The 68,982-nt window shown below is 44.6% G+C and overlaps 2 pseudogenes; both read left to right on the forward strand.

Moving 5' to 3' along the window:
* Nucleotides 1-30,458: 30,458 nt before the first annotated feature.
* LOC111164060 (hypoxanthine-guanine phosphoribosyltransferase pseudogene) lies at nt 30,459-31,649 on the forward strand (annotated as a pseudogene).
* A 13,953-nt stretch (nt 31,650-45,602) lies between these two features.
* On the forward strand, nt 45,603-59,520 carry LOC111164080 (phosphoglycerate kinase 1 pseudogene; annotated as a pseudogene).
* Nucleotides 59,521-68,982: the final 9,462 nt, after the last annotated feature.

A 68,982-nucleotide genomic window follows, 5' to 3' on the forward strand; every position in this document is an offset into this window, starting at 1 on the left:
CCTAGAATATTGTCACATTTTCTGACATGATGATGTGATGTCAGGAGCTATAGCAGCTTTGCCTTGACTATGAAGGACGAAAGCCAACATGTTGAATGTTATTAGTTATGTAATGCTACCTAACAAATTACCCCGAAATTTAGTGGCTTAAAACAACAACAATCATTTATTACTTTCCAGTGGGTTCTGCGAGCCAGGAATTTGGGAGAGGTCCTGGCTTTCTCATGAGGTTGCAATTAATGTTGGCTAGAGCTGTAACTATCCAAAGGCTTGCCTGGGGCTGGAGGACCCACTTCCAAGATGCCCCACTCATATGGCTGGGATAGTGCTGTCTGCTGGAGGGGAGGCTCAGTTCCTCCCCATGTCAGCTTCTCCGTGTGGCCTGAGCTTCCTCACAACATGGTTCCCAGACAAGCATCCTGAAAGAGAGAGCACCAAGGGGAAGCTGAATCCTTTCTGTGACCTAGCCTCATATAGCATCACTTCTGCCTTACTCTGTGGATTGGGATGGTCATAATCCCCTGCCTAGATCTGGAGAAATATATAGGTGTGGCCATCTGTGTGAAATACAACCTTCTGCACTGTCTTAGTCTATGTTGGCTGCCATAACAAATACCATAGGCTGGGTGACTTAAACACTTAAGAAATATTTATTTCTTCCAGTTCTGGAGGCTGGAAGTCCAAGATCAGGGCGCTACCACGGTCATGTCCTTGGTGAGGGCCCTATTCCTGGTTATGCCCTCAAATGGTCTTTCCTTGGTAGGTGCACAAAGAGAGAAAGATCCCATGCCTCCCCCTCTTTCTTTTTTTATTTTTTTATTTTTTTTTTTGTGGTACGCGGGCCTCTCACTGTTGTGGCCTCACCCGTTGTGGAGCACAGACTCCAGACGCGCAGGCTCAGCGGCCATGGCTCACGGGCCAAGCTGCTCCGCAGCATGTGGGATCTTCCCGGACCGGGGCACGAACCCGTGTCCCCTGCATCGGCAGGCGGACTCTCAACCACTGCGCCACCAGGGAAGCCCTCCCCCTCTTTTTATAAGGGCATTAATCCCATCATGAGAGCCCCACATTGGGGGTTATGGTTTCAACTTATGAATTTTAGCGGAACACAAACATTCAGTCCATAACATACATTAAAGATAATGTAAAGAGGAAAGATAGAAAAAACCTAGGTCCTTGATACCATAATTGTGCTGCTGAAATAATAAACCTTAGAAACATTTCTGAATGTCTTGTTTCATAATATAGTACATTTTCTCTATTGATTTATTCTATTATTGTAGCTGAAACTATATTACTTGGTATAAAAGCCAGAGCAAAAGAATTGGGTTCAGATTCTCCCAAAGCTGCTTAGATGATATGGCTTCAACCAAAGCATTTAATCCAATTCATTTATTCAACAGATGTTTATCAATGGCCTTCAATGTGCCAACCAGGTACCAGGTACTGTTTAAGACACTAGGGATGCAATATAGTGAGTAAATAGAAGTCCCTGTCACCGTGGAGCTAACAGTCTCCTCTGTGTTCTGTGGGTCTCTGTGTGTGAGGGTGGTGGTGGAATGTGGTGGCAAGTGAGAAACCAGATGAATAATTAAACTGATGTGAGTGGCCAGGAGTACAATGGAGAAAAATAAAGCGGGGAAGGAGGATAGAGTGGCGGGGGAAGTCCTCCCCCAAAAAGTGACATTTGAGTAAAGACTTGAAGGAGGTGAGGAAGTGAAGCATGTGCAAAGGCCCATGTGGGAACAGACGTGTGTGTGTTAGGAGCATGGAGGAGCCAGTGGGACCCGGGGACTGAGGACCGTAGGAAATGAGGACGGAAAGGTTATGGAGGGGGCAGCAAATTGTATAGTGATATGGGAAGCCATCTGAGCTTTTGATTAGAGAGTTAATGTGATCTGACACACTTTAACAGGATCACTTTAGCTGCTGTGTCGAGGATTATATTGAAGAGGGGCAGGCGTGGAAGCAGGGTGACTAGTTGGGAAGCTCTTGAAATAACTCATATGAGGAACGATGGTGAAAATTTGATAGCAATGGAGGTGGTAAGAAGAGGTCAGATTCTGGACATGTTTTGTTAGAATTTTTTGACAGATTGGAAGCGGGCTACAAGAGACAGAGGGGTGGCAAGGGTGACTCCAAAGTTTCGGGACTGGGCAGCGTGAAGAACAGTGTTTTAGGTTTCTATTGCTGCATAACAAGCCAATCTTAGTGGAATAAACAATAGCGGCATTAATTTTGCTCCCAAATCTGCAATTTGACCTGGGCTCTGAGGCAACGGTTTGTCTCTGCTCACTTGAGTCAGCTGAGGCAGCTTGAAGTTGGGGGCCGAAATCATCAGAAAGTTTGCTTGGTCACATGTGCGGTGATGGGTGCTGGCTGTGAGCTGAGGTTGGGTCATCCCCGTGTGGCCTTTCCATATGGTTGCTTGGCTTCCTCACAACATGGTGGCTGGGTTGCAAAGGTCCAAGGGTGAGTGTCCCCCAAAAAGAGAGCAAGCCAGGTAGAAGCTGTATCAACCTTTATGACCTTGCCATGGAAGTCTGTGTCACTTCTGCCACACTTATTGCATCAAGGCGGTTACAAAGTTCTGCCAAGAGTCAGAGCACGCAGGAGTAGATATATTGTCGCAGGATTTGGTTTTGGAAAATAAATTTCGCCACGGATGGAGTGGCCATTTATTTGACATAAAGAAAACTATAGAAGGAGCAGGTTGGGGTGCTTTGAGATCAGGAGCTGATATCAGGAGTTTGAGATAAGTTCGTTTGACATGCCCCTTGGACTTCCAAATGGAGAAGTCAGGCAGGTAGGTGGATATGTGAATTTAGAGGTCAGGGGTTGTCACCAATGTATAGTTAATATTTAAAATCAGAAAGCCAGATAATATGACCAAAGAAGTGAGTGTAGACAGAAAAGAATGTGATCCAAGAATCGAGTTCTAGGACACCCGACATTTAGCAGTGAAGGAAAAGTGGGGCAAATGAGACTGATAGGGATAGGCCAGAGATGTAGTGTGGCGTCCTGGAAGCCGGGTGAGAAAAGCGCTGAAGGAGGGGGCAATGAACCAGATTTTTCAGTTTTGAAGATTGTGATTCTGTGATGGGAAGCACCTGAAAAGGTGTTTGTATTCCTAACTCAGGCTGTTAGGCTCCATCAATCCAAATTCTTCTCTCTCCTGCTGGTTCGGAAGCTTCTGGAGGGCAGAGATGTTAGCTTTGGTCATCTCTGGACCCTCTAAGGTCCTGTCCTGATGTTCTCCACACAATAGATACCTAATAAGTGAGGGTGAACAGACATTAGCAACAAAGGGGTACTATATAAGTTAAATTCCCTTAAAAGGGCAGTTATAAGCTTGAGGAATTAGTCGATTCTCATTATTCATGGCAGTTATGTTATATAAAGTTGTTGTGAACATCGAATTAGTGAATACTGAAACATCACTCCTGGTAGAAATACAGGGTTAGATTCCTGCGAGCCTCTGATCACAAGTTTCGTCATCCAAGCAATATATAACCATCTATTATGTGTTTCTGTTTAAAGACACCTTATTTACGATATACTGCTGAGTCATTAATATTAAGCTCATGGTCAACAACAGCACTATACCTCATGCCTGAACAAAGCTTATCTAACACATATTTTCTCCATCACAGCCTGTCTTCTGATTAGGAACACTAGACGGCACTTCAGCACGTGTTGTGAGTTACCTTAAACAATGGAATCACCAAAAAAAGGCACGAAAACGTGAAAAACGTGACACTAAATAGACTGTGAAAAGAAGGCTTGTTTACAGTAAGAGAGCGTAGAGCAGCCCCCTGTTCTGTACCCCTCTCCTTGCTCAGACCTTAGCTAGAGATACGTGCATTGGGTGACTCAGCTTTTCTTCTCCTCTGCGCGTGTCTGCTAATGACCGCGGAAGGACAGAGCGTATTCATTTTGCGATTACAAATAAATTTTAGCGAGTACGCAAATTTGAGAATACGGAATCTGAATGATGAGCATAACTGTATCTAACTTGCCTTAAACTGAACGTAAAGGGCCAAAGAAGAAGGGTTTTATAGCTTTTTCTCTGTACATGCATTTGGAAGGGGCCATAACTTCAGTATTTTTTTTAAAATTTCAAGATGTCATCAATACTTTGGGGCTTAACACCTTGCACAAATAACTGAAATTATAGCTTACTCTGATCTCATTAGTTTGAAATCAGATTTTATTACTTTGAAAACGCCTTACCATTTCTGAGTCTATCCTCTTTGGTTAGCATGTTCTTCCTATAGTCCCATAAATCAGATGGTCTGAGCAGGTTTTTCTATTTGGACACTGAGGTCATTGAACAGAACATAAGTTGGGGTACCCCTTCAACACTCTTGGGGAAGACAGACTTCTGCAGTGTGTCTCAGGGTCTAATTATTTGCTCTGGGCCATAGCTGAGTCCACCTAGAATCCCGCCACAGTACAAAGGTGTTTGTACAGGCTCTCAACATTGTGTCAGTGGCAATTTACAGAAATTTCCTGGAAGATTTAAAAGCCCATAAGTGGGCCAGGTAGGTGGAAGTTGGGAAAAGCACAAACTAAATAATAGTACTCATGGAGATTGAGCCAAAGCAGCACTAGATCACTGAGGAGAGGTGACCACGTCCCTCCTGAAGATGCTATGAAAGAAAACTTCTTCCCGTGAAGGAAAACAGACCACATTTGGCTGTAAGGGAGAAAAACATCTTGATCTTTTGGTTTTAATAAGCAATTTCCTAAATAGCTAAATTAAGTTAAATTTAAGAAGAAAATTAAAAATAAAATGAACAGAAATATGAACCCTAATGTCCTTTAAAAATGCCTTTATAATTTTCCAAGGAACAGTTTTCTGTTTCGTTAAGGAAAAGCAAATTTGTCATCTTTTCTGGCAGCCTCAAACTATTTGGTTTCTAATTGCTAAAGGAGTCATTTAGCTCATCGAAGAGTAAACCCAGCTCCCCCACCAAACACCCACTGCCTGCTTGGAGCTTGGGAATCCCTCTGGGGAGGCTCAAGGGCATGGCTCTGTGTCCAGTCCCTGCTGGACACTGCTGCATAGCAAGTTCAAGACAAGCCAAGGGGCTCCAGGAGAGAGGGCAGCACCAATCTTGCCATTAGGGTGGTCAGCTTTCCTCTGCCTCTTCTCTTTCCCTAAAATATTGTCTTCCTGCCAAGATAATGTCCCGGCTTGTGCAGATGCAAGAAACAGGGCAGAAAGCTACTCCACTTTGTTTTGCCTGGAAGTTAACCTTGGACTCTCAAAGGAGCACTTAGAATTCTGTGGAAGCAACACCCCCCAAATACAGCAACCCCATCATTCTGGAGGGCAGATTGCTGTTGACCTCAGCTTTCCCAGCCACAAAATATTGGGAAAGAGTCTTTGAGGAAAAGGTGGTCACAAAGCCTATCCACTTTTCTCAGGCCGGTGGACCAGGCAGATTAAGGAGGAGGCCCCCAGGAGCGGTAGGGACATTTCCTAGGATACTGGTTTTGAAGGAGTACTAAAACCCAAGTGGAATAAACTAGAAATGTGATGTCAGTTACCTCGGGCTTTCACTTACAGCTTTTCAGTGGAAGTGAGAGGTTCCTTGTTGCAAGGAAGGGTCTTCTCAATGAAGCATTCAGTTTTGTGATGCCTCCACGCAGGCAGCGGGGCACAACTGCAGGCCGGCCTCAGCCTCCCCCTGCTTGGGTCCACAGGTCAAGACTGGAGTCACATTTCCGTCAGCTGACCTGTGAAGCTAAATAATGCATGGCTCCTAAGATGCTGTTTCCTGGAAATGAGGGTTTTTAAAACTCTTTTATTGCCTAAACGATAAGCTCTTTAATATACCTCATAAACAGTCTAGCTTAGAAAATTGCCCACAATAAGTGTAAGTAGCCATTCTCTTGTTTTGAATGTGAAGAAAGAACTATATGATTTTTATTCATAGAATTTTCTAACCTTCACTGTGGTGAACAAAATCTGCTTTCAAGGAGAGTGACATTATTGCTGTCTTGGGAGCTGCTGTGTCTGTCGGGCCCTAGTGGTTTGACTTGCTTGGTTAATGGTTCTTTCCCCATCCTCAGCGGCTAGGGATGGACCACTGACAGCAGAACATCCGGTCTCCAAGAGCCAAGTGTTATGGTGAGTGTTTTCTTGCTCTCAAGTGAGGGTGACCAACTATTGTGGTCTTTCCCGGATGGAGGGTTTTCAGTTCTAAAATCAGGAGAGCCCCAGACAAGTCAGTCACGTTATTTCTGGCCAACTCGTGTCAACGGAAGCAGCAGAGTAAGGGTTTGCCACGTGCGGGCTCTGGAGCCGACCACCTGGATTAGGGCCTGTCTCCATCATTTCACTCGCCATGTAACCATGGGTAAGTGACTTAACCTCCCTGCTCTTCAGTTTTTCACACCTAAGAATAACATCTACCTCTTAGGGCTGTAGTGGAGCCAAAGTAAGATAACGTATGTAGAGTGCCTCTCAGTGTGCTGTGCTCGTAGGAAGTGCTCATAAATGGTAGCTGCTGCTGCTGTTGTATGTATTATTATCTGATGGTATAACGGCAGTAGTTGGTGGGGCAATCGTGTGGGAAAAATAGCAACTGATAGATCTGATGTCAGCCCAGAGCTAGCCAGAAGTGATCAAATAACATTCATGAACGCTTAAGAAGGGGGGAAAGTGGGATTATGTTCTTCCTTTTGGAAACTGTTTATCAAAATGAATTTTAACTTGAAAAGTTTGGGTGTCTATAGGGACAAATTTCCACGATCTGGAAAGTCCAGGCAGATGGATTTTTTGGATGAAGGAGGTGCAACTCTGTGTGCAGGCTCAAAGCTCTGCAGGGAAGGAGCCCGTTGTTCATCAGCCCCTCTGGGGCACAGTATCAGGCTGCAGACCCTTGGCATGTGTTATGGAAAACCTGAGCTGGGGCTCCAGACACATGTGTTTTAGATCAGTATTAATAGAGTCTGCTTCTGAAACTCTTATTTCCTGTCAGTAAATTTTTGCTGAGTCATTTGAGCTCATGCATCTTCTGAGACAGTGGTCACATGACCAGACGAAACTTGTGGGCCCACTGCTTGTCTGTGGGCACATATTTTTGCAAACTTGATCGACTTATATTCCTTCACAGATCACACACTGCATGCCCTGCATTGACTTAGGGGCCTGGAGCTTACTGGAAGGGGTAGGGTCCAGCTTTGTCCACAAAGAGATTGCTTTCTAGCCAGAGGACAGGTCCATATTCAAGAACTACCAGTTGAACCTTAAAAGAGTTTTCTAAACTATAAACAGAAGTATAAACCGTGTGACCGTTAAGCACAGAGTAATACCTTCTGACTGGGAAGGATGGCAAAGGAAGGCGTATTGAGTTAGGCTTTGGAAGAAAAATAGAATAAGTAGGACTTTGAGAAGCTGAGAAAGGGAAAGAAAGTTTGGGCAGAGGGCGTGAGGAAGCTATAAAATGTATACAGGTTCACGGCATCATGTCAGGCTATCGGCATGCTTTATTGGACCATAGGAAGCCCAAAGGCAGTTTCATGGGAGATCAGTTGGGCCAGCCAGTGGAAGATGTGGACTGGGTGTGAGACTACAGAGTTTGTACTTTCTTTCATATGCAAGGAGGGAGGGAAGGCAGTCAAGAAAAAGAGCGGTGTGATCATGGCTAGGTCTTAGAAAAAGGAATTGGTCAAGGAGGGAGTCTGTCGGCAGTTCTATGCAGGATGCAGGAAGACAGGAGAGAGCAGAGGTATTAGCTACAAAACGCAGGTCAGAGTTGTTGAGGCCCTGAACTTTGGAAGTGCCAGAGAGAATGGAAGGGAGGGAAGAAAAGTGACTAAGGAAACACTTGGGAGGTGGAAAGAGAAGATTTATCTACACTTATCTACATCCAACTCCAGTGTGGGAATTGGGCAGGGTGGGAACAAGTGGGAATGGAAGAGGGAATAGGATAACAACCTGGATGACAGGTGGTGAAGATGAGGGAAATGGGGTTGTTTAGCTCAGAAAGAAGGTTGACCAGCACCTTAATGAGAGTGTGAAAGAGACCAATGACAGCTGTTCCCTGATCTCTTCAGAAAATGGGTCAAGTTAAGGTCTGAAGAATGTGGAGGAGAGGTAAGAAAGAATTTTCAAGTGGGGACCCAACAGCAGGAGATGTTTTACTGTGAGCTCCAATCTTGCATCACTGCCTGGAGATGGGGAGATATGCCTCCTTCCATCCCCCTTACTAAAAACCCGGCTCAGTCCCTCCTTGGTCAGTTGTTTCCTCCTAACCCAGAAAAGTCAGCATCACTGTTGCACAAAGCAATGGACATGGATTCACCACTGGAAATAGCTGTGCTAAATTCCTTTGTTAATTTAAAATAAGCATACTGAATGTAGCAGGAATAAGTGGGTTTGGGTTGTAGAACTATCAAGGACAAATCTCTAGAGGTGATTGGTAACAGAATGTCACTTAAAACAGCTTTGCCAGAAAAAAGGGTGTATTGGTAGGTTATGGGGGCATCTCGGGTCACCCAAGACAGAAAGTGACTGAGACTTACTGAGTCCTGAGAGCCCTGCTTTGTTCCCTGCTTCTGCCTCTCTCTCAGTCAGCTGCCTTTTCTCTCTGCAGGCTGACCTTGACTGTTTCAGCCACCCCACAGCACCCAAATGGTCTGTGCTCAGTGCAGGGGGCCAGAGACAGCCAGATCTTGTCTTTCTATCCCAGTTCCAACTGCCTGTGGTCTCTGGCCCAGCCTGATGAGCAAAAGATCCTACAGCACAAGCATGGCTGCTGAAAAGTGTGCATTGCTGTGGACAGGGTGGCAGTTCTCAGGGAAGGGGTCATGGGCCAGTCACCTCCTAACATCTCTTTAAAAATCATGACAGGATAAAACCTCAAATCTTCTCTGCGTATGTGGCAGAATATTTGAAATGTAGAGACCAGGAATATATTAACCAACATAAAGAACATCTAACATAAAATCATTTAGAAAAGTCACCATTCAGAGTTATAGAATCATATTATGCAAATAAATTATCTATTAAGGTGACAAAGAAAACATTGACCAGCCAGCCTTTGGCATTCTTGAAACTCACAAGGGGTCAACCAGTCATCACTGTTTTGTGAACACGCAGGAACCACCACTTCCGAACCTTCTTCAAGCTTCAAGTTTATGGCAGCTTTGTTTTGATTATGTCACTTCCCTTCTCAGAAATCATACGTATTTGTGTTGCAAGTCACCATCAAACTTTTTAGCAAGGATTTCAAGGCCTGTACCATCACGTCTCATTACGCTCTAGTCCCTCCTATTTGTTTCGATTCTGTTCGCTTACCTCCTATTGTATCCAATCTCAGTGGTTTCAAATCCATGTCGTATATTAGATTCCTGTGTCTCACCCCTGAAGATTCTCATTCTGGGTGTTGGGAGTGTGTATATTTTTTAAAAGGGTTTTTTAAAAATATATAATTGGCATACAATAAACTGTATATATTTACAGTATACAATTTGACAAGTTTTAATGTGTATATGCCTGTGAAACTACCACCAAAATCAAGACAATGAACGTATCCATCGTGCCCCAAACTTTTTCCATGCCCCTTTGTCACCTCTCGCTCCTGCCCTGCCCTTCCTTCTGCTCTGTCCCCAGGAAACAACCAATCTGCTCTCAGTTACTATAGATTAGTTGTATTTCCAAGAATTTAATACAAATTCCAGCTCTTTCTCGTCTAGCTTCTTTTACTTTCTTTTTATAATGATTTTGAGATTCATCATGCTGTTGCATTTATCAATAGTTCATTCCTTTTTATTGCTGAGTAGTGTTTAGTTGTGTGGATATACCACAATATGTTTATGCATTCACCTGCTGATGGATTCAGATTGTTCCCAGGTTTTGGCTATTACAAATAAAACTGCTGTGTATGTTTGTGCACAAGTCTCTTATGGGCATATACTTTCATTTATCTTGGGTAAACATCTAGGAAGAGAATGACTGGAGAATATGGTAGTTATACATTTAACTTTATAAGAAACTTCCTAACTATTTTCCGAAATGGTTGTACCATTTTACATTTCACCAGCAGTATATGAGAGTTCTAGCTCTTCTACATTCTTGCCAACATTTGATCAGTCCTTTTTTTTTTTTTGCGGTACGCGGGCCTCTCACTGTTGTGGCCTCTCCCGTTGCGGAGCGCAGGCTCTGGACGCGACGCGCAGGCTCAGCGGCCATGGCTCAACGGGCCCAGCTGCTCCGCGGCATGTGGGATCTTCCCGGACCGGGGCACGAACCCGCTTCCCCTGCATCAGCAGGCGGACTCTCAACCACTGCGCCACCAGGGAAGCCCCTGATCAGTCCTTTTAACCGTAAACATGCTAGTAGGTTTATAGTGATATCTCATTGTGGTTTTACTTTGCATTTCCCTGATGACTAATTACGTTGAATGTCTTTTCATATGTTTGTCATCTGTGTTGTTGTTGGGGTTTTTTTTTTTGGTGAAGTTCCTGTTAAAATCTTTTGCTGATTTTTAAAAATTGTGTTGTCTTCCTTTAATTGAGTTTTGAGAATTCCTTATATAGTGTAGATACAAGTCCTTTATCAGATATGTGATTCGCAAACATTTTCTTCCAGCCTGTGGCTTATCTTTTTATTTTCTTAACAGTATCTTTTGAAGAGCTCCTAATTTTGTCTTTTAAGAGTTCTAAGTTTTAAGTTTCGATTATTTGGTTTTTCTTTCATGGATCACACTTTTGATGTTATAAGAAACTTCTGCCCAACCAAAGGTCACAAAGGTTTTCTCCCCTAATTTTTTTTCTAGCAGTTTTACAGTTTCAGGTTTTTCATTTAGGCTTATGATCCGCTTTAAGTTAATTTTGGTTAGTTGTAAAAGTTATGTATTGAAGTTCAGGTTTTTTTGTGTGTGTGTGTAACCAATTTGTTCTGGCACCATTTGTAGAAAAGACTATCTTTTCTCCATGAATTGTCTTTATGTTACACTTTTGTTGAAAATCAACTGACCATTACATGTGAGTCCATTTCTGAACTTTCTGTACTGCTCCATTGATCGAGTTGGCTATCTTTACACCAATACCACACTGTCTTGGATACTGCAGCTTTGTAATGTCTTAAAGTCAGGTAGTGTAAGTTCTCCAACTTTGATTTTCTTCTTCAGAGTTGAGCTGTTTTAGTTTATTTAGGTCTGTCATGGGCTGAGTGTTTAGAGGATTATGTCCCCAACAAAACTCATCTGTTGAAATCCTAACCCCAAGTATCTCAGAATATGAGTGTATTTGGAAGTAGGGCCTTTAAAGAAGTGATTACGGTAAAATGAGGTCATATGGGTTGGCCCTAATCCACTGTGACTGATGTTCTTATGAGAAGAGAAGAACACAGGTATAAATAGAGGGAAGACCCTGTGAACACATAGGGAGAACATGGCCATCTTCTACAGGCCAAGGAGAGAGACCCCAGAAGAAATAACCCTGCCTCCAGAACTGTGAAAAAATAAATTTCTCTTATTTAAGCCACCTAGTCTGTGGTATTTATTATGGCAGCCCTAGCAAACTAATATAAGGACCATCACATTTCCACATGGATTTTTAAATCAGTCTGTGATTTTCTAAAAAGTGCCTGCTGAGATTTGGATTAGGGTTGCATTGAATCTATAGATAAATTTGAGGAAGATTAATGAATTAGCAACACTGAGTCTACCAATCTATGAACACAGTTTATCTCTGTCTTTATTTAGATCTTCTTTGATTTTTATAAGCAGTGTTTTATAGTTTTCTTTGTGTGCCTTACCCAGCTTTTGTCAGATCTATCTCAAAGTGTTTAACATTTTTAATGTTATTATAAATAATATTGATTTTCATTTTAATACCTAATTCTTCACTGTGCATAAACAGATTTTTAAATGTTTTGTTTCTTTTTTGTTTGCGGTACGCGGGCCTCTCACTGTTGTGGCCTCTCCCGTTGCGGAGCGCAGGCTCTGGACGCGACGCGCAGGCTCAGCGGCCATGGCTCAACGGGCCCAGCTGCTCTGCAGCATGTGGGATCTTCCCGGACCGGGGCACGAACCCGTGTCCCCTGCATCGGCAGGCGGACTCTCAACAACTGTGCCACCAGGGAAGCCCAAATGTTTTGTTTCTTAATCAAACTTTTCATTTTGAGATAGTTGTAGGTTCACCTGCAGTTGTAAGAAATAATACAGAGAAACCCAGTGTATCTTTTATCCAGTTTCTCCCAATGGTAACATCTGTAGTACAATATCACAGTCAGGATATTGACCTCAATACAGTCAAGATATAGAATCATTGCATCACCATTCCATCACTGTAAGGATCTCTCTGTTGCCCTTTTATAGCCACACCTACCTCCTGCCTCACAACTCATCTCTGATCCCTGGCAACCACTAACTTGTTCTTCATTTCTATAGTTTTCTCATTTCAAGAATGTCATATGTATGGAATCACATAGTATATAATCTTTGAGACTGGCTTTTTTTTTCACACAGCATAATTTCTTGGAGATTTATACAAGCTGAGTATATCAATAGTTCATTCTATTTTATTACTAAGTAGTATTCTACCCTATAGATACACCATAGTTTGTTTAACCATTCACTCTGTTGTTTCTTTTTATCCTTTTTTGTTTCAGTTTTATTGAGGTAAAGTTGACAAATAAAATTGTAAGCTATTTAAAGTGTACATTGTAATGATTTGCTATATGTATACATTGTGAAAGGATTCTTGCATTAAGCTAATTGACACATCCATCACCTCACATATTTATCTTTTTATAATTTATCTTTTTTTTGTTGTTGGCATTGGTGAGAACATTTAAGTTCTAAGCAAATTTCAATTATACAATACAGTGTTATCAACTATAGTCACCATGTTATACATTAGATCCTCAGACATTGTTTATCTTATTACTGAGAAGTTATTGAGTTGATCATAGTTTTTCTTTTGGAGTCTGTTAATATGAAGAATTACACTAATTAGTATTCAAATAGTAAACCATCCTGCATTCCTGAGGTAAACTCCATTTGGTCATAGTAGATTTTTTTCCAATATATTGTAGGTTTTGACTTGTTAAATACTTGTTACTAATTTTTGCATCTATGACTATGAGGGTTATTGATCTGTAGTTTTCTTTTAAAATCTGTTTAGTTTTTATATCAAAGTAGTGGTGGCCTAATAGAATGAGTTGGGAAGATTTCCCTCTTCAATTTTCTGGAAGAGTTTGTGTAGAATTGGTATTATTTCTTCCTTAAATATTTGGTAGAATTTCCAGTAAAACCATCTCTTCCTGAATGGTTTTTGTTTTTTTGTTTTTTTTGTTTTTGTTTTGTTTTTTATGGCAAGGTTTTTGAGTATAAATTTTATTTCTTTAATAGATATAGCAGTTATCTATATTTTCTTGAGTGAGATTTAGTAGTGTGTGTCTTTCAAAGTATTTGTCTATTTCATAGAAGTTGTTGAATTTATTGGCATAATGTTCATGTGCTCTTATTTTTTTAAATATCTATAGAATCTGTAGTTATACTGCTCTCTCATTTGTGACATTGACAATTTGTGTCTTCTTTTATCCTTATCAGTCTGGCTAGAGTTTTTCAATTTTATTGATCTTCTCAATGAACCAGCTTTCGGTTTCAGTGGTTTTCTTCCCATTGTTTTTCTTTTTGTTCCATTAATTTAAAAATATTATTAACTAAAGTCTATACTTTATTGAAATTTCTTTAGTTTTTACCGGTCTGATCTGCATGATAGCAGACCCAGGTGTTCAGACAGTCAAACATCTGCCACTTGGAGCAGGCAGGAACATATTCTGTGTGACTGCAGAGGGTCACCTCACACCCATTAGCTAAAGTTAGGGAGGTGCTTAGACTCAGTGGTAGCAAAACAGCCACTCCAGCCTGAACTGTCCAAAGATAAAGTGGCCTTCCTATGAAATTTACCCATGGTGACCTAGCTCCCAGCTTTCTCCCTGCTTCCTCTCCTGCTCACACTCCTGTCCCTTCCTCAATAATCTGCCAAATTGCTTGAAATTCTTGCCTTTAATAATGCTACTTACATGTCTCCAGAAATCCTGGTTAAAAGGAGCGAGTACCATGGGATGGATATCTCACTAACCTATTAGTTAGTACCCGTCTTAGCAGGAATGGCTTGATCACATAGGCTAGCTGAGAACCTAGATTCTAGGGTGGAGACAGAATGAGATCTAAGACAAGCAGATTTTGATGGAGAAGGAAGGAGAAGCAAAGGACCTGATGGGGCAGAGTCTAGGGAAGGAGACAGGGCAGAGAGGGGCCTATAGGGCAGGTGCAAGAATCAAATGAGAGTGTGAACATGATGACTAATGTGCATTTTCTGCCTTACCGTATACAAGAGCATTAACGGGATGAGGATTTGGACCAGCTTCCCAGTCTCCTGAGAGCAGCATCGCGAAGACTTCTCCCACCTGGGGCTGCTGCTTAGGGCTGCTTCCTACTGATGAAGCAGGAAAACCACAGAAGTAAAACCTGCTGGCCCCAGGTGCAGCCTGTGCTCATTTCCAGGCCTCCCTCAGAGGCTTTGGAGTGGCAGGAAGCGTGCTGGGCTCGGAGTCAAAAGACTTGGCTGCAGGCCCAGCAATACCGTGTACCCACTGAGAGATCTTGGGCCAACCTCAGTTTCCTCATTTGTCAGACTGTTACCAAATTAAGTCTTATGGACCCTACTCAGGCCCTAGGCTGGCCAAGGCTCTCTGCCTCGGTAGGGGAGGCTTCTTTTTCCTTTCGGGTTCGAGCAGCTGAATAACGACCTAACCTGAGATCAACACAGCACAAACTTCATTCAGTGGCCAAAGAATGGAGAAGCAGGACCTAAGTACACAGATCAACTTCTCACCCATGTGGTGAGAGGGATTTAATTTTACAGAGAGGAGGAGTGAGGCTAATGATGGGGAGGCATATGCATTAGTCTACCGGGAAAGGGACAGGGCTTTTTCCCAGGAAGCAGGGTGCCACCCCCTTTTATTCTTTTCTTAATGTCTGGTCTTGGCCACCGGTAGGTGTGTCATTTAATATGCTAATGTAGTAAATCAGTGTGCAATAAGACTCAAGGTCTGTTGGAGGTCAGATTTGTCGCCATCTTGGTCCCAGCTGGTGCCATCTGTTTTCTTTTTTCTTTTTTTGTGGTACGCGGGCCTCTCACTGTTGTGGCCTCTCCCGTTGTGGAGCACAAGCTCCGGACGCGCAGGCTCAGCGGCCATGGCCCACGGGCCCAGCCGCTCCGCGGCATGTGGGATCTTCCCAGACCAGGGCACGAACCCGTGTCCCCTGCATCGGCAGGTGGACTCTCAACCACTGCACCACCAGGGAAGCCCCTGTTTTCTTTTTGTTTGTTTGTTTTGTAGCTTCCTTTTTTTAAAATCTCTGGACCCTTTAACTTAAAGACTTATGTTAACTCCTGCTAAAGGTGGGGCTTGGTGGGTTTTGAGCAAAACCTGGAGCAGCTCTGGCGAAAAAATGACAGCAGGCTTCTGCATCCACCCCCTGGGTGACCTCACATACTCCTGTTATAGCAGCTACTGCTAATATACCAATATCTCCCAAATCCAGATCTCCAAGCCAGACCCCTCCTCTTAATTCATGAGGCCTGAATCCAAACTTCCCTGAACGTCTCTATTTGGGATTCACAGGCCCCTGGAGTTTAGCATCAATCTATATGCTCACCTTTCGTTCCACACCTGCACCCCCCTCCTAGTCACACTTAGGTGATGGACAGTGTCTCCCACCGATAGGCCCCCAGAGAAGGCTGGATGTTTGCCTTAGCTTCTCCCAGACCTCCCATATTCATCCAGTTACAAGTCCTGTATAGTCCTCTTAAATCTCTCTCTCTTTTTTTTTTTAAAACATCTTTATTGGAGTACAATTGCTTCACAATGGTGTGTCAGTTTCTGCTGTATAACAAAGTGAATCAGCTATACATATACATATATCCCCATATCCCCTCCCTCTTGCGTCTCCCTCCCACCCTCCCTATCCCAGACGCTTAAATATCTCTTGAATCCATCCCTCCTCCCCAGCCCCACTGCCACTGCTCTGAATTGAAATCTCAGCGTCTGTCTCTGCCAGACCATGTCAGTATCCTCCTGCCTCACCCTCAGTCTGGCCACTGCCCAATTACTTTTTCTAAACTGCAGATCTCACCATGTGCCCCTTTTACTTCACACCCTTAGTGATTGCCTGTTTATTCCCCTTAGGGTAACAATCCAAACTCCTTCACACGTCCTGAAATATAGTCCCCTGTGATCTGGCCCCTGAGTTCCTCTCTTGATTCCTTCCCTGCCCACCTTCCCTACCCCATTTTACATTCTATCTCAAACCACATTCAACTACGCAGAATGCCACAAATGGGCCAGACTTGCTCTTTGATAACTTGAATGTCCTGCTCCCTTGCCTGGCATTCCTTTGGCCCCCTTCTTTTCCTGCCCAACCCCTATCCGCTCCCCCCCAATCAGGAGTGAGATCCGTATTCTCCCTCAGGAAACCTCCCTGGTCCACCTGAGTTAGAATGCACTGTCTTGAGGCACCTCCTCCCAGACAGCTAGCATACTGAGTGGTGCTGCCTATTTCCCCCAGGGGTCTGTGAGCTCCTCTTGTGTGGGCAGTATGCCTCAGCCACCCCAGTCTCCCCAGTGCCTGGCATGGTGCCGAACCCTCCGTCAGTGCTTGTTGAATGAATGAGTGACTGAGTCTCCGTCACCTCACAGAGTATCTGTGAGAATTAAATGATGACATGTGAAAAGACTTTGCAAACTGTAAATGTGTTTGTTAGGGATATTCTGGACAGTCAAAAGATTTAGGGAGGAAATGAACAAGCTAGATAGATCCCCTGGACAGTGAACAAAGAAAGATGTTGAGCTGCGATGTCCTAGGGAGTCAGGAGAATGCGAGGACAGCCCTGAATACAACACATGACCTGGGACTACTCGAGAAGGGAAATGACATCTTGAGGAATCACTCTAGATCACGTATGTTCGGGGGGGATCATTCTTGTACAGCTCTGGTCTGTTCATGTAGCACAGTCATTCCGATACATGCTCGGGCGGTGAGCAAATATATTTATAGCTTGAAACCAGAGCTTCCTTGTGTTTATATGATGGAACACACAGACTTTTAGAACAACAAACACATGGTCCTCATTAAAGATGTAGATTAGATTTTGATGACACTTTGGCAGAGGTCCTGGGAATGTCCATATTCTCCTTGTCAGTGATGCCTTTCTTGGTGTGTGTGTGTGATAGAGGGGTGGGGGGGATGATAGCAAATGGGAAAGAAAGTACTGCTAGTTTTTGTGGGCGCTGCACAAGACTCACTCCACTCTCTCCCACCCGCACTCCCCTCCCCTCAGAGCAGAGGTCTAAAGCTAGACTGAAGTGGAGTCTCCTATTTCCCCCTAATAGTGAATACAGGTCTCAGGCTCTCACACTCCATGGGCTACAGAGAGAGTGTCAGAGGGACAGAAATAGAGAGAAGGGGCCAGGAGAACCCAGCGTGCAGGCAGGGTGGGGATGGAGGTGTCTGGTCGTGGACATGTGGGCGTTTGTTGATTAATGGATGAACAAGGCCCTGTCACCTCATAGGGACATTGTAAAAACTACACCCTTGATGACCTGGGTAGTGCCAGCATATTGGCAATGGCATTTGCCTTGAGGAAGACTAAGAAGGATGTGGGTAAAAGGAGGGGCTCCACATATCTGAGAAGGCAGGCAGATAGATCATTAGTTAATTAATTAACCATAGGTGTTTATTCAATATGGTTGTGAATTAAATTGTGGTCCTTGCCCAAATTTGTATGTTAAATAACCCCCAATGTGACTGTATTTGGAGATAAGAGCTTATAAGGAAATAATTAAGGTTAAAAGAGGTCATAAAGGTGGGACCTTAATCAGATAGGACTGGTATTCTTTCTTTTTAAAATAAATTTATTTGTTTATTTATTTTTGGTTGTGTTGGGTCTTTGTTGCTGCGTGCAGGCTTTCTCTGGTTGTGGCGAGCGGGGGGCTACTCTTCATCACAGTGCGTGGGCTTCTCATTGCGGTGGCTTCTCTTGCTGCAGAGCACGGCTGTAGAGCACAGGCTCAGTAGTTGTGGCGCACGGGCTTTGTTGCTCCGCGGCGTGTGGGATCTTCCCGGACCAGGGCTCGAACCTGTGTCTCCTGCATTGGCAGGCGGATCCTTAGCCACTGCGCCACCAGGGAAGCCCAGGACTGGTATTCTTATAAGAAAAGGAAGAGACAAGAGAGATTTCTTTTTCTCCACATATACATACAGAGAAAAAGTCGTATGAAGACACACGAAGAAGTTCTGCAAGCCAGGAAGAGAGCCCTCACCAAAAACAAATCGTGCTAGCACCTTCATTTTGGATTTCGAACCTCCAGAACAGGGACAAATAAATGTCTGCTGTTAAGCCTCCCAGCCTGTGTGTTCTGTTATGTCAGCCCCTGCAGACAAACAAATATCCATTGTGTGCAGAGTCCTTTGCCTTTGGGGCTTGCAAAAGAGGATCCCTTGCAGGGACCCATGGTTTCATAGGGATTTTCCTGTTTGAGCCCCATTCTTTGAGTCTCGTTAGGTAGCATTTCTTTCTGTGACACTATGGTTTAAGATACAATGTGGCTCTCTAGAAGTTTTGAGAGAAGGCACCCTTCATCCTTCATTAAAAGCCACTCCCTCCTGTTGCTCTTTCTTCCTCCTAAATTCAGAAGTTCGTGTACCTCTGCTGTAAATGGGAGAAGAGTCATTCTCAAACTCTTGCTGCACAGGCTTTCTGCCATAAATAGACTCACATCTCCAGTGGCCCCTGCCAGGCTGGGGGTGGGGGAACATGAGCTCTGAATTCCCCAGATCTTCCCAGTTTGCTGCATGAATGTACTAAAACTCCTTGTCTTACTTAAAATAAAATCCCTAAGAGGCACATATATGACTTCAAGTTTTCTCAGCATCATTGTGACTTTTCAAGGATTAATTTTCAGGAAGGGTTTGATGCATGCCGCCAAGTAAAATACTTTGTTCAAAGAGTGTTCAAGTTATTGAAATAAGCTGCCATGCGTATGGTTCTGAGCTGCAGGGGATGGAAAAAGTTCAGCTTGTAGAAGCCAAGGTGAGAGCCCCTGGACTGCTGACAGAGTGGGCACTGGTACCTGCCAGCGTGTCCACCAGCTGCCACTCACAGAACCTTCCATCTCACATTTATGTCCTGCTGGGAAGTGGAATATCGGGCAGGGCTGCCAACCCGCCATGTTCCAGAGCATTGTTCTGGGCAAACAGAGGTGGCTCCAACCACAGGTCTCATGTGGGTCAACTATGAGAGCAGAGAAATTGTGAGGGTCACAATTCAAGTAGGTGGCAGGATGGAGCCTGACTCTAGGAGAGAATACACAGTGTGGTGCAGCCTTTCCTCTTTGCCCTGAATTTCTCAATGAAGTGAGGAAGGAGGAGCAGGAGGGAAGTTGGAGAAAGAAGATTATCAAGACTTTTAAACAGACAGTTCTATTGTTGTGGATTAATAATTCATAAAGAGTTATGAGTGGGACTTCCCTGGCAGTCCGATGGTTAAGACTTTGCCTTCCAATGCACAGGGCGTGGGTTCAATCCCTGGATGGGGAACTAAGATCCCATATGCCTCGGGGCCAAAAGACCAAAACATAAAATAGAAAGAAGTGGGCTTCCCTGGTGGTGCAGTGGTTGAGAGTCCGCCTGCCGATGCAGGGGTCGTGGGTTCGTGCCCCGGTCCGGGAAGATCCCACATGCCGCGGAGCGGATGGGCCCGTGAGCCATGGCCGCTGAGCCTGCGCGTCCGGAGCCTGTGCTCCGCAATGGGAGCGGCCACAACAGTGAGAGGCCCGCGTACTGCAATAAATAAATAAATAAATAGAATAAAAATAAATAAAAAGAAGCAATATTGTAACAAATTCAATGAAGACTTTAAAAATGGTCCGCATCAAAAAAAAATTTTTTTTAAAGAATTATGAGTTAGTACTCACAGGATTGAGAGTTCACAAGTGGCATGTCTTTGCAACCTAAAATGGTCTGTGCAAGGAGCTGAAGTAAAACTTCTGCTGGACTTCAATGATGTCTAGAGCCATTCATCGTAAAAACAGGCTGTCCATAGGAGAAGTTTAAATGGCCAATCAAATACGAGAGATACTTAACCTCACTAAAAGTTACAGAAGGACAGGTTAAAGATGATATATGCTTTTTTGCCTCCAAGACAAAATTTTAAATGTTTAACAGTACCACTTTGGGTTCCCAGTTCAGAGGGTGAAGTGGGCCCACATGTTTCCTTCCCTCCTGCACAGAGGCCTATTGAAATGGCAGTAGAGATGTGTAAAAGGGAATACATCCATAGCGGTGCAGAGTAAAGTAGGTGGGGACATCAGCAGAGTTTTTGATAATTTTCTGGGAGATAGAAAGCAAATGAGATTGAATCGTCAAATAACCCAGGAATGGGGGAAGCAGTATCTGAGGTGTGGGAGAATGCTGCAATGGAGAGAGAGCCAATTTCTGGGACGGGGAGCCATCTTCCTGGGGGCTCTGGAAGATGTGCAAAGCTCTGAGTTGACAGAAGGGGAAAGTAGAGGTGGAAAGCAGGCTGGCAATCAGGTTGACTATTTGCACGATGATCTGTGGAGCAGCTGAACCAGTTGCCCACCCTCACTCCCACCACCTCCCTACCACAGATGCAGAGCAGCTGCAACATGTATTCGTTGCCTTCAGAGATGAGTCTGCTCTTCAGGGAAATTCAACAGTTTGTCTGGGGAGGTCTAGAGCTCCTTGAGTGAGAGTTGGCCCTCCAGAGTGAGGTTTTCCTTGTTTTGGCCCCAAGAAGGGGGCATACACGGTGTGGGGAGCATCCCATCAGCCTGATTTCTACCCCGTTACCTAAAGTGAGCAGTGAAAGTCCATGTGCTCCACTTATTGACATATACTCGTGAATGTGAATGGATAAGGAAGGACAGCCAGAGTTCTTGAAAATTAATCATTTCAACAGAAGCGCTGGAAGAAAATTTGAGGAAATATTCCAGGATGTAGACCAGAAGGAGAGAGATGGAAAATATGAGGGAAAAATTAAAAGACGTGGAGGATCGATTCAGGAAGTCCAACATCTTTCTGGCAGGAATTGCAGAAAGAACAGAGAACACAAAGGAGAAAAATTATCAAAGGAAAGGCAAGAGTTTTCAAATTGGAAGGAGCCACTGGAGATTGAGCCAAAAATAAAATAAAATTTTTAAGGACCCATATACATTGTGTTAAAACTTAGGACATGCAATATAAAGAGAAGATTCTTAGTGATTCCAAGGAGTAAAGATGGGGTAACATAAAAGAATAAGAACTAACATGGCCTTGGCCTTCTTGTCAGTAATTTTGGGTGCCAGAAGAGTAATCTAGTAGAGCAATGCCTTCCTAGTGTCAAGGGAATGTGATTTTCTGTCTAGAGTTATCACCCTAACCAAACTCTTCACCAAGCATTGGGACAAATAAAGAGCTTTTTTAGAACCACACTACTCAAATCTTCAGTTAATAATATTTATACAATTATAATAATACAAAAACTGATAATTGATTTTCAATTTTCAGAATTAATTTTGTTTATAAAGACAAACATTTATCTGCTCTCTTAGTCCATTCAGGATGCTATAACAAAATACCAGAGGTTGGGTACCTTATAAACACAGAAATTTATTTTTCACAGTTCCGGAGGCTGGAAGTCCAAGATCATGGTGCCAGCACGGTTGGGTGCTCTTGAAGGCCCTTTTCTGGGTTGCAGACTGCCGACTTCCTCACATGGTAGAAGGGGCAAGCAAGCTCGCAGGAGCCTCTTTTATAAGGGCACTATTCTCTTCATGAGGGCTCCACCTCCTAAAGGCCCCGCCTCCAAAGACCATCACATTGGGAATTAGGATTCCAGCATATGAATTTGAGCAGACACAAACATTCAGACCACAGCATTGAAAGATTACTTGTGTGTACACTCCAATAAGATGAAAGAGGAATACAACAGAGAGGAAGTCATGGGATTAAAACATATTAGAAATAAATGTGCAATTAAAATCAAAAAAACATGGCAGCAACTGTGGTGCATACCTGGAAGACAATGAGGCAACATTAAACCATTCAAAAATGATATGTTTTAAGAAATTGGATGATCATCATATGGTAATGAGCATATATATTTCTACTGTCAATTAGTTAAAAAAGAAAAGCAAATAGAAACCCCAGGAAAAACAGAAATCAGAGGGAAACTCTTAATCCAAATAAGAAGCAACCTAAATTAAGGCATAGTTGTGAGAAACTGATTAGGTTAAGGAAAGAGGATTCGTTTGATTTTGACTTTTGAACAGTCTCTTCAGTGGTTCAGGATTATTTTCTTCCTTACTTGATTCTTCAGTAAATAATTTTAATATATTTACAGAATTATAAAAGCTGCCTATTGATCTTCAATTTTTAGAATAAATTTTTAGACAAAGTGTGAAAGGCTTAATTTTGGTTTCAGAATAGAATATAACTATTGCAAACCCAATAAATGTAAAAAGGAATGGGGCAGAGATGGCAGAAGACAGAAGGTGAAGGATGTGGGGAGAAAGGGTGGGGGAAAGAGTAGAGGGACTGTTTCTTCAGTTGCATAGTGACAAATCAAGGGGAACACTGTCTAAAATTATGAAGGTGAGAAGAGACAGTGAGAGGATAAGTTAGCACAAATCTCTGTTCAGGAGTCAGTAAATACTGTAGACAGTTGATAAATCAAGAAACTGAGGCATAAGCATATTATTTAGTATTTTGTGGTGACCACCAGAATAACTAAAATCAGAATTGGCTAAAGTTGGTTAGCATAGGGAGTGGAACAGTGTAAGGAGGGGGAGAAGGAGATTTTTCACAGTGTTATATACTATTTAAATGTAATTTTCATCATGTGTCAGTATTACTTTAAAAGTAGAAATAATACTACTATTACCAAGTGTTGAAATTGGTGAAGAAAATAGACCCTCTTATACTCTGCAAGAGTGAAAATGAATTGGTCCAAACTTTTGAAAGAGCAATTTTGTAATATTAAAAAGAACCAGACTGTCCCTCAAGTAATAATATTGTGTAAGTCTCCAATCCACAAGGATACTGTTGAGTGGCAGCTGGCAAACCAAGAGGAGGCAGAAGGATACACAGAGGCTCTCCTTCATTGAGCACGAGTGTGAACAGGTACACACACATGCTCATGTCCTGCTACGTCTCACATATTGACTCACTAAGATGGAAACATCAGCCGCCCGGGTTCTTAGAGTTCTCCCGTCTCCAGCTTTAATTCTTTATAGTGATCCTCACATGGAAAGCTGTCTCTAGAGGTTTCTCCATCCTCACATGACTCATCTTGGTTTACTGTTGTGGAAGCGACTAACTTGGGAGCTGGGACTTGTCCCTTCTGACAGAGTCTGAGGCTAACCACAGTGCTCTAAAGCCCGTGGACACTGGCCAGCCACTTGGAGGCATGCCCTTGAGCCTGCTTGGCTTCTCCTTGTGGTTGCTCAGAAGAGGCTCTGTTTGTGTTCCAAATGTGGTCAGCCTATTAGAGAGGCAGTCCCCGTGGCCTGACATGCTCACTCTCCCCGTGTCATCACTGATGTTATGGGAAAGAGAACACCATCGCCTTTGGACAGCCTTGGCAATGGCCGTCCAACTTGAGTAGGGAAGCCAGGTTCTTCCCGTGATTTGGTGATGAGGCTCCTGGGAAATACCTATGGTCAAACTACATTTTTGTAGAGCATAAGAGTTAACACATAATCTCCCACAGAAACCCTTAATCTCTGTTTTTGATGAGGAAACCCATGCTCAGCAATGATAAGGCAATTGTCCATGATGATTCCACTAGAAAGTAGGAAAGTATGGATTAAGATCCAGAACTGATTCCTCATCTTTATTTTTTCATACTACTCTGTGAGATGTTTTTAGGACTTCTTAGTGTGATACTTGTTGGCATTAGACAAGAAGCTCTTTACTCTGCTTCAGGGTTTTGTAGAAAACCCTATACTGAATAGTGATATCCAACATCTCACTTTGTTGGGCTTTGGATTGGATCCTAAGTTCGCTACTTAATGACTGTGTGCCTTTGGTCATGTTCACACGACATCTCTGAGTTTTAGTTTCCTAATCTGTGAGATGGGGATAGTTGTCTCCAAGAAAACCTCACCAGGTTGTTGTGAGGTTTAAATGACATAACGTACATCAGGCACTAAGTAGGAGCTCAAAGCAGTGGTGTTGATGGTGGTTTTCAATGTGTAGAGAATTATTCTGAGACATATTGGATACAATAAACAGCCTTTCAAAATTTCCGCTTCAGATGAGTTCCTAATTAGCTACTCTCCTGTCTTCTAAGATGTCAACTCATCTTCACAAATTAACTTTGAAACTAGCTGGTTATACTACTTTGTAAAGATAATTTTGAGTTAGCAAACTCTCTTGCCAAAAACAACCGTAAAAGTCTTGTTATGTGCCAGATACTGAGCATCCAATGCAGGCATAATACAATCAGATGACAGAATCTCATTCTTTTTTGGCCACAAGAGCGTGGTTTCTCAAGGAGGAATGAAAACTGTGTGCATGGTATGCAGGGTCATTTTCAATTCATGAGACAGCATACTTTCTGTGTGGGAGAGAGGCATTTGTTAAGTGAGTGCCAGCATCACAGGTGATCAGAGCATTTGTACTTGGTAAATTCATGCTTACCAGGTTCATAGGCAAACAAGTGGAGGCTATTAATAACAGCTTTTGCACTTTGGAGAAAATGAATGTCAGATAAAACCATAGGCTGTGCTCTTCAAAGGAGGGTAGACAGGAGATGGGGAGGAAAGCAAGCATCTTGTCTGCAATGCGAGGACTGTGACACTGGCCCCAGCCATCGGGGGGGGATGGAAAAGTTACGTCATTGCCTGTGAATTGGGGTAAGTCCACAAAGACACCAAATGCAGAGGAAGGGAGGGAGGTGAGGAGCAAAGGTACATGTGTAAAAAGGAAGATAGGTGTAGATCACTTAGGAGAGACTTGTGCTTGGTGGTAATATAAAGTGTCCACACCTAAATGTATACATGCTATAGACCTAGGGTCCCTCTAGTTCAGTGAGGCTCACAGAGGGGCCTTGATTATGTGTCTGCTTGGGGGAGCTCTGAGAAGTCAGGCCATCACAGGCCCTAGGGTTAAGAAGCTTACTTGCTTCTTAGAAGAAATGGTGATGGAATTGTAGGATTGGTCTTCAAAGTCTTGGTGTAAGGGATAGATATTAAGGCTGTACCAACCCCGAGTATGGAAGAAGAATAAGGGAGAAAGAGGGAATTTCTGTGGCAAGCTAGGAAATTCTCTCTGACTAATCGAATGTGTTGAAGGACATGAGTACCTTCAAATCCAAGTCAGTGAAAAATGCTTTGAGTAGGACTCAGACTGGTCTTATTTTGCAGCACTTAAGAGACATGAGTTCATACATTTCAAATATTGAGAAAGTTAATACTTAAAGATGCAAGAGAAAAAAAGCATGAGTCAAAACTTCAGAGCAATAGAAGGGATGGGGGCAATTTTGCCCCCTCTCTCCTTCCAGGGGACATTTGACTTTTTTGGGTGTTACGTTGGTTGGGAGGAGGGTGATACTGGCATCTGGTGGGTTGAGGGGAGCTGCAGTGCTGCTAAATATCCTACAATGCACAGGACAGCTCCCAACCCCCAACAAAGAATTATTTGGCCCAAAATGTCAATAGTGCAGAGGTTGAGAAACCCTGGGTTAGAGTTATCATCCTTTATACCAAATGTATCAACCATTAAACAACGTAACTCACTGAATGAAAACAAAAGAAAACAAAACAAAAAACACCACATGTGAGAACAGAGGCTTATGCTAGAGACAGAATAAGTCATGTGATTAATAAAGTCACTGTAAATGAGAAATCTTAGCTTTTCCTCATCAATCCTTTACCCTAAGCTTTTCAAATATGAAATAAGACTAATTTAATAGAAGCATATTTTTAAAAGCTGTACAGATTTTATAATGGCATTGTTATAACTTTTAGACATATGTATTATTATTCTTTATAGTTTATAAATCACATGAATTGCCTCATTTAATGTTTATAATTTGGTATAATTATCCCAATCTTATAGACTTCTAGAGGTTACATTTTAGTTTTTTTGGACATCTGCTATGTGTCAGGCACTGTACTAGTTATTGTGGTTGTTACCCAGACAGATAAAAGCTTAGTCTTGAGAAGTTCAGAATCTCCTAGGGAGCACAGAGAAGTGATACATATAATAATAGAAGTATAAACATAGCCATGGGAGAATGGGGGAGGGAACTGAAGTCATCTGCCAGAGGTTACAAAACTAGTAATTGGCAGATCTGGGGCTTGTCTTAAGGCCTGCTGAGTCTCAAGCAAGTCCTCTGTCTTGGCATAAAAATATAACCCCCTTAGCTTTTCCAGAGATGTAAAATGAAACCTGAAGAAAATCACTCAAACACATCCATAAATTTCGGAGTTCGCAGAAGTATAGAAACACGGTTGAAAAGTCAAGAGTAGGATATTAAAAGGCAAGATAAGACCTTGCAGGACAGAAAAACAGAGCCTACTGGCTTCAAACCCACCCGTGCGTGGGCTGGTCTTAAGGTTTGTAATTATTTTAGGACCCACGCCCCCGGGGAGGAGTATGACTTTGAGTTGGAGGAGCAGGAAACAGAAATCACTTGCGGTTGGGCTAAGAAGTTCCCTCACACGCCAGCCACCAAGTGCCCCTTCCTCCCGGGAAGGGGGAAGCGGGGGTGAGGAGTTCTCCATCCAGGGAGAAGGCTTAGGGGGGTGGGAGGAGCGGCCTGACGACGCAGGTAAATAGCGGGGAAGGCACAGCCCACTGCCAGCTCGAGAGGCTTGCCTCCCACTGGTCAGCTCTTTCCCGACTCGGAGGGAAATATGAAGCCACAGTCTACCCACAGTTATTCATACTAATGACAAGCAAGAAGCTGATTGCAATGAAGCATCATTTCACAGCTGTTCGCTTCCACTTCTACTTCCGGGGAGACGTACTTTGTGCCACCGGGCCTTGCTCAGCCGGCCCTGAGCCCCGAGCAGTCAGGCCACGCTGCTCCTGTGGAGGAGGGTGGCCCGGCAGCCCCAGTGGCGGAAGCCGAGGGACTAAGTTATTCCCTTTGTCCGTTCAGGCAGAGACGGCGTAATGGCACCCATGCCAGTGACACAAAATACTCTGTCCACTCAGGCAAAGGCTTTGTCCCCAGGGGAAGGAGCAAGAGGTAAACGTGAAATCTGATTTGCCTGTGTCGTGTGGAACCACAAAATCTGGAAGCCATGGGCTCTCCTGCCTCCCCCTCCACTTCCTTGTCCCTGACTGACTTAACCTGGTTATTCTGACCGGTGCTCCACCATGAACACAGTTGATTGGACCAGAGCAAACACCTGACCTGGCCGGGCCAATCATAACCTTTCCTGGGAATTTGGAATGGGCCTCAGCGACACGGAACAAGTCCCACTACTATGGGTTATTCACCTTTGCTCTGTGTTGAAATTGCCCAGGGAATTCTGAAAGCACACACACACGTGCACACACACACACACACACACACACACACCCCTGATCTGTCTGTAGTACAGCGTGCTCTGCAGACCCTCCTAAGTGCAGGCACAAGTGCACGGAGAAGCAGACACAAAGGATGATGAGGCGGACCTTCAGAGAGAAACTGGAATGAGAAACCCTCGCTCTAGAAAGAGTAGACAGTGATCTTCACCCATGATAGTTTTCTATTTCTGGATTCCAAGCCCCCTCTGGCCTGGTTGTAGCTCTTGCCCTTGAATCCTCCTTTTAAAATGTTTCTTCTGAAGCTACTTCTAGTAGCTTCTATCATGTATAACAAAATGAAACTTCACCAAGGCTTTCTCACATCCCAGCCAACACTGGTCACTGCAACCTGCATATTTTACCTCAGAAACCTCTCTTACATCTCATCCTTGTGGCCTTTTCAGTGGGGTTCTCATCCTTACCCTTCCTGAGTGGGCTTCCTGGCCGCTTATCTCTCATCCAGCCTCCACATACAACAGATCTGACCCACTCACCCCCAAACTTAGAGTCCTTCACTGGTTCCTCATTGCCTATTAAAAACAACAAAATAGTTCTATATAAATTGATCTGTAAACATATCTCCTACGTTACTAACTGGGGGAAAAATGCAGGTCAATACGTATAGGATCTTTTAAAATGTGATTTAAATTTGTATACATAAAAATACCTGCATAAATTTAGGAGAAAGGGAGGACATTTATTAAACTATTAGCAGAGGTTTCCTTGGTATGGTGATTTTGGATGGGCAAAGAGGAAATTTCCATTGTGTCGTACTTTCTATAACATTAATAAAGGATGGGGAGTATAGGTAATTTTTAATTTTTTCTATTTTCCTCCAATATTTTTTTAAAACTTTCCAAGGTCCTTCACATTCTGCCCCCACCTTCTTCCCAGTATCCCTCCCACTACTCTGTCCAGCTATTCTAAGCTTTTCATTCTTGCCCAAGCTTAGGATCCCCTTTCATGTAACTGTGGCATTGCCTGTTCTGTGCCTTCTTCCTGAAATGCTTGTACTTCATTCTTCATCTGAAGTGCTTCTACTTTTTCTTTTGACCCAGCTCAAATATCACCTCCTCTGAGAAGGCTTCTTAGACTGATCCATCTCTATCCCACGTCAGAGTTAGTTGTTCTGTCCCAGTGACCCTTTGGTCCCTGCTTCTCTGTCTGCTGTTACACCACCAAACTGTGTTATGATTGATGAGGTCACATGATTGTCTCCCCAGTTTGAGGTGTGCTCCTTGAAGGTGAAGGTTGAGACTTATTCGTCTCTCTCTTCTGTATGTAGCACAGAGCTGGACTAGTAATGGCTGCACAGAAAAATCTTGGTTGGTTGAATAAATGAATGAGTGAATGAATGAATGGGTGAACAGGCTCTGCCACACAAGGTAGAGCCATGATGCAGTTGCAGCCTTCCCTACCTCTACCAGATAAAACTGACCAACTAGAACTCATCAGAGTCCTGTTCCTGAGCCAGTCTTAAGCACAGAGCTGTTGCTTTTCACCAGCCAGCTGGCTCAGTTACCAAGCTGGGATGGTAATCGTTAACATGACACTTTAAACATCATAAGATCAGGAGGAACGTGTTTCTAGCGGTTAGTGACTAAGAATAAAATCATGAGGCTATGCCTATTCTGAAAACTAAGTGATGGACCAGAGCTGATTTCTGTGTAAGTACTCACTACTCCCTCTCTCCCAACATAAAAAGAATTCTTTAATTGTACACTCCTGACTTCTCCCCCACTTCCAAAGAGGAAGGATCCTTGTTGCTGGGAGAGAAGCTAAGTCAAGCTATATAACCCAGTCCTGGGGGAGGAGGAGAATGGAGGTGGAGGCAGAGGGTAGAGGAGTTTTCTTCAGGGATAGGAGGAGAGCCTCTCAGAGCAACTCTGAGCAAAGGAGACGGAAACGAAAATGTAGTAAATGTTTATGAGTTCCAATCTTTGTCTAGCTTCCATAATGACTTGCATGAGGGATGAGCAAAGGCATTCCTTTTAATCTATTTTGGCTATTGTCCTGTGCTTCTGAAATGTGACACTGTCCCAAGGCCCACACACAAGAGTTCAAGTTTTGTAAAAGGTATACCTATAAGTGGAGGAGAAGGGACTGCAAAAAGATCAAGCGTGTCTTTCACTCAGGGCTTTGCTAGCTCCACAGCTGGCTCTGCCAGAGAGAACACAGCCAGGGCAAGCAGAGCCAACAGAAGTCCCAGAGCTGGTAGTTATGGCTGTGGGCGAGGAGACATCCTGGACAGTGAGGCACTGCATCGTGGGGGAGGCGCGGAGGGCGACCCAAACAAGACACTGTCCTCACCATTCCCTGGGGCCCTTAATCCAGGGATGTCCAGGAGTCCGTGGGGATGACTGGAGGGAAAAACTGAAGGGAAACTCAGTCTGGAGCCGGGTTACAGCTTGATGTGGGTACCCTGGGGCAGCCTGAAACTAGACAGGCTTCCACCCCGGCCAGGGATGCCCCAGGAGCTGCCAGACCACCACTGGGTCGTGGAGCTCACTACTGGCAGGTGGTGGCTCTGGGGGCAGCCAGCGTTTCTAATACAGTAAGTACCCCACATACGAACGAGTTCCATGCCGAGAACGTGTTCCTAAGTCCAATTTGTTCGTAAGTCCAGCAAAGTTAGCCTAGGTACCCAGCTAACACAATCGGCTACGTAGTACTGTACTACAACAGGTTTATAATACTTTTCACACAAATAATACATAAAAAACAAACACACACAAAAAATAAAGAAAACATTTTTAATCTTACAGTACGGTACCCTGAAAAGTGCAGTGGTACAGTACGACAGCTGGCACACAGGGGCTGGCATCGAGTGAACAGGCAAGAAGAGTTACTGACTGGAGGAGGGAGAGGAGGTGGGAGATGGTAGAGCTGAAGGATTGTCAGCCATAGGAGACCGAGGGCAAGCTGTATTTCACTCACGCCTGACATTGATGGCACAGGTTCTGGTTCCTTGCTGGATCAATTCTATCTACCCTCTTGAAAAAATGATCCAGTGATGTCTGGGTAGTAGCTCTTTATTTCTTGTCATAGATGACAGTAAAGTGCACAAAAGCACAACCCCTTGTGGAGGATGCACGCACGTGACAATGTATGCAGGACACGTGCACTAGCTTACCTGATTGGACATGCAAATGCATGTTCGCATCTTTGAAAGTTCGCAACTTGAATGTTCCCATGTGGGGGACTTACTGTATCTCAACAATAGTTTACTCAAAGAGAAACCACTGGAGACTGCCCTCAGCCCACACGCCAGCCGGCTCCGTTATGGTGACCACAGCCCCAGCATCGTGATTAGTGGTGATGAACCAGGTTATGACCTAGATTTATTTTGTATACCTAATCATTATGCTGAGGATTTGGAAAAGGTATTTATTCCTCATGGACTAATTATAGACAGGACCGAACGGCTAGCTCGAGATGTGATGAAGGAGATGGGAGGCTGTCACATCCTGGCCCTTTGTGTGCTCAAGGAGGGCTATAAATTCTTTGCTCACCTGCTGGATTACATCAAAGCACTGAACAGAAATAGTGATAGATCTATACCTATGACTGTAGATTTTATCAGACTGAAAACCTACTGTAATGACCAGTCAACAGGTGACATAAAAGTAATTGGTGGAGATGATCTCTCAACTTTAACTGGAAAGAATGTCTTGATTGTTGAAGATATAATTGACACTGACAAAACAATGCAAACCTTGCTTTCCTTGGCCAAGCAGCATAATCCAAAGATGGTCACAGTTGCAAGCTTGCTGGTGAAAAGGACCCCTCAAAGTGTTGGATATAGACCAGACTTCGTTGGATTTGAAATTCCAGACAAGTTTGTTGTAGGATATGCCCTTGACTATAATAAATACTTCAGTGATTTGAATCATGTTTGTGTCATTAGCGAAACTGGAGAAGCAAAATACAAAGCCTAAGATAAGAGTTCAGGTTGAATTTGGAAACATCTGGAGTCCCATTGAAATCACCAGGAAATTTATCAAATGTTCTAGTTCTGTGGCCAGCTGCTTAGTAGAACTTATTGCAAGTATCTTCTAAGAATTTTATCTGTTTTGTATTTTAGAAATGTCAGCTGCTGCATTCCCGAACTCTTTATTTGCACTATGAACCTATAGACTGTCAGTTCCCTTTGGGTGGATTGTTGTTTGACTTGTGAATGAAAAGTCTCTTAAAGCACACCACCATTGAATGAAAATATTGAAATTGTATCTATAAGAAACATTTAAAGAAAAGAATATATTAGTTTTTTAATTGGTATTTTAATTTTTATATATTCAGGAAAGAACAGAAGTGATTGAATATTGTTAATTATACCACTGTGTGTTTAGAAAAGTAAGAAGCAGTCAGTTTCATATCAGTGACAGTATTTAGAGGTAACGTTATGTCAGATAAACCATATATCCTGGAATTATTTTACTCGGTTTCAGCAGTATTAACTATTTTCCCGCTTGTTCAGATTATTTCTGGCGAATCTTTGTCAACAGTTCCTTTTAAATACAGGTCAGTAAGTTCCAAAAACCTACCACTTTTTGAAGTCTTCAGTGTAAAAATCCTTAAAATAAAGGCTGTCTCTTTAAAAGAAAAAAAGAGAGAAACCTCTGGGATATACACAGAATCTCCCCCAAAGTGGCTGCAGATCCTAAGATCAGAAGGGGAAGATTCTGGGTCAAGGCAAACATTAAAGAGACAGTAACACATATGGGTTAATTAGCTGTGGGGAGAGGAGCTCTTGATCATGGCAGCCACTGTGGTCCAGGCTTATTACTGAAAAGCTGAGCTGGGGAATAGCAAAGGTAAAGCAAAGTGGCTTGTTTGAAGGGAGGCATCTTGGATGGGAAGCAGTGGGGTGCATTTGACTACAAAAGCCAGAAGGTCTGTGGTTGAGGCCTTGCCCACTGCTGACATAAATGACATTGGCCTCTCAGTTTTCACATGTGAAAAATAATATCTCCAATATTTTTTACATGAGAGTGTTTGGCACATAGTGTATATTCATTCATTTATTCATTCTATAAAAACATTAGGCACTTGCTATGTGCCAGGCAGCAGGCTAGGCACCGGGGACACCGGTAAGCAGGTAGACGTGGCCCCTGTCTTCATGGGGCTTACATTGTACTGCAGGAATCAGAATATTGGTTGAGTCTGGATCCCTCACTGCTTGCCCCTTCTGGGGACCTCTTTCCTGTGGAATGGGCTTCAGCCAGTACTTTTATTTTATTTTTTAACATCTTTATTGGAGTATAATTGCTTTACAATGGTGTGTTCATTGCTGCTGTATAGCAAAGTGAATCAGCTATACATATACATATATCCCCATATCCCCTCCCTCTTGCATCTCCCTCCCACCCTCCCTATCCCACCCGTCTAGGTGGTCACAAAGCACCGAGCTGATCTCCCTGTGCTATGTGGCTTCTTCCCACTAGCTATCTTACGTTTGGTAGTGTGTATATGTCCTTGCCACTCTCTCACTTTGTCCCAGCTTACCCTTCCCCCTCCCCGTGTCCTCAAGTCCATTCTCTACGTCTGCATCTTTATTCCTGTCCTGCCCCTAGGTTCTTCAGAGCCATTTTTTTTTTTTAGATTCCATATATATGTGTTAGCATATGGTATTTGTTTTTCTCTTTCTGACTTAGTTCACTCTGTATGACAGACTCTAGGTCCATCCACCTCACTACAAATAACTCAATGTCATTTCTTTTCATGTCAGCCAGTACTTTTAGAAAGTGTTAGCTGGGAAGGGAAGACTCAGAACACCAAATTTTAGGACAGATAGGGAAGTAGAATTGGTCTGGCCACAACCATTTTCTCCAGAATAAGGGACTTGTGGAGAAGCTGAAGAGGCCCCACAATAAAGCCAGGAGATGGTTACAGCCTCCCTCCAGGCCTTCCCAGGAAAATCATCCAGGCCTACAACAGCAGCAAAGATAATCACAATTGGCATTTTAACAGTTCTTCTGATATCAGCAGGATACTCAACAGGTCATTTCTACAGACCCACTAGAAAGTCGGAAAAGAGGACCATAGGAGAAAAATGAAAAGAGCTGTGATGATCAATTGTAAAGGTAAAAACACTATAGTGGTGATTTAATTAAGGCTATCTATTTATCCATCTACATACCAGTTCTTTCCCCTCTCTACAGAGAACTGTTTAAAATACAATATATTTCTGTCGTGGTGGGAATATTTTAAGTAAGACATAGGAATGGACTTCCTGATTCTAAGAATTGTTAGGTGCCAACCAAGTAGAGGATTACAGAATGAAATCAGCTTTCTTACATTTGAGAGAACAAACTTGTAGATAAAGTAACCAAAATTGGCCCATATGAATGCTTGTTATCTGATTCTATCCTTCAAGGCCCAGTCTCAATGATTAGTATCTATGGTATGTAAGCAAGACTTGACACCTGCAGGCTGAATGAGGCTCAATCCCACTTGAAGTCTCTGCTCTCGAGTCTCCCTTTGGGCCTCCAGCCCATCTTCCATCTTCCCCATCAGCTCACTGCCCAAGAAGCTGACCTTCAGGAGCTGTGTGAGTACCGCTTGCCCTGGGCTTCACTTGGATTCAGCCAGTGCGAAGCACCGGCAGGGCGTCCTCCAAATAAGCTGGAGAAAATCGAGGTGGAGTATCCCTTCAACCCCCATCCTGATGGTTTGACACCTGCTAGGTTCCTTCATTGAGGCTATAGCTCCCGTTGGGTGGCCTTTCCTCCAGCTACAGTTCTCACCGGGTTCAGGGACATGCTCCCCCATCACACCTTCATGCCTACAGGTGGTAACAGACTGTTGCCTGGACTTCCCTCAACCCTGCTCAGACCTTTGTAAAGAGTCCTTTAACAAACCCTCCCTTAGTCAGCCCTTTGAGTGTATGTGTTGTCTGTCTCCAGCTGGAGTTCTGACTCATACACTCTCTGAATCGGACATGAGGAATTTCTGAAATTTCATTCAACATTTATTTTAACAAAAGTGTTTTGAGCAACTACTTTATACAAATGATAAATGCCGAAAGACTTAATAATATCTAAACATTTTTGAGTGTCTGGTATGTGCCAGCTAATGGACTAAGCAATTTATATAATTTAATCATCACGATAATCTTGTGATGATGTGTTTTTAAACCTCTTTTCAGGTATGGAAACCAGTGTTTGTTATAAATAAGTACCTTGACTGAGGCTACATCACCAGTAAGTAGAGGAGGCAGGATTCATACCCAGATGGGTTTCATTTTTAAACTTATACTTTAAACCTCTTCTTTTTATGGTCTCTTATATACAGTGATAATTATGATAGGGTATTCAGGGAAAAAACAGAGGAGGAGGGAGGACCTCATGTACTAATTGCATACAGAAAACTAGGCTCTTTTTTCAAACTTGAAGACTAGTAGAAGGGCAAACCTACACAGACAGGATGAATGAAATGATAAAATGTTTGGATGAAATGTTTATCAGGTGAACTAGGGGTGGGAGAAGAGGATTATGGAGGGGTGAGTATTATGTGCAGTGATAGGCAGTGATATGTTTAGCAGGTGGTCTCCATCCTCCCCAAAAGCCTGGTTTACAGTGTTTGTCAGTCTCTGTGGCATAAATACTCCCACGATGGCCAATGTCAAGCTACCAATATGGCATCACTGAATGGCACGTGGGGAAAAGATGTGCAAAATTGGCTCTTGAGAGTGGGTACAGGCCTGCTGCTGTGCACCACTGTATTTATGTGCAAGGGTAGGGAGTCAGGAAACAGCACGTGTGTTTGGGGTACTCTAGGTTGGTCAGATCTGCTAGAACACAAGGAACAAGTGGCAGGGGAAGGTGGAATGGGAACAGGGATGAGACAGGAGAAGTGGCAGAAAAGACCATGAGAGAGGGCTTTGTCTGGGGCTGCACTGTACAGTTTGGTACCCACACGTTGCTAATGAGTGCTTGAAATGTGTCTGGTCAAAATTGGGATGTGCTGTAAGTGTAAATTATACACTGGATTTCAAAGACTTAGTAAATATACATATATTATATAATTAATAGATATATGAATATATATAATTAATATATTTGTGTTGATTACGTATTAAAATGATAATATTTGGATATATTGGGTTAATCACATATTTACAATTAATTTCATCTGTTTTCTTTTTACTTTTCAAAATGCAGCTACTAGAGAAAGCCAAACTACATGTGTAGCTCGCAATGTATTTCTTTTAGACAGCTTTGAGCCAGAGAATTTGGACTTTATTCAGCAAGCAGCAGAGAGTCTTAGAAGAGTTTTAAACGGATATGGTCTGCTTCCCATAATGATCCATCTGGTGCCGTGTAGAGTTTGCTGAGCCCAGGCCGGAGGAGGGAAACTTGAGAGAGTCCAGGCCAGAGGGATGCGGCACTAAATGAGGCAGAGGACGTGGGGATGAAGGAGGAGAGAGCAGACTGGGTGGGATAGGGTGGCCGATTGCAGGTGAGAGGTGGGCAGAGGGAGGAATTGAGGGTGATGCCCAGGTTTCTGGCTGGACCACTGTCCAGCTGGAGTGGTATTACCAGAGATGGAAGTGTAGGAGGAATGAAGGTATCTTGGGGGAAGATAATGTGTTCAATTTCAGACCTGATGAGTCTGAGGTGCTAGGGAGCTTTCAGGTGTCCAGCAGGCAAGTGGGTACAGGGGTCTGGAACCCTGTTGGCACTGTCTACAAAATGCATCCTGAATCAACCGTCTCCTGCCACCTCTGCTGCCTCCTCCTAGTCTAACCACTATAATATCCTGTCTGGATGATCGCTGCAGCCTTCTAGCTAGTTTTTTTGCTGATGCATTTGCCTTGCTTTTTCTAAAGTCTCAATCAACAGGCAGAATAACCTCATTAAAAGCACATCAGAACATGGCATGCCTCCCCTCACAGTCTTCCAGTGAATTCCACGGCACTCACTCCACTCTGTACAGTGGCCTAAGGTCCTATGCGACCTGACCCTGCTACTCTGAGCTCCACTGCCCTCTCCCTCAGGGACTCTGCTTTAACCACGCTGAGCTCCTTGCTGTTCCTGGGACTCACCAGGAATCCTCCTTGCCTCAGGGCCTTTGCACCTGGTACTCTTCCCTTGGACTTCTGAGGAGCTATCTCCCTCACCTCCTTCAGGTCTGTACTCAACTACCCCTTCTCTGTGAAGACTTCCTGCTCACTCCATCTAAAATGACACCCCACTCTTTCCTTCCCTTCTTTATTTTTTTCCCCAGCTCTTACCACTATTAATCATACTATAAATGTTACTTATTTATCATATTTGATGTCTGTGTCCCTCATTTGAATGTAAACTCCGTAAGGCAGAAATTTTCTCTTTTATTTTCTGCTGCATCCCTGAACCTGGACTGGTTCCCGGTGCATAGTAAAAACTGAAATATTCGTTAAATGAAAGAATAAACTGCAGAAGATCAACGGGCTGAGTATATAAGGCCTAGGAATAAACAAGCCCTTGGAATCCCAGCTCTGACACTAGTCACTGTGACCTTGGACTGGTTATTTACCATCTCTAAGCCTTAATTTTCTCATCTATGAAATGGAGAGATTAATAGTACCTCCCACAAAAGATTTTCGTGAGGATGCCTCCAGCCAAGAAATATTTATGGACCCCCTTCCATGTGCCAGGAGCTGTGTTTAAATGGGGATTAGATGAGAGAATGTACAGAAGAGTTTGACGTTGTGTCTGCCATATTGCAAACCGGCCGTAAAGCCTTTACTGATTATTAGCAGAGGAAAGAGTGTTAAGCAGTCAGGAGACAGGGCTGTGCGAGAGCCGCTGAGCTGGGAGTGCGCGCATTGACCCGGAGGAAGGGGGCAGAGTGCGGGGTGAGGGGAGGGGACTCTGCTGACCTTGCCGATTTCTCAGGGATGAACCCCGTGAGGGGGAGCCAGGAAGCAAGGTGGACTCTGAAGGGTGACTAGGGAGGAGAAGGGGAATTCTGGGGCCATCATCAGCATACCAGTGCCAGAACGGAGCAGAACTGCAGACACAGACTCTCTCCAAAGCCACAAGTCATTACTCCCGGGAGGAGGGACACCGTGGGCGTCCCCCTGCGAGAATCGAGGGGCCATGAGAAGAACGCTGTAACTTGGCAGGGTCCCACATACTTCAGACCGGATTAGGGTTGGACTCCTAAGTGCCGTGCCTCACTACTTGAAAATCCCATGAAAGAGCTGGAGCCTCGTTCTGGGCAGCAGTGGACAATGGCTCTTTGTCACCAGCCAGTGAAGAGTAAGTGAGGAGAGTGATGGAAGCTGAGGTCTGAGGGGTGCTGTGTTCTGGGGGTCTCAGATGGTGTGGAGAAGAGGGTCAAGGCCTGGGAGGTCACAGTCAGGCAGGATGAGAGCGTGGAGAACTGAGGGCCCTGCCCTTTCCCTCCGGACCCACCATGGCTCTGGCCCACTCTGCCTTGGGCTGTACCTTGCTCTGGCCTTCCTGGTGGATTATTCTGGAAGACTTCCCAGGAAGTTTGGAGGCCCCAGGGATGAGGGAGCCCAGGATAGCGGTTATTCCAATGAAGTGAGCCCCTCAGGCACTCCGGCTTCTTCAGTGCCCAGGAGGCCCTGTGGTGCCACAGAGCCGACAACATGAAGCCGGGGACCCCACTGCACTGTGGGGAGGAACAGGCTGAGAAGTCAAAGCCTGAGGTGTAGCCTCTCGCTTTCCACCCACATTAAGCAGAAGCCACAACTTCAAGGCTTACTGTGCTCCTCCCTCCAGCCCTCAGTAGTATATGTTGCGTAAGAGACACCTGCAGCTCAACAAGTAATTGCAAAGTGAATCCTATGTAAGCACCACCTAGGGCGTGAGGGGACCACTACCATCTCCCCTTCATCCCTTTCTGATTTCTAGGCCTTGCCTCCCCCGAAGGTAACTACTATGCTGACTTCTAGAACAATCGTTCCCACGTTTTGTGTGTGTTCGTTTCGTTTTGTTTTTACAAGGCAGCATAGCGCAGTGGTAAGAACATGGATTCTGGAGACAGAAGGTGTTCATTCACTTCTTGGTCCCTCTACTCACCTGCTGCGTATCCTTGGGCCGAATACTTTATCTCTCTGTGCTCACTTTCTTCATCTGTGACGTAAGGATCGTGAGAGGATGCAAGCTGATGAGGTTGTTTAAAAGATTAAATATGAGTTAATATATGTGTAGTGCTTAGAAGAGTGCCTTGGGTAGTACGGGTGCTCTTTGTAGTACTGTCACCTAAATATACATGCCTTAGCAGATATGGTCTAGTTTGCTAGTTTTTGAACTCTATGCTAACGAATCATACTCTAAAACCAACCAACAAATAAACAACCAAACAGATAGGTACAAAGCCTGTATGATGACGGCAGCAATGATGATTGAAGGGGAAAAGGATGTGCCAGTGGCTGAAGTTCTGGAAATAGGAGGAGCCTGTCGTGATGGGCTGGGACGTGAGGACAAGAACACACAGGGGTGGCATAAACAGATCATGGGGATTAAAACTCAGCAGAGAGGTGTAACTGAGAGTGTTACTGAGTCTAAGCTCATACTGCTCGTTGCAGGAGAGGCCAGTAAATCAAGTTGTTGGGACAAGGAATAGTGACTTTATTCGGAAAGCCAGCAGACCGAGAAGATGGTGGACTGACTAGTGTCCCAAAGAACCATCTTGCCCGAGGTAGAATTCAGGCTTCTTTTATACTAAAAGGGGAAGGGGTGTGATTGGTTGCTGCAAACTTCTTGGTGTGGAAATCCTTTGTTCTTGCAGCTGCCCAGGTAGGTCATGTCACAATGTTCTTGTAAACCTCAAGCAAATCAAATGTTATTCTCTGTTCTGCAACTTTTTATCTCTATATGAATGGAAAAGTGTTACACCTTTAAAGGTCAGAGCCTTGAGAATGGGCCATCCTGTATATTTCAGGCTATAGGCAGCATGCTTTACTTGTAGCAAAAGCAATGGAATACAGAGGTTAAAGTAAAAGAAACAGATCCATATGGAGTCAGATCTGTTCTTCCCTATTACAAGAGAACACAGCATGGGTCCAAGGAGTAGGAGGGACTCTGGGGAGTGAGGCAACCTGTCCCTCCTCTCCCACCACCCGGCACCCAGCGTGGTTCTTGTGGAACTCATGCTGCTTCCTTCACGGTGCAGTGCAGACTCCATCTCCATTCTGCCTCTGGTTGCGTGACGTCACACTTCCACTCCTGGCTGTGGGGCCTGGCTGTAGGTCACTGCCCTGATAATAGATGCTTCAGTACCAGTGCAGCCTGGACAGTGCCCAGAGCCTCGTGGGCCTCTGTCTCCAGAGGGAACAGCCCTGTGCTTGGGGAACAAGAAGCCCCAGCTCCCAACTGCACTGTGGGCAGAGTTAGATTGAAAATGTCGTTATTCAGCAAACTTGTATTAAATACTTAGAAGTCCCAAATACTTCACTGAACTGAGATGGTTTTCTTTGCTTTCCCTGGATCTGCCCATTCAGTCTTCATACCAGCCCTGAGCTCTCCTGCTGTCTCTGTTTTATAGAACAGGAGACAGAGGCGGGTAACTGGCTCCCGCTCACACGGCTAATAAGTGCAGGAGGCCTGGCCAGGGCCGTGCTCCTGAGCAGTCACTGCCCTGCTTCACCTCACTTCCTTGCTCAGCAGTCCTGGTTCTGCTCCGCTGGCTATGTGGGCACACTGCTGAACCTCTGTGGGTTTCAGTTTCCCTGCTTATGAGGAGCAGGCCTATGGGCCCCAGTGTTCACATCCCCTGATTCACTGCCCTTCCTGGAGGCCTCCCACAGATGCCGGCCAGCCCTGGGCACCTGGTGACTCCACGAGAAGTAATATCATGGCCTCTGGCCTCCTCAGGGAACTTATATTTGGGGACACAACTGATGATACAAGATGGTAAATAATTAACTTTCCAAAGTGTGATTCAGACCAGGGTGTAAGTAAGGACTCTGGGAGGGCAGCTGAACGAGTCTTGCCTAGTGGAAAAATGGATCATCTTAAAGGAAGAGCAAATTCTCCTTAACCGCTGCTAAAAATTACTTCTCTGTTAGGCAAGGGTCAGAAACACTTTCCTGGCAGACAAGTCATTACCATCTGGCTCCCAGTCGGCCCTACCTGCCCCACCCTCAGCCCGGAGCCCTGTGCAGCTGGTGGACATGCCTCATTTCAGCAAAAGCATCAACACTTAGAGGGAGGGTTTTTTCTTCCTCCACATAACATGCTTCCTTATGTTGAAATATTTCTCCACAGGGCTATGCGTGGGATAAAGAGGATGTATGGTGAGCAGGCAGAGCCCCAGAAATAGAGGGCTAGTTGAGATTGTGCAAAAGTCAGTGGATGAACCTGGTGACAGAGACGCCACACACCCTGAGGCTGGTTGCTTCAACCATAAAGAACTAGTTGTGAGAAACACAGTTTGACTGGGTTGGGGCCATGACACCGGGGAATGGAAACACTGGAGACAGTATTTTAAAATGTTGAGCTTGGGCTGAAGAACGAATCTTAGGTTTGTGCTGACTCATACTGTAGCATCGCAGAGCCTGTGGAGAGGCGGCATCTATCCCAGGATTCTTGGTCTCCCACTGTGTCTCTTCCTCTGTTGGTTTTCTTTCCTATGGTTCTGTGCCAGCTTTGCTGTTCATTCTACTACTGCAAGGGATAATACCTTTCCAAGATTTCAGTGTTTAGTAGCAGGCTGATGGCTCACAACTGTACTTTTTACTTTAAAAATTTTATATTTTTATTGAAGTATAGTTGATTTATAATGTGTTTCAGGTGTATAGCACAGTATGTATATATGTATTATATATTCTTTTTCAGATTCTTTTCCCTTATAGGTTATTATAAAATATTGAGTAGAGTTCCCTGGGCTATACAGTAGGTCCTTGTTAGTTATCTATTTTATATACGGTAGTGTGTATCTGTTAATCCCAGACTTAGAGTTCCAGCTGGGAGCTGGCCGTAGGCTCTGGACTCACGAATGTGGCTGCCTCCTGGGTGTCGTCATTCCGAGTCCCACAGGTACCTCTTCTCAACTAAACTCCTCCCAAACTTGCTTCTCCCCATCCGCCTTCTAACTCAGTGAATGGCACCATCACTCACCCTCCCCATCCTCCATGTGCAAAGAGTCACCAGTTGCCTCCACGTCTTTCCACTCCATGCGTGAACCTCAGTTCAGGCCCTGCGTCTCCGTCCTATAGCAGCTCTCTCAGGGGTCCGCCTGCCTTCCAGTTTGCTCCCCTTGAACCCACCCTACACACAGCAGCTAAAGTGCTTCCACAGCACCAATAGGAGGTGTTAACTCCCCTCCTTAAAGCTCCTCGAAGCCTGCCAGTTGCTTTGGGGATTCAGCCTAAACTTGTTCAGTGTAAAGTGCCATTCCTAAGTTGGGCCTGGTGTGTCACTCTGAGTCTTCGCTCTCACGGGAACCTCCCTCCAGGCCTGGGCATTCTCTGACAGGAACAGGAGATGGACGAGGTGAACTTGTTAAATGGAAATTACCATCTCTCCCAACACCCGCACTCTACCATATTTCTGAATTCAGAACATCCCAGCAGAGTCCAAGATGCTGTTTCTAAAGATAGCACATCAGAGTAACCTGCTTACAAATCAGTGAGAAGATAACCTATAGGAGAAAAGAATCTGAAAAAGAATCTATACATGTGGATATAACTGAATCACTTTTGCTGTATACCTGAAACTAACAACGTTGTAAATCAGCTATACTTCCATTAAAAGATGCTTTGCTGAAACCAAGAAAAAAAGAAAAGAAAAATACAAGTAGCCTAAGACAATGACAGAAGATAACCAGGATAACCGGGGAAGAAAGCTGGAGCCTTTACTGCTCTTCCAGACCAGAGCCTGTTAGGCCCTCAGTGAACCTTGCCTGTAACTCTCTTATGACATTTCATACTATGTGGCATCTATGTATTTATTTATCACTTGGTTTAGCTCTTACTTTAGAAAGACAGCAGTCCGAGTTTGGGGAAGATGCATCTGTCTGCATCTTCTGTGTGCCTCCTGTGCAGTGCATACCTTCTATGCATGGAGCAGAGGAGGGTCTCGGTATATGAACGGCCAATTATTAAATCACAATATTATGTCTTTCCCCATCAGCCAGGAATATTTATTTCATCAAACTAGCTTTCTCGAAATATCTCCCCATATTACAAAGGATTATGTTCCTAATGAGTATTTTGCACTTATGAATCAATAATAAAAAGACAAATTCCCTAAGAGAAAAGTTGACCAAAGATGATAGACAATTTACAAAAGAATTTACAAAAGAAACAATACCAATGGCCATGAAACGTATGGCAGAGACTTAATCTCCATGTATGCAGTGAAAGCTACTGTTTGCAGGAGATGGGGAAAACAGGGACTTGCACTGTTGGCAGGAGTGTAAATTTGTAGAACCCTTCCTGAGGGCAATTAAGCAATAATAATTCAAAATTTAGAATTTACATGATCTTTGACCCAACAATCCCAGGACTCTGTCCTCTAGGAATAATCAGATAAGGGTACCAAGTTTATGTGAAAGAATAGTAATTGTAATATTAATAACAGAATAGTTAAAAATGCAAATAAGTCAAGCTTTTATCATAGTGATATGGTTAAATAAATCATGGTACAGCCATATAATGGAATATTATGCACTTGTTAGAAGAGAAGCAAATCTCTAGATATGTGTTTCTACAAGGAAAAATGCGAGCAATATATCAAGTGAAAGAGGCAGGTTATAAAGCATTTTATCCATCTACCCATCCACCCTTCCTTTCATTCTTTCATTCAGCAAGAGAATAGTAAAAGAGTATTATTAAGTCATTAACAGTAATTATCACTGGATCAAGTTAGACTTTTTAGTGCCTTCCACACTCTATTTCCTATTTTGAAGATTTTACAATGAGCAGTGTGGTATATTATTCTTGAAACAGCAAAAACCATAGGTAATGCCAGTTAGGGGGAAAGTTTTTCTTGATTGAAAGAGCAATATGAGAGATTTATCTCTGCTGGCATTTGGGGAACACGTTGCCATATGGGATAATTTTTTATCATGAGGCATCTTGGCTTGGTGGATTAGCCCCTGGTGGCAGAGCCTCGCATCATGTGGAATTTGTCCTGCGTTTTTGACCCCAGCTTTCACTAACTCCTAAGAAACACAAGATAACATTTTCACAGTCCATTCCTGCGCCAGTAAAGGGGAACAAATTACATTTAATTTCCAGCTATCAGTGGTTAAGAATTGTGTGGGTATATGAAATCAGCAAATAATAAACATTTTATCCATTTGTTTTCTCTCTTCTACCTATACTCTCAATCATCATTTTATTTTATTTACTCATTACCAAGACAAAGTGAACTGATTTCTGGTTTTTATTTTGCTCTTCCCCATGTGCTCTTGGCCTGACTTGGTCTTAGAGAACACTGGCCGGTTCCTATTGGTCACTAATTTCTTTTCTACCTAATCACAAAACGTTAACTAATACAAGTTTACACTTTTCCTTGGTGTTGATGACATGCTCATCTAACAATGGCTCCTGGAACTTCATCCTTTTTCCTTTTTAGGAAACTGTAAGTGCTTTGCCCTTTGGTCCACCATGTTGATGTCTTTATGGTGATTGGACTTGGTAAACTGAAAGTGGCATCTCTGGATGCCCTGGGAGGATACATGTGTTCTAGAATGTTGGAAATAAACCCTACAGAGATTCCAGGGGCCAGCCATATTGGTAAAGGTTTTAGGCTCCAGTGTTCTAGACTATGCTGAACAACATTCTCTCCAAGGTAAAGGACCAGTGAATGCGTCTGCACCTCATACAACCATGAAAGAAGCACAGCTCTTTGGAAGTCCTTCAGGTGCTGGAGGCAATATGTATTGCACTTGGGACAACTGCTCCATCCCATTTATCAGAGGACTCACGTTGCTGGCCATTTTTTTTTTTTTTTTTTTTTTTTTTTGCTGTACGTGGGCCTCTCACTGTTGTGGCTTCTCCCGTTGCGGAGCACAGGCTCCGGACGCACAGGCTCAGCGGCCATGGCTCACGGGCACAGCCACTCCGCGGCATGTGGGATCTTCCCGGACCGGGGCACGAACCCGTGTCCCCTGCATCGGCAGGTGAACTCTCAACCACTGCGCCACCAGGGAAGCCCTGGCAATTTTGATTGGGTCTCAGAGCAAGAGGGGGCTCTGCAGCAGGTCCAGGCTGTGGTATAAGCTGTCCTGCCACTTGGGTAATGTGAACTGGAAAATCCCATAGTGCTGGAGGAATCTTGTGATAAATGAGAGCACATTGTGGTGTCTCTGACAAGTTGCATTGGGGGAGTTGCAGTGCAGATCTCTAGGCTCTGGAGCAAGGACATGCTATCTGTTGCAAGAAATTATGCACTTTTTGAATGGAAGCTCTTGGCAGGCTACTGAACCTGGGAAGAGACTGAGCATCTTGCCAGAAGTCGTCAAATACATGTGCATCCAGAGCTACCTATCATGGACTGAGGGCTGTCATTCCCACCAAGTCATAAGGCTGGAGAAGCCCAGCATAATTCATCTTAAAGTGATCATGGTGCAGCTAGGAGTGGGCCTGGGCAGGTCCAGAGGGCATGAGAACACTAACTGACCAAGTTGAACAGTCTCACGTATCACCTGCTTATGTTGCATTGATGCCTCTCTCTAAGCTCATGCTGATGGCCAGGGGTTTCCTATGACCAGTTGGCAAAGGAAGAAAAGAAAATCCAGGCCTAACTCATGGAGGGGTTGACTGGGTCTGTTGGTGTGAGCTGAAAACAGGCTGTTCTGCATTACAGCTCCACTCAGGGGACTCTGAAAAGAATAGGAGGGCAGGAGAAAATCCTCCCCCATGGGCAGAGCTGCAGGCACTGTTTTAGTCTTCCAGTTTGTGAAGAGAGAGAAATGGCTTTAGCTAAGACTATGCCGTGAGTCCTGAGCTGTGGCAAGTGGTTCGGCTGGTGGGTCAGGGGTTTGGATGGAGCAATACTGGAAGATTGGAGATGAGGCGATATGGGAGAAGAGCATACAGAGGGGGCCCAAAGTGTAGGGGTTGTTACATCATCTATGAATGCCCACCAGAGAGAATCTACTACAGAATCAGGGACTCGACAATCAGCTGGACAGGATGACGTGACCCGCTCTCAGCCTTCCCAGTGCCAGCACAGTGGGCCCGTGAAATGGAATCACCATGGTTACAGAAATGATGGGTACATCATGGCAGAGCAGATGGCCCTGATCGTCATGAGGGGGTAGGCTTGCTGCTGCATCGTGGGGACAGGAAGGAATAGGTTTGGAAATTAGAGGATTTATTGGGACCATATCTTGGTGCCCAGTTTTAGCTGTAGGTGGGCAATTATTGCAACTACAAACTGATAAGAGCATGGTAACCAAGGGTTCAGACTCTTCAGGGACAAAAGTCTGTCCATCTCAGCAAACAAGCCACCTAGGCCAGTAGAAGTGCTGGTGGAGAGTGGGGGGAATCTAGAAAGAAAGGTGGAGGAAGGAGATGATGAATATCAGTTCCAACCTAGGGACCAACTGCAGTGGTGAGTGGGGGGCTGCTTTTCTTCTAATGGTCCCACACCAGCCGCTCTCTTTGGAAGACTGCCACCTGGTAACTACACTGCTTTGCCCACAGGTGCAGAGCCCAGAGGTGCCTGGGAGTTTCCATTTTCTCAGGGCCCCCCTTAGCCAAGGGCTGACAGAGTTTGTGAGCATGAGGTCCAGCTCCTTGCCTCGATGGGGACAAACTCACAAGTCTCTCCCTTGTGAGACTCTGCCTGAAATCTCACAACCTTGGGTCCTTCCCTTTCTATGGCCTGTTTCCCTCACTCTCCTATCAGTTTCTTCCAGGGCCGGTCTTACTAAACCACTGCCCTTAGAATCTTCCTCTCAGAGTCTGCTCTGGGTAATCTCCCACTACTTAACGGGGAGATTAACGGGGTGGGGGGTAATAATAGGTCACATTCACTGGGCATCTCCCATGCGCAGGGCACTGTGGTGAGAGCTCTTACATTACCAGGTCCACTGAATCTTCTAGAACTCCCCGCTCCCCGACCCCAGGTGCTGAATAAACTCTCAGCAGCAGAGCTTAGGGCTGTAGGGCACAGGCCCAGGAGCCCAACTATCTGGGGTCAAATTCTGGTTCTGCCAATGACTGGCTGTGTGACCTTGGGCAGGTTACTTTCCCCATCAGTAAAATGGGGATAATAATAGGGTCTGCTTCACAGGCTGTTTATGAAAATTCGAGGAGTTAATGTAAAGCATTGGAATGCTTTGTAGATGTTTGTTAAATGAACAGATACTTCACAAGGGGCAAGTAAGACTTAGAAAGATTAATGAACTTGCTCAAGTTCACCCAGCTGAAGTGGCAAAGTCAAGATCTGTATGATTTCAAAATCCAATCTCTTAACTACGATTGTATGCCACCTCTGGTCAGGCCTACTGCTCCTTCGTTCCCCTTAGTATATTTCAAAAGCCCCACTTTTCTCCGAGACCACCCATCGCTGGCTGGTCTTTGCTGGGAGACCACAGGAGGAGCCTGGGTCTCCCTGTGGCCGCCCTTGTGGTGAGGCTCTCTATCACTGTGGATATTGTCTTGTCTTGGAGGTGCTGCTGTGTGTTAATTCTCAAGGGGATCTCTCCCCAGACCTTCATTTTCTTTATTTCATTGCCACCCCCCTGTTCCCCACGCCTCCCAGAAAAGTAGAGAGAGACTTTCCTTCACTACTGAAGTGATAGCTTATGAGAACCTTTTTTTTTTTTTTAACTCGGAAATCCTTTCCTCAATTGCCAAGGTAAATGAGATAATAATTTAAAACATATGGAAACATGTAAGGGGGGAGGGAAGTGAGAAAACTCTCACTTGCCACCCATGTGGCTTTCTGAGGCTGCTTCACTCACCCAGCCTTGGCTCACTGGGGCTGTCATCGGCCTCCCCTTGGACTTCGGGATGACACACCTGGCAGGCTTGGTGAATGTCCTTATGAGGCAACTGCGGTGCCGCCCCCGTGTCTTCCCTGGCCTGCTTTTCACCAGGGCAATGAAGCCATGTCCCTGAACTGGGAAGGGAGGGGACAGCTTGCTCTTGATTCTCTAATAGCCCCACTCAGGCGGCTCTACTTCCTCTTCTGATGGTTTGAATGTGAGAAATCCAACTACAGGAGAACCTTAAGAAGGAGGCCATTTATTTCCATGCTATTCACTGAGCAAAATGTATTAGGCAGCTGCTATATGCCATGCTCTTTAATCTCATGGGGTCACCTGAGGATTGTTTACAGGAAAGGGAAGAGATCCAGATGTGGTGCTGAGCTTCAAGGCTGCCTGGGATCCAACATTAGTTTCATTGTTTTTTATTTTTGTGAGGCCCTCAAGGTCCACGCAGGTCCCAGGACTTGGGAAGGGAGGTAACTCCTTTTGTTAGAAAGGAGAAGGGACATCGAATATTTAATGTCATAGGTACCAAGCCCCGTGCTTTACATCCATCACCTCATTTAATTCTCAAGGTTATCTGTGAAGTAGGTATTTGGGTTTACAGTGGAATTTCCCTGAAATATCTACTCTGATCTATCTGGCTGCTCTCTACATCCCGGAGTCAGCCAGGATGAGGCCCCTTGGGTCATTTACATTTTAACCTCAAAGGGTGTTTTCTGTTTTTCAGCCTCAATACTTACGGCTCAGCTCAGGCCCAAAGGTTTCCTCCCAGCTCAGATACCCAAATCAGCTACTCCCACCCACGGCAAGTGCTCGACTCCTGGCTGCTCACAGCCACCAGGGGCCCAGGAGGCCTGGCTGACCTGCAATTCCACCTCCCCACCCACCATGAGGGGAGGGGTGGAGGCCCCAGACCTTCTACGACTTCACCTCTGGGCTCCCGGCTCACACCCTATGCTGTCCCCTTCAGTTAGTCTGCTCGGGATCCAGCTTCTGTGCTGGGTAAAAGACCAACATCACGTTGATGCTGGGGGTTTCCCAGGGTTTCACCTTCTTTGGAGAACAGGTGCTGCAGACATAAGCGTCTTTATGACCCAGGCTAGATTAATTCCCCCTGCGACGCGTTCTCTCCCATCTCCTCTTTCACAGCTCTTAGCACACGTTTTTCTCATGAACTGCCGGGAGAAAATTGCACTGGAAAATCTGGAAGCATATCTAGATGGCTTCTCTGGGTATGAAATTTCAACCACCCTCCCCTCTGCCAGCTTCCCCCTCCGTCACCTTCCTCCATCCTCGCCTTGCTGCCTCCACTCTGGCCACACTGGTCTCTTGCTGCTCCTTAAACATCCAAGGCTAGGGTTGCCAGATAAAATACAGGTTTCCCAGTTACATTTCAGTCTCAGATAAACAACAAATGATTTTTTAGTATAAGTATGTCCCAAGTTAAATTACTTCTTGCTTATCTGAAATTTAAATTTAACAGAGTGTCCAACCTTTGCTTTCTTTCTCTTTTCTTTTTTTGCTAAATCTGGTGACAATGCCAAGCTCATTCCCGTCACTGGGGATGTTTGTCAGTCACATGACTCCCCCCTCACTGGACTCTGGCCTTGGCCCAGATGCCCTGTCTTCAGGGAGGCCTCCTCTCGTCCCTGCATCTCAAAGCATGGCCCCATCCCGACCTTCCACCTCCCCTTGCCTTATTTCCCCCTCAGCAGCACCTGCCTGACTTGCCCTCACATATGTGTTTTCTGTCCATCTCTCCACAAGCACGATCACGTCATTAAGTCAGGGATTCACATCAGTTTTGTTCACTGCCATGTGCCCAGTGTCTAGAACAGGGCCTGGCACAAAACAGTCACCCCAAGCCATCTGTTGAATGAATGGATTATTCTGCATGATCAGGAGAGAGAATTTTGATTTTTCCCAGTCAGCCCAAGAAAGAGAAGGTAAGAGAAGGCCCTGAGATAAGAGGGGGAAGAGTGGGGAGAGGGGAGGGGAGGAGAAAGACAGAGACAGACAGAGACAGAGTGAGACATAGAGACAGAGACAGACAGACAGAATGAATTGAGAGAAGAGACAGGATGCAGTCTGAGACCGCTCTCATCTGTGCGTGACTTCAGAAGTGTGGGAGCCCATGCAGCTGCTAGAAGACTTTTGCACGGAGGGGCCATACAATGCATACGATGTAGACTTTGAGAACACAGGCTTTGCCACAGACTCAAAATTTGAGTCTGGGCTCCACCACTTAACACTTGTAAGGCTTTAAGCACGGAATGCATCTCTAGGCCTCAGTTTCCCTATCTGTTAAATGGTAATAACAATATTACCCAGTCGTGGAGCAGCTGGGAGGCGTAAATGAGATACGTGTCAAGGACGTAGCACCAGGTCTGACCCCTGGCAAGTGCAGAAGAGAAAACAGCTGCCAGTGCTCCTGCCATCACAGCCATGCTCCTCCTGATCATGAAATTACGCCCCCCACCCCATGATTGCCTCTTCAATTTTTACTGACTCTCAGTTGATGACCATTTTTAAAAAAGAAGCAGTGGTTTTGTTTTTGTTCTTTTTTGGTAATCACTGTGGCCCATTAGAGATTAGAGAATAGCTGGCGGGTGTGCTCTGGGTGCTGAGAGGCCAGTGTCGCTCTTCTGCCTGTGGAGTGACTCACCCCTCATGCAGCCTCAGGGATAAGTCTCTGCACTCAGGTGGCTTGGAGGTTTTGGGAAATAGTTGCCACCAGTGTTAAACCCAGAGTGTCAGAGGCCCCTGTCGCTGAGCACACAGGACAGGGTGCAGCCTGTCTGGTCTTGACGTGTGCTGGCTCTGTGACCCCTGCACGCCTTAACTACTCAGCTGCACGTTCTTCCTGTGGAAAACAAGATGGTGTTTCCTGGTCTGTCTTCCAGGTTTGGATGACCACGAAATGAAAGAGGCTATGACAAAAGCTTTGGCAACCCTAAACTGCTATATAAAGCCCAGATCGTGTCATCAGCATTGTCTGCATGACAAGGGGGAGGGTGACCTGACTAGCTGACTGGGGATCATGGGCTCTGTGGACATCTTGGTGTCACCCACTCCCTGTACCTCATAGACACACACCCTTTTCCCGGCGCCAGGATCAAATACCACTCAGTGATGTGTCCTTGGGGCGCGGGTTAAAATGACACAAGGCCCTCATTCCTGGGAGCTCCACCACTGCACCCCCCGCAGTCAGGCCAGCAGGTGTCTGCCAGATGTGCGAAGGCAGGAAATTAGCGCCAGCTCTGAATAAACATCTTTGCACTTTGCTCTATTGGTAACTGGCTGTACTTTTGTAGGAGTGGACACACTCCTGGAAGTCCCCCGGTTCCCAGCCCTGATGAGACACACACGTTCCAGCCCCTCCCCATCCTAGCCTCACCGTTTCTGGGGAACACTCATTCTTAGGTGGCAGCACTGTCCAGGGCCAGACGATGCCTCCTGCAGCAGACAGGCAGGCTCAGGATGTACTGGTGCCCATGACCTCAGCTTGTGGGCCCAGGCCTTGGCCCAGCCCATAAAGCCAAGTCACCTCTGAGAAACAACCTTCTCTCATTTGACCAGAGCCAGCCCCCAACTACAGCAGGCAGGGTCCTTGCCTCAGGCTGTGCAACTTAATGCATTTATAAGACAAATAATAACCAAGTGACTACTATGCACTATGTACTAGGTGCTAGGAACTCACCAATGAACAAAACCAATACTGAATTTCCCTTCCTTCATGGAACTTCCATTCTAGTGTGGGGAGGGTAGGGGGGACAGAAAAAGTAAATAACTAGATTCTGAAGTGTGTAAACCGATGACAAATGACGTGGAAAATTAGCATGGTAAAGAGGGTAAGGGTGAGTGCAGGGGGAAGGGAGCAGCAGGTTCCACGGGGAGGTCCACAGAGAATGTACCACCTGAGTCAACACCAAGGAGGTGAGCACCTGGGAGGGGAGCTGGGAAACATTCCACGAAGGGGGAACAGCCAGTGCAAAGGCCCTGATGCCTTGGCCACTGCCTGGTGTGTTCAAGCAATCAGGAGACCAGTGCCTAGAACCCAGTGAGTGGGGGAAGTAGTGATTTGGGAAACTAGCAGTGGCCAGGTGTGGAGAGCAATCCTGGCAGGTGGCAGCGGGAGAAAAGTGGTTCAGAATCAGCTGGTGGCAAGGGCTGGCTCTGGTTTGGGAGTCCTTGAAGTCTTCATAATGTGGGAATGCCTTCTTTAAGGAAAAATATGAAATTACAAATATGAAATTAAGCACAGGGTTTTGGAAATGCAAGCGAGGGCCCCTGAAGCTTAGGTTCCTTAACTTCCCGATGGTGGAGCTGTGGACCCAAGGCCTGTGCTTGGGATGGCTCCGGAGGGCCCCACTCACCCCAAGGCAGCACCCTCCTCCCTCTCTCCCTCCCCTACAGCATTGCCCTTCTGTGACTTCTCTCCTGGTCCAAGCTTCCCGTGACATCCATCTTAACCAGTGTTTGCACAGATAGCAATGGGGACAGAGAGAGGACCTGAGGGACCTCCGTGTCCCCAGCCTGGCCACATGGGTCAGAGTCCAGCCAGCAGGGATGACCGTGACAGTGAGGGTGGCAGGGAAGCCCCCCTAGGAGGGGAAGGACAGGAATCACGTCTCCGCAGAGGACATTTCTCTGATTTTGTGGTTCTGTCCCCATCCAGGAAAAGAAACCAGGAGGGCAAGCACACACTCAACATGAAAGGAGGCTGGGGTCCTCCTCCAGGCCCCCCACTGTGACCCTTCAGGGAGTAGCTGCACGGGGCTGGGTCCCGGAAGATGAGCTGGGGGACTCTCTTAAGCTGGCTGGTGAGCGCCACCCAGGGAGGCCCAGGCCCTGCTTTGGAAACCAGGAAGGGGCTGGGGACAGGAGTGGAGCAGGCGGGGAGAGTGAAGAAAGGAATTATTCAGAGACCAGTTATGAACTATTAGCAGTGGGGAAAGAAACCAAGATGTTTGGGGGAGTAGTCATTACGTTCCTCTGTGTGATGTGGCTTCTGCGGGGCCTGGTTAAATACGAACTATGCCCTCCCTCCCTCCCTTCCCTCCTTCCTCCCTTCCTTCCTTCCCTCCTTCCTTCCTTCCTCCCTCCCTCCCTCCCGCTCTTCTTTCTCTCTCTTTCATTCATTGATGAGAAAAGATCCCATTTAAAAGTAGCTGGTGTATGTAGACCCTTCCCAATTAAAAAACATAATTTTTCTTTAAAGTGCCAATTGCTATCTTTGTCTAGATAGAGACATTTAAGCAAGTTTGGATATGATATGGAAATTTTGATTGTTTGAATGGGACTCTTTTTTTTTTTTTTTTTTTTTTTTGCGGTACGTGGGCCTCTCACTGTTGTGGTCTCTCCCGTTGCGGAGCACAGGCTCCGGACGCGCAGGCTCAGCGGCCATGGCTCACGGGCCCAGCCGCTCCACGGCACGTGGGATCCTCCCGGATCGAGGCACGAATCTGTGTCCCCTGCATCGGCAGGCAGACTCTCAACCACTGCGCCACCAGGGAAGCCCTTGAATGGGACTCTTGTTGTAATATAATCTTTTGTCTTTTGGAATAAATCAACCAAGAAGCATTTATAGCACAGCTGCTATATATGCAGTTTTATTTTAGGGCGTCCTTATTCAAGGAGGTTGAATCCAAAATCCTACTCCTGGAGGTGATTTTGGTCTGGCTGTGAAGTCAGTGCTTATACCTGTGGGGAGATGGGTCGATGGCGCCATGGCATTGCTTCTCAGGCCTTACACTTGACTATTTCTCTTCTTATTCAATACGTTTTCCCTGGACTGTCGCACCCACACCAGAGACATCACCACCCTCTGTCAAGCTTTCAGTGCCAAATCAGTCTCCAGCCTGACTTCCCGCTACCTCCCAGGTGCTTTTCCAGGATGCGGAGGACTGCGGGCTCACTCCCTGAAACCCCCTCTCCCTTTGGGGTGGCCTGCCTGAAACACGCATCTGACCACAGCCCTGGTCCAGCCAGGAGCCTCCACTGGTCGCTGTTATCCACATCAGAGGTCCGAACATCCGGAAATGTAACTTGTTTTTCAAGTAAAGTATTGCATTGAACACCAGTAGAGGAAAGATGGGAAGTTATTTTATTGGTAGACATGTACTTTACAGGCAAATGTTTTTAACATTTGCTTGCTCTAAAGCCAGCCACTCTGAATAATGAGGCTATTTCCAAAAGCATAAACATTTGACATTTATGGTCATGGATGCACTTGCAGTTTTTATTTTTTAATTCATTAATTATTTTAGTATAGGTGATTTACAATGTTAGCTTAGTTTCAGGTGTACAGCAAAGTGATTCATATATAGATAGATGATAGATAGACAGGTAGATAGATATAGATATAGTCTTTTTCAGATTCTTTTCCATTATAGGTTATTGCAAGGTATTGAATATAGTTCCCTATGCTATACAGTAGGTCCTTGTTTTATCTATAGTAGTGTGTATCTGTTAATCCCAAACTCCTAATTTATCCCTCCCCCACCCTTTCCCCTTTGGTAACCATAAGTTTGTTTTCAGTGTCTGTGAGTCTATTTCTGTTTTGTAAATAAGTTCATTTGTATCATTTTCTTAGATTCCATCTATAAGTGATATCATATGCTTTGTCTTTCTCTGTCTGACTTACTTCATTTAGTATGATAATCTCCAGGTATATCCATGTTGCTGCAAGTGGCATTATTTCATTCTTTTTTATGGCTGAGTAATATTCCATTGTATACATGTACCACATCTTCTTTATCCATTCATCTGTCAATGGACATTTAGGTTGCTTCCATGTCTTGGCTATTATAAAAAGTGCTGCAATGAACAATGAGGTGCATGTATCTTTTCAAGTTAGAGTTTTCATCTTTTCTGGATATATGCCCAGGTGTAGGATTGCTAGATCATATGGCAACTCTATTTCTAGTTTTTTAAGGAACCACCACACTGGTCTCCATAGTGGCTACACCACTTTACATTCCCACCAACGGTGTAGGAGGGTTCCCTTCTCTCCACACCCTCTCCAGGATTTATTATTTGTAGACTTTTTGATTATGGTGCACTTGCAGTTTTAGATCAGCCTCAGCATCCAATTTATTCCTGTATTTGCTTCTGTTGCCCAGTGTTGAGAAAGTTTGGCTCAAGATATAAGTAATAAAACTAGCAACATTTTTATGTTTTATTTTTACACATCTTGCCTTGCCATCTCAGGATGCTCTTAATTAAACAAATCCAAGATCTTGAATGCAGAGTAGGAGAAAATGTTGAGTCGAATATTGAATCATTAACAATATCTAACTGCTTTCATTGCTTATGTTAAATGCAAAATTCACATCAGAAGTAGCTCAAAGTTAAGATAGGTGCTCATGCAGTATTATCGTGACTGCACAGCTAACCATTATGCAGTAGGGAGTGAATGTGATCACCTAGGTTTTGTCAGCCTGCATTTGGTTGTTCAGTTTACCATGGTCATGTATCTGTACAAATTGATGCAAGAGGGCATACAGACCTGGATTTTGAGAAATCACCCATAAAGAGCTACAGTCTTTCTAATAAGTGACACCTTTATTAAATATTCAAAATCATGAACCAAATCAGAAGAAGTGATCAGTTCTTATGGTATCAAAGAGCATTTGCCCAGCGACAGGAATTAGTGCATTTGTGGTCTCTGATATGTTAGCATTTGATATAAAGCACTCGTGACTATGTTGATATAAAATTACAGTTGATTTTTTAATGATTTAAAGTACATATTTTGGGTAGCTTTTTTTTAAAAAAAGAAAAACCCATGGACAGAGTCCAAAAGCCAAAAGGTAAAAGAAGGATATTTAGTGACAAATAAATCTCCCTCCACCTCATCCTCAACCAGTATTGTTCTCCCCAGTATTTTTCTTCACTGTTACCAGTTTCTTTTAATCCTACCAGAGACATTCTGTGTGTGTGTGGGAGTGTGTCTTAATTTGGGCTACCCTAGAAACAGACCTTGACACAAGGATTTAAATGAAGCTATGTATCTGGGAAGAGCTCCCAGGAGACTCCTGCAGGGGCTGGGGGTATGAGAATGGGGACGGAAGGCAGCCAATAAAGGGAAGATCATCGAGTAAATTCCACCATGAACAAACAGAGCGTAATGCCACCAGGGAACTCTGGGAGCCAGCATAGGGCACGTGGCCCAGTATTATTTCTCCTGTGGGGAAATGAAGCTGGTAATTTATAACCAACTGCATTGTTTGAGGGCTGTGCGGTGTGGGCAACCAGCCATGTGGCCGGGCACAGTGGACCCTGGTGGTCAGAGAAGACTCTCAGTCAAAGAAATGCAAGAGCTGGCCCTTTAGAGTGTGCAGGTGTGCCCTGAAATGGTAAGGAGCACGAGGTGTGGGCAGGGCACCAACAGCACCTGCTACAACATTCTCCTAAAAACATTTGAATGAAATTTGAACCAAACATTTGCAGCAACCATGGCCTAGCCCCGCGATTTCCAGGCTTCCACAGAGCCCAGTCTGAAGGCCATTGGCATTCGTGGGAGCAGCAAACGAAGCTTTCCAGGGTCTGGCTCCTGTCAACTACTTCTGGTTCCTTTCCCTCCTTAATCACAGTCAAGTTGTCACCAGTGATACAAGCGATTTGTGCTGGTGGGCCCCACCGGATGGTGGAGCACACCTCCCTGCCTTTTCTCGTGATGCTGTCTTGGCCTGGAAGCACCCTTTCCCTTCCTCTTAGCTGCCTAATGCTACTTGTTCTCCAGATTCAGGTGAGTAGAAAGAATAAACTTTCCTTTTGGTGTAGTAGAGGGCTCACTGAGGTGTTTAGCCCAGAGCCTGACAGAGACTGTGCTCTCAGGGGTGATTATCTGCCCATATCCCCATCTGTCTTATGCCTTGGGGAACCTTCCCTGTCACCCCTGGGCTAGATTGGGATTCCACTCTGCGCACTGTCCTAGCACCCTGGGCTCACCTATTGGAATGATCTGTTTGCCTGTCTGTCTCGCCCAGCTGTACCAGGAACTTCTTCAGGGCAGGAAGCAGGCTTTGCTCACCTCTGAATCCCCGTTGCAGGCAGTATGGCTCAGTAGATGCTTTTGAACAGAATTCAACAGAGGGCACTGCACAGTGCCCCTTCTTTGCAGTATTTGTAGGAATCCTGAGGGAGCAATTGCTGCAGACAAGGTGGCCCTTGAATGTGTGTTAGGTGGCCTTGAATAAGACACATGCCTGTAAAGGAGGTTGCTGCCTCCTTCCTGGGGAGAGACCTGTAGACCTGCTCCTTAATTTGGCATGCAAGATTGTTTCTGCTCTTTTCATTTTTGTATTTGTTTAATGGATAGTCAGTTCCTCAGTCCATAAATATTTTCTGAGTCCCTGCTATTCTGGGCACCATTCTAGGGGATGGAGGTATAAGGGTGCACATGACAGAAGGAGGTCCTACCTCAAAGAACTTCCCTCCCTTGGAAGGTGTAGAATAGTACAGAATGGAATATTCATTTGGACTAGCCCGCTGTCACTGGCGGGATCTGAAGAATCTGGAACAAGTGGGGCTCATCAGGGCGTGGCTGATGGAAACCTCAGGCAGTTGTAAGTAAAGGCGTGGGGGCAGACATCCCAGTAGGAGGAGGGAACCAAAGGAGGTCAAGGACAGCCGTCATTTAGAAACATATTGAACGCATCTGTGGTCAGCATATTGGAAGTCACAAAGAGATAGAAGCCTCAGTCCGTCCCTGTGAAGATCTGCTGTCTACAGTGGGAGAGGAAAGTCACAGTTATCCTGAGGATTATCAACCAGTAAGGACCATCCAGGCAACCATTTTTAAAGACTTTTTATTTGAAAATAATTATAGACTCGAAGAACGTTGCAAAAAATAGTACAGAGAGGTTGTGTGTACCGTCGCCCAATTTCCCCCAGTGGTAATACTTACATAACTACAGGACAACACCACAGCCAGGAAACTGACATTAGTAAAAGGCACAGATCTTGTTCAGATTTCCTTTGTTTTACATATGAGTCTACAAAATCATTTCACACGTGTAAATTCACATAACAACCATCACAGTCAAGATACAGAAGAGTTCTGTCACCACAAAGATATCCCTGGTGCTACACGTTTATAGTCACCAGCCCCCGCCCCCCCAACCCCTGGCTAGTGTTGAGTTTTGAAAGTTCTTGGTGTTCTAGACATGAGCCCTTGGCCACATGTGTGGTTTGCAAATATTTTCTACTTGTATATAGCATGTCTTTTCATCCTCTTTACAGGGTCTTTCACAGAAAAAAAGATTTTAATTTTGATGAAGTACAACTTAATTTTTTCTTTTATGGACTGTGCTTGTAGCGTCACGTTTAAGAACTCTTCATTTTTCTCTAGGTTTGAAGGTTTTCTATGTTTTCTTCTAAAAGTTTTATAATTTTACATTTAAATCTATGGTCATTTTTCAGTTAATTTTGTATAAGGTGTGAGGTTTGTTTCAAAGTTCTTTTTTTTTGCCTATAAATATTGAATTGTTCCAGCGTTTTCTGTTTTAAAAAAACTATCCTTTCTCCATTGCGTATCTTTTGCTCCTTTTTCAAAAATCAGTTGGCTGACCTGGGCCTGCCTGATGGTGTCCCCATGCCTGACAAGTACTCCTGGCAACGAGTTGCTGTAGAACTCAAATCTCTGCTGGGCAAGGATGTTTTGTTCTTGAAGGACTGCGTGGGCCCAGAAGTGGAGAAAGCTTGTGCTGACACAGCTGCTGGGTCTGTCATCCTGCTGGAGAACCTTTGCTTTCATGTGGAGGAAGAAGGGAAGGGAAAAGATGCTACTGGGAACAAGGTTAAAGCTGAGCCAGCCAAAGTAGAGGCCTTCCAAGCTTCGTCTTCCAAGCTAGAGGATGTCTATGTCAATGATGCTTTTGGCACTGCTCACCGAGCCCACAGCTCCATGGTGGGAGTAAATCTGCCAGAGAAGGCTGGAGGTATTTTGATGAAGAAGGAGCTGGACTGCTTTGCCCAGGCCTTGGAGAGCCCAGAGCGACCCTTCCTGGCCACCTAAAGTGGGGCGGAGCTAAAGTTGCAGACAAGATCCAGCTGATCAATAATATGCTGGACAAAGTCAGTGAGATGATTATTGGTGGTGGAATGGCCTTTACCTTCCTTAATGTGCTCAATAACATGGAGACTGGCACTTCTCTGTTTGACGAAGAGGGATCCAAGATCATCAAAGACCTGATATCCGAAGCTGAGAAGAATGGTGTGCAGATTACCTTGCCTGTTGACTTTGTCACTGCTGATAAGTTTGATGAGAATGCCAAGACTGGCCAAGCCACTGTGCCCTCTGGCATACCTGCTGGCTGGATGGGCTTGGACTGCGGTCCTGAGAGCAGCAAAAAGTATGCTGAGGCTGTTGCTCGGGCTAAGCAGACCGTGTGGAATGGACCTGTGGGCGTGTTTGAATGGGAAGCTTTTGCCCGAGGAACCAAAGCCCTCATGCATGAGGTGGTGAAAGCCACTTCCAGGGGCTGCATCACCATCATAGGTGGGGGAGACACTGCTACTTGCTGTGCCAAATGGAACACGGAGGATAAAGTCAGCCACGTGAGCACCGGAGGTGGGGCCAGCTTAGAGCTCCTGGAGGGTGAAGTCCTTCCTGGGGTGGTGGATGCTCTCGGCAATGTTTAGTACTTTCCTGCCTTTTGGTTCCTGTGCATAGCCCCTAAGTCAACTTAGTGCTTCCTGCATCTCCACTTGGCATTAGCTAATATCTTCCCCCATGTCAAGATTTGGCTAGTGGCCAAGAGATATAGCGCCAGGAACCCTTAAACAGTTGTACGGCATCTCAGCTCACCTTTACCGCACCCTGGATTTGCCTACATTGTTCAAGTTCCCATTTGAATTTCTTAGAGACTAAACCATTGTGCATTCTAGAGTGCGTATATTTATATTATGCCTGTTAAAAGAAAGTGAGGTGTGTTAGCTCAGTTCTCTTTATGAAGTAGCTTATTCTGATTAGCTTTGTCATTGTTTCACCACTCAGCATGGAAACAAAATGAAATGCCAATTGTTGGTAGGGAGGGAGATGAAGTTGGTGATCTGTTAAACAAATAATAAAAATATTCATTGGGAAAAAAAAACGGTTGGCTGTACTGGTGTGGATTTATGTCTGGCTTATCTATTTTGTTTTATTGGTCTGGGTATTTATTCCTCCATAATACACATTGTCTTGATTACTGTAGTTACATAGTAAATCTTAAAATTGGGTAGAGTGATTCCTTCCTCTTTATTCTTCTTTTCTAAAATTGTTTCAGCTATTCTAATTCCTTTGCCTTTCCACATATATTTATAATAATCGTGTCAAAACCTACACAAATTTTGCTGGGGTTTTGATAGAAATTGTGTTAAACCTATAGATCAATTTAGGGAGAATTGACATCTTTACTGGGTTGGGTCTTCGAAGCTGTGAACACGGTATGTTTTTCCATTTATTTACATCTTCCTTAATTTCTTTCATCAGTGTTTTGTTGTCTTCAGCAAACAAGTCCTGTACATCTTTTGTTATAATTATGCCTATATATTTTATTTACAGGGATGGTATAAACGGTATTATGTTTTTAATTTTGGCTTCCACATGGTCATTGACAGTATATAGAGATACTATTGATTTTTGAATGTTGACCTTGTATCCTGCGACCTAGCTAAGCTATTAGTGCTAGATGGGTTTTGTTTGTTTGCTTCATTTTTGTTTTGGGCTTTTTAAAAAAGATTCTTTGGGATTTTCTGCATAGGCCATATGTCGTCTGAAAATAAGGATAGTTTTATTTGTTCCTCTCCAATATGTATGCCATCATGGTGGATTATCAACTATGAGAATCATCCAGGCAAAAAATGTATTTAATTCCAACGATTCTGTTTTCTTACTCTTTTCTAGATTATTTCCCCTTGTCTACTGTGTTTTCAGGGAACACAGACTCACTCTTACATTAGATCAAACAACTATTATTAGGAAAAATATCTGGAAATAATAAGATTAACACATCGTAGAGCCAAAGAGGAAGGACTGGGGGACTTTTCACATCCCGCCTGCTCCCTGAGGAAAGGTCATCGAAAGATGACTCTGGGTACTGTGTGTTCCCTTGGGTCAGGGCCATCTGGGCCTCAGCTAGCCTTCTCGATGTTCCCCCAGTGAAAAGCAATCCTTCTTCCAGGACTGGCCCAGGTTGGGACGCCCTGAAGGCAGACTGGGATGAGGGACTGACCACGGGGTTGGAGGGGAGGTGGAGGGAGTCCTTGGGAAGGTTGAGGAGGGCCTCCCCTCACATTGATCCAGATGGGTTTTCAGCAGGTGTGTGGGAGACATCACTGTCCTTTGCTCTGAGCTGAGACACAGCTTCTACACGTCCCGTGGGATGGGGGTCTAGGTGTTATTGAAGAGAAGAAAAACAAGACAGTGTTCTTCTTCCCACTGGTGATGAACCTGGGCCATGCAAGGGGGACTGTGTCCTTGACACCAGGAAACTGAAGCCAGGGCTCAATGTGCAGACCCCAGAATCGTACATGATGTATAAGCAATGCTGTGTGAGCAAAACGATCCTGTACAATGAAAGTTCTGCTTATCCAGATGGCTTAAAGTTTTTTAATCCCAGTGCTATTTACTTTCCTGATGAAGTGTTGGGTGATGCATAGCTAAAATATACTGAAACATTATACCATGTGCAATGCTTAATCCACACATTTGTTAAAGGTGGGTATGTTTAAAGAGGTTGAAACAAAGGGAATGCAGTTCCCTGATAACATGCTTAGCTGTGGAGAGATTTATTTAATCTAGAATAGTAAGATATTTTTATCCACTTTCTGAAAACAAAGAGATTTTTTTTTAATAAGTTTATTTTATTTATTTATTTTTGGCTGTGTTGGGTCTTTGCTGCTGTGCGCGGGCTTTCTCTAGTTGCAGCAAGCGGAGGCTACTCTTCGTTGCGGTACTCGGGCTTCTCATTGCCGTGGCTTCTCGTTGTGGAAGCATGGGCTGTAGGTGTGCGGGCTTCAGTAGTTGTGGCTCATGGGCTCTAGAGCGCAGGCTCAGTAGTTGTGGTGCACGGGCTTAGTTGCTCCATGACATGTGGGATCTTCCCGGGCGAGGGCTTGAACACGTGTCCCCTGCATTGGCAGGTGGATTCTCAACCACTGCGCCACAGGGAAGCCCAAGAGATGAGTTTTTTAAAAGCTACGGCTATCTTGAAAATGGTAAACTGGAAAAAAATTTAAAGGCAAATTTAGTTAATGGGGGTAGTAACTTCTTATTGTTTCCGTGTTCTATACCACACCATACATGAATTAATAAGCTCTTACAGTCTTGCAACTATGAGGCTGGCAAGTCCCTCGATCTGCTGGATGAGTCTGCAAGCTGGAAGCCCGGGAGAGCTGGGGGTTTAGTTTCAGTCCAAGTCCAAAAGCCTGAGAACCAGGAGAGCTGATGGTGTAGTTTGTGTCCAAAGGCTGGCAGGCTCAAGACCCCGCAAGAGCCAATGTTTCAGTTCAAGTCTGAAGGCAGGAAAAAAAACTGGTGTCCTATTCTGAAAGCATTCAGGCAGGAGAGGTTTCTCTCCTACTCAGAGGAGGATCGGCCTTCTTGTTCTATTCAGAGCTTCAACTGATAGGATGGGCCCACAAGCATGAAAGAGGGCAATCTGCTTTACTTGGTTTATACCCTCACGGAAACACCGAAAATAATGCCTGACCAAATATCTGGGCACCGCGTGGCCCAATCAAGCTGACATAAAATTAATCATCGTGGAAACATAGGCACGGACCAGTGAAAGACTATTTCAAAAGAGCGTGAAGTTCTGGAGCGGACTTCTGATTACCTTCTCAAAGAGGACCAGGTTTTCTTATCTGCCAGTTGAGAAAATGTTCCTTACCCCCTTGTAAAATCTGAATGCTTCCTTAAAATTACAATAATGAATATCATTCACTGTGTACCTACACTTAATCCTCTCACTAACCTCTCACTTAATCCTCTCACTAACCCTGCTCTCTACTAAGTTTATTCTCAAAGGAGGGGATGTAGTGGCATCTACGTATGAGAAAACCAAGGCTCAAAGAACTGTATACTCATCAGTGTTTACAGTACCTGGAACACAGTAGGTGTTCAATAAATATGTGTTGAATGATGTTAATTAAACCTCTTGTTAAAGGCCATACAGCTAGAAATGGTAAAGTTAAAATTCAAAACCAGATCGTTTGACCCCAAAGTCAACGCACTTTAGGGAAAACTAGTGAACACAGGCAGGGTAGAAAATATGTTACTTGGAGTTTAGGCTGTCGGACCACTGGCATTTCATATGACTCCTACATGAAGTAGGCCGACGTGACAGAGCCTGAAAAAATTCCAGTAATTCCAACAAAGCTGGTCAGCCTCTGGTACAGGTCCTTGAAAGTGACCTTGAGCAATTAAACCACACACATCGGCAGACATTAGCTCTAGTTCTGGTTGACTCAGAAACTCAACAGCCCTATTCCTGGCATGATTGAGCATAATTTTCTCCCTGTTATTAATTCATCCTTAGAATGCTTGGGTCATAGCTAGAAAGACAGGGTCAATATATGTTTCAAAACTGTCTGGTCTCTCTCTGATGAACAGTGCTCAGTTGGTGGGGGATGAAGTTGAGGGAGGAGGGCTGGTTATTAATTTCACAGCAGTTATGTTGTTCAGCCTCAGTGAGATGTTTATCAAGGGGCTAAGATTCTTCCCAGTAACTTATTAGCTATATTTGGAAGCATGTCAAGTCTTGGAGGCCACAGGGCGCTGTTTGATGTTTTTCGGCAGTGATTCATGACACAGAAGGTATCTTAATCACTCACTCCCCCGAGGATCTTCTCAACTTTCAACCCAAGGGCAACTTTACTCCAGGAACATGGGCCCTGAGCATACCTTACTGTCTCCCTGTCCTGCTCCCTTCCAAGGCTATGGGAAATCTGTTTTTCATTTTCAAAGAAAATGTGTAGATTAATTTTAAAGGAGAATTTTGCTATTTCATCTGAACTTGCCAAAGACTTGATAAGATCTCAAAAAGGACAATGTGGTTCTTCCAATTATTTTGGACAATTGGTGGTGAACAGTCAGAAGGGAGGAAAGTTGGGAGTCGTTTAAGAAAGAAGATTCATCCAAGCAGAGACCCGTGAAAACGCCCTATTGTCTAAAACCAAAATGAGTCATGTTGTGCAAGAACAGTTAGTGGTTGTTCCTGGGAGGGACATGTTGACCTCCAACCTAAACCTGGAACTGGAGCCAGAGCCTTCGGTTTGGGCGGTCTTTCTCTAGGATATCATGTCTGCTGCAGTGTTCCAACTTCAAATCACATCTGGAATGTGGTCTTGCCTCTTCTCACTGTGGCTGTTACTACCACCCTCATCTGCACCCCCATCATCTCTCCCTGGTGTTGCCACAAAAGCCCGCTTCCCGGCCTTCCTGCAGGCCATTTTCCACGCCGCAGCCTGGATCATCTGTTACAGCCCAAGTCACGTACGCCTCTACTCGCTCAAAAGCTTCCCGTGTCTCCCCACGTTACTAAGAGTAGAAGCCACAGTCCTTCCATGCCCTCCGTGATCCAGCCATGCAATCCGGCCCCTCCCTTCCCTTGCTGACCTCCTCTCCTACCTAAAGATAGGACCCAAAGCAAGGGCTCAGACTTCACTTTCTGGTCTTAGGTTGGAGGTCAAGGCTTCACCTCAACACGTCCCTTCCAGAAACAACCTCTGCGTGTCTTGCACCTCCCTTGTCCTCCGATCTCATCATGTTTTAGGCATGGGCCCGTTTCCCATGGGCAGCCTTGCTGTCCCCATTTCTCGCTCTGCTCCAGCCACATTGGTGTGATTGCTCTTTCTCAAACACACCAGGCTCTCTCTGCCTCAGGGCATTTACACTTGCTGTTCTCTCTGACTGGAATGCTTTTCCCCCAAATAATTACATGACATGCCTCATTTCCTTTAGGACTCTGTTCCTATGTTTCTTTCTTCTCTGACGGTGTTATTTACAGTTGCAACTCCTTCTGCCTACCATCCCTCCACCCTGGTCCTCCCTCTCTTCTTTTATCTTTCTCATTAGCACTTGTCATGAACTAACATACTATATATTTTATTTATTATATTTTGCCAATCCACGGGGCAGGGATTTTTTGGTCTATTTTGTTTATTGTTGTATCCTCAGTGCTCAGAAGCATACCTAGCACATCATAAATCCACATTACATATTTGTTGAGTGTAGAAACGAATAAATGAAGCATTAAATGAAAAACTAAACCCAGTCTTGAGCTACATGAGCACGGTGTGGAGAACAAGCTGCTTACTCTAAAGAAACGCATGATCCGTTTGGGAAGACAGTTCTGGGAGCACTGGCCGTTCAAGGTAGTTTTGCCGTGAGACACAGAGACTCGCTCAAAAAAAACTCTCAGGGGACTTCCCTGGTGGTGCAGGGAATCCGCCTGCCAATGCAGGGGACACGGGTTCGAGCCCTGGTCCGGGAAGGTCCCACATGACATGGAGCAACTAAGCCCGTGCGCCACAACTACTGAGCCCGCGCACCTACGGCCCGCGAGCCACAACAAGAGAAGCCACCGCTATGAGAAGCCTGAGCACTGCAACTAGGAGTAGCCCCCGCTCGCCGCTACTAGAGAAAGCCTATGCGCAGCAATGAAGACCCAACACAGCCAAAAAATAAATAAATAAAATTAATAATTAAAAAAAACATACTCTCAGAAATTGGGGTTGATTTTAAGGACACCTGTGGACTAAAATAGGTCCAAGAAGCAGAAAGCCCTCAGGAGCCGAGGGCAGCATTGGGAACCCCCTCCTTTCCTTTTCTCCCATGGTTTCCCCCTCCTACAGAGCCTCTGGCCCATCTCGGAGGCCCTGGTTTGTTCTCCTCACCTGCCAGGCTGCCCACCCCATTCCCCACTCTCTTGTCCAGATCCCACGAGGGCTGCTCTGCCTGATGTTCACTGTCCCCCTGTTGGACAGAGGCCCTCACACCTCGTGGGTCACTGGACCCGCCCACGGGTGAGCTGCCCTTGACCAGGGACCTACTCTTACAGCCTCACTCTACTTTGCTGAGCAGGGACCCAGGTTCAGGTCAGTCAACCAAGGTCAAGACAGGAATAATACAAGACGGTTTGGAATTCTTTGAATTTTCTATGCATTACTTGTAATTATAGAAAAACTGAAAGTGTAGATAAGAAAAAATAGGTTAAAATCCTAACTACTATTGACATCTTGGTATACCCTTTTCCTGGCATATGTAATATGCTCATTGTTTTTATAAACACTTTAATACACTGTATCTACTATGTATCTACTATGCATATTATTTTATATTTTTGTTTTTATCACATATTAATCATATTTCATGAGCATCATTCCATGTCATATCCAGAGATACACTGGTATTTAATTATTGAATAATGTTTCATTTTATAGGCATAGTATAATTTAGTCAACCAATTCCCTGTCCTTGGATACTTAGGCCGTACCTAGATTTTGCTATTATAAGAAATTGCTGAAGGGTAGTTTTTTTGTATAAATCCATGATTACTTTCTTAGAATGAATTCTTAGAAGCAGGATTTCTGGGTTAAGGGGCATAAACATTTTAAAAGTAATAATAGCTGACATTTATTGAACACTTGCTATATACCAATTACTTTACATGTCACAGTCACAACACGGATATGAAGTAGACACCCTTATTGTACCATCCTGCAGCTGAGGACACGTTCACAGAGACGTGAAATAACTTCCCTAAGATCCCACAGCAGGTAAGTGGCAGAACCAGGATTTGAATGCAGGAACTCTAGCATAGAGCCCTTAACTTCTAATTGGTACTGCCTCCCTGGAAGAATAGGACATTTTTGTAGAGGGAGAGGCCCTGTTAGTGCCTTGAAGGAAGGGTAGCCGGCTATAAGCAGACCTTTAACCCAGCAGGCCACATGCTACCAGTAGACAGACAGGCCACCTGCTACTGGTGGACCCAGTCATTTATCTAACAAATGACATCAGGAGGGCTCCAATGAACAATAATGTCCCCCTTAGCAACATGCAGCTAAGATGTTTCATTTTTGGCCCTTTCAAGGTAGAGTTGGCCTGCTGCCCTCTTAAGCCCAGCCGATAGCCCCTTGGTTGAGAAAATGTTGCCTTTACTCATGAAAGGACTGGCAGTTGGGCTGGCGAGATCACTCATCTGTCTTAATAACTTGCGTTTCTGGAAAATTACCTGTACCTAAATGTTATAGAAACCCACTCTAAAAATTGTAACATAAACTTGATAAGTCCAACTTCAGGGTGATAGAAGGGACAAGAACGGGCAAAAGGGGACTGTAAGTGACTCTCAAAGAGCGGGCTGGAGTGGGAGGCCAAGAGGCTGTTGGGTGGCTCTCTGGTGGTTGAGTCACAGGTGAGCAGGTGTGTGTCTGGGCTGGGATAACAAGTCTAGACTTCATGAAATAACAGTCCTCCAGCCATTGGCAGCAGCAGGACTAGGTGGGACCCAGAAAGGCAAACATATCTTTTCACCTGGAGATAGTTTATGATGATGTGGAAACTTCACCTGAAAGCTCTTGGCTTCCTCATAGGTACAGGGACCATATGTTCTCAACTAAGAATTGGTACAGTCATCTGAAACATAGTCATCTAATGAGTCAGAGTCTGTAGAAGGCCATTCCCAGGGAACACAGGAAAGTATACAGCAGCTAGAGAACACCTGACTGCTTGACTTGAGAATTCTACCCCCTCCATCTTTTTAACTCCATACTTTCAAGATACTTACACAGGTAAAATACATACATCTTTTAGGTCCATACTTTAAGATATTTATACAGATAAAAATATAACATTATGTTACAAAATACATACATCTTTTAGGTCCATACTTTAAGATATTTATACAGATAAAAATATAACATTATGTTACAAAATACATACATCTTTTAGGTCCATACTTTAAGATATTTATACAGATAAAAATATAACATTATGTTACAAAATACATACATCTTTTAGGTCCATAAGGTATTTATACAGATAAAAATATAACATTATGTTACATATGCAAGCATGTACTGAAAGGGCATCCACTAGGTTTGCCTTTGTCTGTTTTCCCTCCAGTCTCCTAGAACAGAGCTCCCCATATCTGTGTGGAGAATGAGGACCAGGCGGCAGCATCCCTGAAAAAACATCCTGCCCTGAGTTTATTGACTTGCCCATCACCTTCCACCCTACCAGGGTCTTTAAACCTGCTGCACTTTTCTCCCCCCATGGGCATGGTACCCACCCTCCCTCCTAACTGAACCCCAGTTCCATTCGGTATCCCCTCCTTAGTGAGGCACTTGTGCTTCCAGGGAGGCTGGGACGATCCCCCGCTTCCAGAGGCTGGGTCTTGATGAAGTTAAGCCACTTCGAATGACCCTGTTCCTCTTACTAGGGATAGTTTAAGCCTGAACATGTGATAAAATTCCAACCAAAAAGAAATGAGAGGAGTCTGCTGAAGGTATTTGAGAAGATTAGCTCCTTAAAAGAGAGACAGGGATATTTCTTTTATGTGACATTTTTGTGTTTTTAAGTGATACTTATAGCAGTGGCTGCCATTTTATAACCAAAAGTTGATAACCTAAGGATAAGCCAGTGGATTTGCACTAAGGATGGTAAAGCAGAAACGTGGAGAGAAGCTGGGTTCTTGATGATGTCACTAACTTGAGGGCCATCCTATTGCAGGGCTTTTTGTTATGTAAAATAAGAAATTCTCCTTGTTGTGTGAGAGCCAAAAACATTCTAATACAATCCCCCAATGTTTTCATACCCAAAGAGTTTCTGACCATCATTTGGTGATGTTAGAAGCATCCAGCATCTCCTCTCCACCTCCCTCTCTCCCAGCAAAAATATTCTAAAAGGCATCTTGGCTATGAATACAAATTAAGCAGAATTTCACCACATCCTGTTGGAGGTAGAAAGAGGTAGAGCTGATTGATACCAAATTTAGTTCTGAGAATTGTTGCCAGAACTCTATAACCGGAATTCTTAAAATCAGGATTCTGAGCCCTAGATTTGAAACGTTGGTGGTAAGCCTTCAAGAATTATAATTTTTGGCACACCAAATGTTTCCAGATGCCTATTTATCTTTTATCTTCTTTTTTAAATTAAATTTTTTTCATTCATTTACTTATTTTGGCAAAATATGAGGTCTTATTTCACGAAGATTTTGGCTATAAACTAGTGTCCTTTCTTAATCCCAATTGCCCCACCTGTCCCTAATTCCTTCCAGGAACTTGCTGAGTTCTTACAAATTCATGATTTCCTGACAGCTTGCTGTCCTCTCTTTCCCCTGGTGAAGAGTTAGATATCTCTGAGTCCTTAATATAGAAGTCTGGCAAAGAAGAAAAATCATTGGCTTAGCTTTCTGGGTATGAAATCATGAAGATAATGAATCACATAAATGAAATCTGTTTCCTA

This window comes from Delphinapterus leucas, chromosome 1, assembly GCF_059928025.1.
Source record: "Delphinapterus leucas isolate spDelLeu-1000000601 "Yukka" chromosome 1, BTC_Dleu_Yukka2, whole genome shotgun sequence".
Classification (NCBI taxonomy): Eukaryota; Metazoa; Chordata; class Mammalia; order Artiodactyla; family Monodontidae; genus Delphinapterus; species Delphinapterus leucas.